At 41.3% G+C, this 72,089-nt stretch overlaps 2 protein-coding genes across 5 annotated transcripts; both read right to left on the bottom strand.

Annotated features, from left to right (window-relative positions):
- Positions 1–11,590: 11,590 nt before the first annotated feature.
- On the bottom strand, positions 11,591–44,627 carry BST1 (bone marrow stromal cell antigen 1). 3 transcript variants are annotated; one of them, XM_032272919.1, is made up of 9 exons: positions 44,169–44,610; positions 42,261–42,387; positions 40,086–40,221; positions 36,163–36,245; positions 32,657–32,733; positions 32,217–32,309; positions 28,485–28,571; positions 24,388–24,447; positions 11,591–13,613 (listed from the first exon to the last, which is right to left on the bottom strand). In XM_032272919.1, the coding sequence occupies exons 1-9, from the start codon at positions 44,384–44,386 to the stop codon at positions 13,508–13,510; spliced, it is 987 nt and encodes a 328-aa protein (XP_032128810.1). In that variant the 5' UTR covers positions 44,387–44,610; the 3' UTR covers positions 11,591–13,507. The 3 variants fall into 3 exon arrangements, with proteins under 3 accessions (XP_032128810.1, XP_032128804.1, XP_032128813.1); XM_032272913.1 differs by lacking the exon at positions 11,591–13,613 and adding an exon at positions 13,633–13,960 and having other exon boundaries at positions 44,169–44,627; XM_032272922.1 differs by lacking the exons at positions 11,591–13,613; positions 24,388–24,447 and adding an exon at positions 27,131–27,705 and having other exon boundaries at positions 44,169–44,623.
- A 9,359-nt stretch (positions 44,628–53,986) lies between these two features.
- Positions 53,987–62,655, bottom strand: FAM200B (family with sequence similarity 200 member B). 2 transcript variants are annotated; one of them, XM_032272908.1, is made up of 3 exons: positions 62,406–62,540; positions 57,542–57,769; positions 53,987–57,076 (listed from the first exon to the last, which is right to left on the bottom strand). In XM_032272908.1, the coding sequence occupies exon 3, from the start codon at positions 57,024–57,026 to the stop codon at positions 55,059–55,061; it is 1,968 nt and encodes a 655-aa protein (XP_032128799.1). In that variant the 5' UTR covers positions 57,027–57,076; positions 57,542–57,769; positions 62,406–62,540; the 3' UTR covers positions 53,987–55,058. The 2 variants fall into 2 exon arrangements, with proteins under 2 accessions (XP_032128799.1, XP_032128795.1); XM_032272904.1 differs by having other exon boundaries at positions 53,987–57,769; positions 62,522–62,655.
- Positions 62,656–72,089: the final 9,434 nt, after the last annotated feature.

The raw sequence follows: 72,089 nt of genomic DNA, 5'->3' as shown, positions 1-72,089 counted from the left end.
AAGAAAGAGCATTGTGGTGATTTCATCATATCATCCTTTAATTCATCAATCTAACCCCTGGATAAAAACCAAACACTAAATGGAGTATGATAATTTAACCAAGTGGTAGCCCCAGTTTGCAGTTGCAGTGTCAGATGGTGGTATTTTATGACAGCAAATTATCACAGGCTTTGACTCTTGGTATACGGCAAATACCTGTGTCATTTCATTTCCTGCCACCTTGTGAAGAAGGTGCCTTGCTTCCCCTTTTCCTTCCACCCATGAAATCATGTAAATTTCCTGAGGCCTCCACAGCCATGTGGAACTGTGAGTCAATTAGATCTCTTTCCTTCAGAAATTACCCAGTCTTGGGCAGCTGTTTATAGCAGTGTGAGAATAGACTAATACAGAAGGTATGGAAGAAAGCAGGGAAAGGAATCTATAGGCAGGCTGCCGTAGAGGAACCACTGTTCTTTTCACTTGAAGTCAGCTCTGGGTGTAAGTCTCCTTTCTTCCTCATCTGTATACTACACAGAGGCCCAGAAGGCAAAGGGGTTAGTCAAAGGTCCAGAAAAGGAAAAGAGAAGAGGACGACATCCCATCCTCCAAGGAAAAGAAAGGCTTTAATGCAGAGGGAGCAGGAGTTGTGGTGGAGATAGCCACTGCCTCTCTCATCCTCTGTTCCCATCCTCGGCTCAGGAAAGGCAGATGTAGCAGAGTAGAGATGCCGTTTATTGGTCTGACCGGTGTCCCTAGTGGGAGGCTCAGGCAGAGCTTCATATCAGTCCTGGCTTCCATCTTCCCTATCCTGGGAGCTCATGACTCACACTAACAGAAAAGAGTGTCCTGAGCAGGGGAGGCAAAGCCAGGGTAAAAATCTCAGGGTTGGGATACAAGAGGGGCTCGGGGTGATGTAGAACATATGATGTTGCTAGGCCATCCAGATGAAGCGTCCATCAGGCGGAAGAGAAACTGTTTCCCTGCACAGACCCCTTTGCCCTTGCCAGGAATAGGAGGAGCAGGAGAATGCACTTCCCCAGAGGCTACCCACAGGGCCGTTTGTGCTATCAGCATCTCCCAGATGTTGTCCTCAGCTTCCTTAATATTCTGCTCTAGGTAGGATTTCTTTTTTCTGTTTTAGTTCTTTAATTTTTTTCTGCTATTTTCTGACTTTTGAACAGCTAATTGTGAACTACCTCCTTCGAATGAAGAATAAACATTCTTCATCTTCATACATATATCCTACACCTTCATACAGATTGGTCTCATCTGCGGAAGTCATGGTCTCCACATCTGTAAGATGCACATGCTTTTTCGTTCTGTTTAGCTGTTTGGTCGGTACGTCTATAAGCTTCACCTTCTGTTGAGTGTCAAGAACTTTGGCTTGAAGCTCTGTGAAGATCCATGGGGGTCACCGTCCTGGTGTCTAAATTTTATTTTAAATGTAAAATTATGCAAGGGCATTTCGATGCTTCCTCTGACATTTTTGTGAATTGTGGAATTTGGTGCAACAAACTGAAAGTGGGTTCATGATTTGCACATACTTCAAAAGGCCTATTTATGCATTCTTTTACTGTACCTTAAATTAGAAAAAAAAAATAATTTCAAAACTATCCTCCTTGTAAATAAGTGGCTCATCTGAAACGTCATATGAATTTTTTTCTGTCCATCCCATCTCTGCTGCAGCTGGTACCAGTTGCCACCACAGGGCAGGCCAGATGTCCTCTTGGGAGCAGTCCTGAACCCATGACTGACAAGTGGATGAGTATCTCAACCTCCTCCTGTCTCAGGTACAATCAGTCTCAGGTACATTCTGCACTGTCTGCCCTAGTTCCCCACCAGGCTTCAACCCCAGTTTCCTTCAGTGATAATAACCTGGTAACACTGTATTGGCTTCCTGCCTTCCCTAACTCAGTTCCCACTTCCTCATCAGTGTTTCCTGTACCTTCAGGTAGTTTATCACCTCCCAGATAAACTCCCTGGACTTATTGTCTGTCACAGGGTCTGCTTCTAAAGTAATTCAGAATCAGTCAACAACTTTGTCTTAGTCTGTTTAGTATTGCTGTAACAGAATACCTGAGCCTGGGCAGTTTATAAAGAAAAGAGGTTTATTTGGCTCAAAATTCTGGTGGCTGGAAAGTTCAAGATTGGGCAGCTTCCCCTGGTGAGGGCTTCAAGTCGTTTCAACTCATGGTGGAAGTGGAAGGGGAGCCATAATATGCAAAGGGATCACATGACATGTGGGGAAGTCAAGGAGGGAGGGAGACAGGTGCCAGGCTCTTTTTAACAGCCAACTCTCTTGAGAACTAAGATAGTGAGAACTCACTCAACCCCAAGAGAGCACAGTAATGAATTAATGAGGGATCAACCTCCATGACCCAAACAACTCCTACCAGACACCACCTCCAAACATTGCCACACTGAAGACCAAATCTCAGCATGAAGTTTGGAGGGACAAGAATTCAAACCATAACAAATTTAATCTGGCTTAAATAATCAAGAGGATTCCTTGATGTGCAAGAGAAGAGACCACTTTCTTCTCTGTCCCCAAACCCTGAAAAACTGCTGCTGGTTTTGTCACAGCTTTGGCAGCAGAGCTGAGCATGTTAAAATAAAATGAAGTTTTATGTGTCTGTATTGTATGTCAGTGAAGGAAGCAGCAGCAACAGAGACCGGAGCATTATGCACCAACCAGATTATGCATCTGGAGATTCCCAAGGCAGCAACTTGGACAGCGGCTACTGAATCCCTCAGACTTTAGGCCATAAGCCAATGAACATTGCTGTAAAAGGTGAGATAAGACTTTAAGCTTTGCGGGCCATGCAACCTTTCTGGCCACTACTCAACTCTGCAGTAGCTCCAAAGCGGAGTAGGTAGGCATAAACAAACGAGCATGGTTGAGTTCCAGTAAAATTTTATACACTAAAATTCGAGCGTCATGTAGTTTTCAGATGCCATGAAATGATGTTCTTCTTTTGATTGTTTTTCAACTATTTTGTGTCTTTGGGATTGTACAAAAGCCAGAGTGGGCCTCTGCTATGGGCCATTGTCATGTGCTTGTCAATAAGGCTGTGAATTACAGCTTTCCCTGCACACTATGTTGTAAGCCCCTGAGAGGTTTGGAGATTTCAGCACCTATCACTGATTTTTCATGAAGGTTATTGAAGTTTGTGAACAGAATGTTTCAGTACTTTCCCCATCTATCTGCTTCAGCTTTTCTCTTCCCACCCACAGAAAGCATTTCTGTGACAGAAGGATTCTAGGAGCACAGAATTCTTATACCGCATTTTACTCCTGGACAAGGTTACTCTACCCCAAGTGTGGTACCCTCCCTGGCCTGTCCACCCCAGCTGTAGACAGGGACAGCCCCTAGAGGGAAGCCTGACAATCCAGCTGTTACATAATAAGAGCTGATCTCCAATCTGTTATTCCACTTGTCTATAGCAGCCCCGTTTGACAACTTTGTTGCAGGAGTAACAGGGCCAAATTCTATCTTGTGTCCCCGGATAGAATAACAAAAAACTGTCACTGCCCTTCCCAAGATTCCTAATCAAGATAATTAGTAAATATTGACTGAGTAAATATATGCAACTCTGCAGTTCATGAGGGATCATGAACCCTGTGGGAGGACGTTGGAGTTGAGTAGCTGTGACAGATGTTGCATCGCAAACAAAGCCGAAAGCATTTTCATCTTTTACAAAAAATGCTCATCGGCCTATGGCCTAAAGTCTCTCTAAGGGATTCAGTAGCCCCATCCCAGTTGCTATGCTGTGAATCCCTAGATGGATAATCGATTTTATAAATCTGGTTTGTAAATAATGCTCCAGCCTCTGTTGCTGCTCCTTCACCAACACATGATATAAGAAATAAAATTATATTTTATTTTAATATCCTCAGTCTGCAGTCAAATATTTGTTATAATTTAACAAATTTTAATAAATTTGTTAAATAAATAAAGTGCCAATGCTGAAGACAAACAGTAGTTGAGAACATAAACCTTCGTATAGATTAGTCTCCCTACCTGAAAATGCTTCCAATCCACCCCCTCATAGCCTCATCTCTCATCTGGCTAATAGCTCTCGTCTTTCCAGGCTCGACTTCAGGGACACTTTTTCTGGAAGGCCTCCTCTCCTGATGCTCAACTAGGCTAGGTTTCCCCCAGTGCACAATCCCAAAGCACTGTTTCATCTTCATCACACAAATGAAAATAGATAATAACTACTAATTTAGGTCCAGCATGGTGGCTCATGCCTGTAATCCTAGCACTTTGGGAAGCCAAGGCAGGCAGATCACTTGCAGTTAGGAGTTTGAGACCAGCCTGGTCAACATGGCAAAACCCCATCTCTAGTAAAAAGAATACAAAATATTAGCCGGGCATAGTAGCATGTGCCTGTAGTCCCAGCTACTAGGGAGGCCGAGGCATGAGAATCACTTGAACCTGGGAGGCAGAGGTCGCAGTGAGCTGAGAAGGTGCCACTGCACTCCAGCCTGGGGGACAGAGCAAAACAGTGCCCTCACCAAAATAAAGATAATAATTACTAATTTAGTTGTCAGCCAGTGAGGGTCGGGAGAGACACACTCTCTCTCTCCCTCCCTCTCCATCTCTATCTCTCTTTCTCCATCTCTATCTCTCTCTCTCCCTTCCTCCCTCTCTTTCTCTGTCTCTTTCTTTCTTCTTGTCTCGTTCTGTTTCTCAATCTCTCCCTCTCCTTTTCTCTCTCTCACCCACTTCCTTTCCTCCCTTTCTCCTTCCCCTCCTACCCCCAAATTTTATTAATAGCAGCAATGGTAAACAATAACTTCACTCCGATTACAATTCTGTACAAATCATTGTACTGAACAAAAATCAGGCAAGTTTAATGTGTTCCCTGAGAGCTTGTCACTGTGTGTCAACTACTTAAAAATTTTACAAGCACCATCTTAGAGTTGTTATGTTACATGTTCTACAGCAAAGTCATGAAGGTGTAGCTTGTACCAGCCAAATGAAAATCCTTCTACTTTTGTGTAGGGGGGAAACACACACACACACACACACACACACACACACACACACACACACACATTTGGTTTGACTTTTTAACGTGTATTTTTCTCAAATAAGTAAGTCATTTCAGTGAAGAATTTGGGTAATTCTGACAGCACTTTTTAATAGCTACCTGATAAAAGAACTTCCAGAGGACCAAATCATGTAACAATTAATACATATGCTTTAGAGAACCTGCTGCATTCTACATCTTTTAGGGGAAAAAACAAACTGTATTTCTAAAATGCTAAGTGGAGTGATTTAATACATATACATTTCATACTGAAACATCTTTTAAGGGGACTCTACCAAGAAAACACGAATACATAGGACTTCAAGTAATGAGTAGGGTGAAATTAGCATAGTTGAGATTTTCCAACCTGCTTCATTGGTTATGCACGTTGGTGTTCAAAACCCTTGCCAGGTCTTTAAAAACAAGCTCCCAGTCTCAGCAATAGCTGTGCCCTGTTCACCAGCATGGGCTTTCAATTTGCCCTTCTCTTTGGTTCCAAAAGTCTCCTAAGAAGAGTAAGGCTGAGTTCTCCATTTCAGATGCCTGTGAATTAAGTTCCAGCAACTGCAGAGTCTCCAACAATAATTTATTGTCCTGACTTCCACTTTCTCACCCAGAGGAACTTCAGATAGACTGGCTAAATGGAAATGAGCATTAGAAGGCAGGTCAGCTTGCCTGGGCTGTCTCACATGTTAGTGGAACCAGAATTACTTCTCGATCAGCCATATCTATTTGGCACCTTTGGCAAACCTCAATTTTCACAGAAGGAGGAATCAAAAAAGCTGGTGTTCACTTGGCACATGTCTGCTTCTAGTCCTTACTTTGGAAATGTTCATTGTTGTGTTAGTTTCCTAGGGCGACCATAAGGATCTATGAATTTGAGGGAACACAATTCAGTCTGTAGCAATTGTGTTGAAGCTGAACTTCAAAGAGGTAAGCTATCAGGTGGCTACAGCGTGGTCATTCCCACTTCCCATCAAGGTCATCAAAGTTTTTTTGTTTTTTATTTTTTTTATCAAACTCTTTTGCCTTCCAGTATGTATTTTTAAATCAACCAATATTTAGGAATGCTTTTAGGATATTTTTCTCCATTTATATTGACCAACGTTATAGACCCTCCTACCCTGTTTAACATCTTTGTATTCTCCAGCCTTTGTGAATGTCCCTTAATAGACACACCAGACAGATTGAATCTCTTATCAAGGAAGGACTTATAGATGTCATTATTATTTTTCCCAAGAGTCTGAAATTCCTTTTCAAATTGGGCCTTCATTTTTTAAAATAGGCTTTAGTTTTTAGAGCAGTTTTAGGTTCACAACAAATTTGAGTAGAAAGTACAGAGATTTCCGCATATGCTCTGTCCCCACGCATCCATAGCCTCCCACACTGTCAGCGTCCCCACCAGAGTGCTGCATTTGTCACAACTGATGAGCCGACATTGAAACATCATTGTCACCCAGCCTCCAGAGTTCACATTAGGGTTCACCCTACTGGTGTTGTACCTTCTATATGTTGTACCTTCTTTCTATATGATCTGTGTCCACCATTCTAGTATCATGCAGAGTATTTTCACTGCTCTAAACATTTGGGAGTCCATTTTATCTTGTTGCCACTGAAGCTTTTGGAGAGCATTGATACGGACAGAGCAGGACTAGGCAGGCATGCAATTGACTCAACCCTTGCCAGAGCCTCTGGAGATTTTGGCTTCCTCTCTGTGGGAGTGGAAGGCATTTTCTTCGTTGGACTCTCTGACAGTCAGTATCTTCCCCATCATGGTTCCCACAGTTTCTTCTTCAGGTTCAGAAAGTCCCTTGTTATCAAGTCTATTGTACTAGAGGGAATACAGCCAAGTGTAAGGTACCTGGTACCTAGAGCAGGAGAGGAAAGAGTAGCACTCAGCTCTTCCATGTGCCCACCCAGTCCTTGTGCTTGGGGAACTTCCATGTGCATCTCTCTTTTGGTCAAATGCTTATCATTGTTCCCTCACTTTGTAGAAAAGAATTAAGTACCCATTAAATATGCCAGCCATGGAGCTGGTGCTGGGACCTGTTTGTTGAAGACACACAAGGCTTCTTTTCTTAGCTTCTTTTACCAGGGCTCCCTGCCACCTACTCTTGCTGCCCAGGCCAGGGAGGAACCGAGGCCAAGAGAGGTGACCTTAGCCAAGTAAGAAAAATTTTCCAGGTCTGTTTTCTCATCTGTAAAATAAGATACTAAGAGAACTGATTCCATGGGATCAAGTGATGATTAAAAGGAGCCATGTATGAAAATACTTCACACAGTGCCCACTGCACAGTAGTTTCTGATCTACAGAGAGTGCTGTATTGGCAGATGGTATTTAGACAGCTATCAACAACTCTGCTAGTAATAACAATAACACGAGCAACTAACACTCTACTACACACCCGGCACTATCCTGGGTTATTTAGGCACATTCATTGCATTATGAGTACTTATAATCCCTACTTACACACAGTTGATGCAGCTCAGGCAAGGTGAGTGACTTGCCCAGAGCCACACAGCGAGCAAATGCTGAAGGTAGCACATGGGCCAGCCTGTCAGGCGCCAGAGTCCATGCTCTCAGCCACAATGTTGGACTGCCTCCCCATATCCCTCGTCTTGACTCCCCAAACCCAAGGATCTCACTTAATCTGATCAAATGCCGACTAGGTCATGGCTGATCAGGGTAAAGCATTATGACAGACACAAAGACAATTGGGTAAATTTGCTGTCCTCAAGAGAGATGTAAAAACAAATGGATCTGGAGCTAAGTAAGGCTTCAAGAAGGAGGTGTGCAAAGGTTCCAGATCCAAAGGCTCATGTTGAGAATAGGGAGCTGAGAGGAGGTGCATAGAGAGTGCAATGGGGTCTCCTGGGACACAGGCCTAGTGAGGCACTTTACGGGTAAATGGAAAGATCTTGAATAGCAGATTTTTTTTTTCTGGAGACAGAGTCTTACTCTATCACCCAGGCTGAAGTGCAGCGGTACAATCTTGGCTCACTGCAAACTCTGCCTCCTGGATTCAAGCTGTTCTCCTGCCTCAACCACTGGAGTAGCTGGGATTACAGGCGTGTGCCACCACGCCTGGCTAATTTTTGTATTTTTAGTAAAGACAGGGTTTTACCACATTGTCCAGCTGGTCTCGAACTCCTGACTTCAAGTGATCTGCCCACTTTGGCCTCCAAAAGTGCTGGGATTATAGGCATGAGCTACTGGGACTGGCTTCTTAAATAGCAGATTTTAAAATATGAACTTCATCTTGCCAAGGGTAGGAAATCATTGCTGATTTTGAGCAAGAGGGCAGTGCACTCAGGACCCTAGCATAGGGCAGTGCTCTGCCAGCATTGTGGAAGTTAGGCTGAAGGAGAAACCAAGCAGAAGCAGGGAAACCAGTCAGAAAGCAATAATATGTTTGAAACCCGCGATTTACCTTGTACAAAGGCTAGACCTGGTGGTTGAATGGTTCTGCTCTGGGTTGTATTCCTAATGTCACACATAGCCTCTTGAATCTAAAAATATAAATATGCACATAAAAACACGTGGAAAATGTTGATACTCTACATGTAGTATGACAGATGAGATTTATTGCCTTCTTCCTAATTTTTCTCTATTGTGTAGATTTTTTTCAAGAAATCAGACATTATTACTCTTATATTCAGAAAAAAAGTGAAGTTATATTTAGTTTTTTAAAATAAAGCCTATTTTTCCCAAGGAATTCAAAATGACATTGCTCTAATTGAGTCACAGGTCACTGTGTTGTGGTGTCTAAGTCGCCTGGTAACCCAGGCAACCTGAGGGCAGTGGACACTGTGTTCTCCAAGCTTGGCCTAAGAGACGCCCCTTGGCTGGGACTCCCGTGGGATTGGCCTGAGGAGCCAGATGGTCCTGAGACAAACCGTGAATTGGAAGTTGGTTGGTTGGGTCCTTTTCTCTTCCCCTAGGCACCCAAAAGTCTTATGCCGCTTGTCATCTTCCCTCACTGCTCGCCTCACACACCCTAGCAATATCATGCATTTCAAGTGTTTTGTGGAAGTATGGCATACATACAGAAAAGCATGGCACACCAAGCTATTAATCTTCCCTCGTACCATCCCTGGCATCCTCCAACAAATGAAAGCTAACGAATCCCCCAGCCTGTGTTTTCCTCCATCAAACTTAGTTCATTCACACGCAGAAGGTCTACTTCATCCAGGCAGGGCTAGAGGCTAGGGCTGGAAAGATGGGTGAGTCTGCACAGAAGCCAGGGTGAAGTCAGGCAAGGACTCAAACAATGCTGACACCGTGAAGATGAGTCCTGTTGGGGGATTCTTTGCTCTTTTGCGGGGAGAGAGAGCAACAGAAGAATCCAGGGAGAAGGTGATGCTTAAGGTATGTCTTAGAGTCTGCCAGATGGGAGACAGAGCAGGAAGGAAAATCAACACAGAGAGACCAACATGTTCAAAGGCCATGAGGAGGGAAAGAGTAGCACACACCTGGGTAGAGCACCAAGCCACTTGTTTGGAAGAGCCCAGCTGAGCATAGCATCTGTAAGAAGCTAATACCACTTTTGCAATACGCACCAGTGGCTACACCAAATGAACATTCTACCACATGCTAGGTCTTCATGGATTTCATTTCTCTGCAATCTCAGAGACTCTTTCCTTAGCTCCTCTGAGCGTGGCCTGGTTCTTGTTCCTGCTTGCCCCCTGTGGCAGTGTCCAACTGAAACCAGCCCAGCTGTCCCAGAGAACTGATGTCTACTGTTTTTGGAATAAACAGGAAAATTGACCCTCCCATCTTAAAGACTGAAACTCCTATTTGTCTTATCTAAATTCCTTCCTCAGGAAACTAACTGATTTTTAAGCATCCAGTTAGTATCAAGGAACGGAAACTCGCCAGACCACCACATTCACAATGAGTTGCCAGACCCTTCATCCAACATGATTCCTGTTTAGCAGCTTCTCTTCCTTACCCCTCCCTCATTTCTGTTTTCCCACATATAGTTGTATTTCTTCCATGCTATGTAAACCTGTAAGTTTAGTCGACTGGTCAAGGAGACGATTTTGAGACTGACTTCCCGTTCTTCTTGGCCGCAGCACCCGAAAAAGGCTTCTTCCCTAGCAGTGCTCATCTCAGTGACTTGCTTTCTGTGCAGCAAGCAGCAGGACCTAGACCAATCCCTGGCCATCTGGTAATGCCACCAAAACCTGGTTCCACAGTGTCCCACGGAGGAAGGAAGCCGCTGTTCTGCCAGGTTCTTTGGAGCATGCTGGGCATGGAAACTAGAAGGCATGACAAGTATAGCTCAGTGAATGCTTGCTGTGGTCATGACGAAGGTGGCTGATGGTGATGGTCAAGTAGCCTGGCCCCTCCTGCAGTGCAGAGACAACCCCTAGATTGAGTACCATGGGGCGGGGCAGACCTGTGAGTAGACCCCACAAAGGAGGGGTAATGGCAGGAGATGAGAAGTCGGAAGAGAAAGAGGCAGAAGGCACAGGAAACTAATTAGAAAGCCATATGTGACTTCAAATGAAAGAGACTGAGGTCCACCCAGGGCAATGTCTGAGATGATCTCTAGATATTCACAAGGTTGAATTGTGTTTTATATATCATGTTGGTCCAAGTAATTGCAGCTTTTGCCATTAAAAGTAATAGCAGTCTTTTTTTTGTTTTTGAATTGCAGTTTTTTGTTTGTTTGTTATTTGAGAGAGAGAGAGGCTCACTCTGTCATCCAAGCTGGAGTGCTTGAGTGCTCTGGTGCAGTCTCAGCTCACTGCAACCTCCACCTTCCAGGTTCAAGCAATTTTCCTGCCTTACCCTCCTGAGTAGCTGGACAGGTGCGCACAAACACGCTTAGCTAATTTTTGTATTTTTAGAGGAGATGGGGTTTCACCATGTTGTCCAAACTGGTCTCAAACTCCTGACCTCAAGTTTTTGTCATTACTTTCAATGGCAAAAACTGCAATTACTTTTGCACCAACCTAATATGTGTCTATACACACACAATAACCATAAAGCGATGTGTTTCCCTAGTTTTGCAGGAAATATTTGGTCAAGTGTCCACAAAAATTGAGTAAAGACACTGCCAGGAGAATCTCACCAGAGATGAGGGCAGCAGGGTAAGAAAGAAAGGGCTTGGCACTCAGAGCCGTGGGTCTGGAGAGAGGTCCTCCCGCTGCCTGGGGTCACAAGGGCCTGCATGGGAGGTGTTCCATTTTCTCTACAGAGATCTATAGCACCCTACAGGAAGGTGAGGAACTCCACTGCCACTTGCTGGCCCTGGGGCATCAGAATTAGCAGCATCAGCTTTCATGCCTAATGACCCACACTTGCTTTAGGTCAGACAAGCAGTAAGGACATGGCAGAAGTGTCTGTGATGAGCTTTTGGTTTTGTTTTTCTCTTCTGGAAATGTTTTAAGTTGGATCAAATTACTACACATATGATACGTGCGTGTGTGTGTGTGTGTGTGTGTGTATGTATGTGTGTGTGTTTCTCTTTTTCTGATTATAACAGTGGTGCATGCTCATTGGAGAAAATTTGGAAAACACAAAAAAGTCAAAAGTCAGAAATCAAATAACACTGTCTGGAGAAAACTCCTTTGTTTTTTGGTTTATTTTCTTTTTTGTCATTCATCTACGATATATGTATATCATCTGCACACACATTCATAATATAATTTATGAACTTTGTATCATACTTTAGACATTTGCATCATATAATAAAGTTTTATATTTTATCACTTACATATTTTCCTATGTGATTAAATGTTCCTTGAAAATATTTCTTAGTTTACATACAGTAAAATTTACTCTTTTTCATGAACAGGTCCGTGAGTGTTGACAAACACATGGATTCATGTAATCACCACCACAATCAAGACGGAGCAGTTCCATCACTCCCAAAAGTTTTCTCTCAGTGTCACTTTGCAGGTAGCGCCTCCCTCTAGTCCTAATCATCCCAACCCCAAAATCACTGATCTGCTTCCACTCCTATAGTTCTGCCTTATTGAGGATGTCATATAAACAGAATCATACAGTTGGTAGCCTTTTGGTGTGGCATCTCTCACATCTGAGTTTCATCCATATTGCTGCATATATCAAGATTGTTACTTTTATTGCTGAGTAGTATTCCATGGCATAGATTTACCAGTTATTCATTCACCATTTGAAGGACATTTGAGTTGGCAAACATGGCTTTCACTTGTTGAATGATACTCCATATTACAAATATACTAAATCCCATGTAAATAGTTCTGACATGGTTTGGCTCTGTATCCCCACCCAAATTTCATATTGAATTGTGATCCCCAGTGTTGGAGGTGGGGCCTGGTGGAAGGTGATTGGATCATGTAGGTGGTTTCTGATGGTTTAGCACCATCCCTTAGTGCTGTCTCGTAACAGAGTTCTCACGGGATCTGGTTATTAGAAAGCATGTAGCACCTCCCTCTTTACCCCCGTTATCCTTCTCTGGCCATGTTAAGACATGCCTGCTTCCCTTTGGCCTTCAACCATGATTGTAAGTTTCCTGAGGCCTCCCCAGCCATGCTTCCTGTACAGCATGTGGAACTGTGAGTAAATCCTCTTTTTTATTTTTATTTATTTTTTTGTAAATTACTCAGTGTTGGGTAGTTTTTTTATAGCAATGCAAGAATGAACTAATACAAATTCCAAACAGTTTCAATAAACGTATAAATATTATTGAACATTTTGGATTTTTCCCTCATTAAGGCTGGGTGTGGTGACTCACACTTTTAATCCTAGCACTTTGAGAGGACGAGACAGGTGGATCGGCTGGGGTAAGGAGTTCGAGGCCAGGCTGGCCAACATGGCGAAAGCTCATCTCTACTAAAAATACAAAAATTGGCTGGGTGTGGTGGCAGGTGCCTGAAAATCCAACTACTCGGGAGGCTGAGGCAGGAGAAGCACTTGAATCCTGGAGGTGGAGGTTGCAGTGAGCTGAGACCTTGCCACTTCACTCCAGCCTGGGCAAAGGAGCAAAACTCCATCTCTCAAAAAAAAAAAAAAAAAACAAAAAAAAAACCATTAACTGAACATCTTTATACCAAATAAATGAAATCACTGCAGGCCAAATATATATGCATACATTTATATAGTGTACATATGTCTTGAGCAATCAATAAGCATGCAGTGTGCGCACTGCTGGAGATACAGGAAAATATAGATGATGTAATATACAGTTTTATTAGAATTCTCTAAAAATGTTTGATAATATACAAGCAGTCTGACTCTCAATGTTTTGTGTCATTGTAAAAATAAGAAAATAACTTGCTTTAATTCTAATGCAGCATTTTTTAACCTGCTATATAGAACTAATTTCTTGTTTCTGAAATCCTGAGTATATACGCCCTTGAAATACCATTTCAGGACATGGTTTTCCCAGCAAAAATCTTCTTTAGACAACAGAATCATTTGGTATACACAGAACAGGAATGATGACTGCAAGGGCAGGCTGCAGGCCTGGAAGAGGGTTCGAGCAGCACAGAGTTTCCAGTTACAGTTGAGTCCCTGAAGCCAGAGCCAGCAGGAGCGGAACGATAAGACCCACACTTTGTTCTGCATAAAAAAGTGGGACTTTTCCTTGAGTAGTGGCTGCTGCCCTGCAAATTAACAAGGAAATAGAGAAAATGTTAGTATTGGTGTATGGAACCGACACTCAAAAATACCGTGCACCATTAGTCCGTTTTTCGGTTAGCTCGGCGCGCGAAGCCGTGAGCAGCAAAGTCTCCCGCGACAGCCGGTAGGAGGCGGTGCGGGAAGTCCCGCACCCGAGTCAGCGCAGGCGCCGCAAGTTTCTGGAGACGGTGGAGCTGCAGATCAGCGTGAAGAACTAGGACTCCCCAGAAGGACAATCGCTTCTCGGGCACCGTCAGGCTTAAGTCCACTCCCCTCCCCAAGTTCTCTGTGTGTGTCCTGGGGGACCAGCAGCACTGTGACGAGGCCGAGGCTGTGGATATTGAACACGATGCGCAGAAAAAACTCAGCAAGAATAAGAAACTGGTCACGAAGCTGGCCGGGAAGTATGATGCATTTTTGCCCTCAGAGTCTGATCAAGCAGATCCTACAAATCCTCGGCCCAGGCCTAAATAAGACAGGAAATTTCTCCTCCCTGCTGGCACACAACGAAAACATGGTGGCCAAAGTGGAAGAGATGAAGTCCACCATCAAGTTCCAAATGAAGAAGGTGTTATGTCTGGATGTGGCTGTTGGCTACGTGAAGATGACAGACAATGAGCTTGTGTAAAACATTCACCTGCCTGTCAACTTCTTGGTGACATTGCTCAAGAAAAATTGGCAGAAAAACTGCCAGAATTTCTGGGCCTTAAATATTGAGAGCACCACAGGCAAGCCCCAGCACCTATATTAAGGCACATTTGAATAAATTCTACTGCTACCGTTAAAAAAAAAAAAAAAAAAGTGCACACCGTGGAGAAATTTGCATAGTATAGAAAGTTATAAAGTGAGAAGTAAAAGTCTTAGTCTCCCCATTTGCACTTTCCATAGAAAACCAACTTTGATAGCATGAGTTCGATTTCCAGGAATATAATGCACACATGAATGCTAAACCTGCTCGGTAGAACTGATTTCCACTTCTGAAATCCTGAGCACATGTGTCATTGAAATACCATTCCAGGGCATTGTTTTCCCAGCGAAAAGCTTCTCCGGACAACAGGACCTGCTGTTACTCTGCAAATTATCCTTAGATGTCCTTAGATATCCTTTTATCTAAGCACAAATGGAATCTGAAACGTGTGTTCTTCGCCTAACATCCTATCTTGAACATGCTTCCATGTTGGCACACAGAGAGTTAATTCATTCTTCCTTGTGGATGAATTCTTACTGTATGGATGGAACATGGTGTTAGCCAAGTTCTCTACTGGTGGGTATTACATTATCAGAGTTTAAGTGGCGAAGAAAAACCTGTCCTGATATGAACACATCAACAGAGGGCCTGCCCAAAATATGGACCGTATTCATAGTAAACAGTATCTGACCACTGGGTTCTTACAAACAGAAATTATTGAATTCTGTTAAACCAATTAAAAGATGAATTTTTAAAATTATGAAACCATCAAATGTTGGCTTGGAAATATATCCCATGGCTCTGGACTAGCGGCCCTGTCCTTAAAAGTTCCTGACTCATGTGGAGAAATAGGAACACTTTTACACTGTTGGCGGGAGTGTAAATTAGTTCAACCATTGTGGAAGACAGTGTGGCGATTCCTTAAGGACATAGAAATAGAAATTCCATTTGATCCAGCAATCCCATTACTAGGTATATATCCAAAGGATTACAAATCGTTCTACTATAAGGACACATGAACATGAACGTTCATTGCAGCATTGTTTACAATAGCAAAGACCTGGAACCAACCCAAATGCCCATCAATGATAGACTGGACAGAGAAAATGTGGCACATATACACCATGGAATATTATGCAGCCATCAAAAACGATGAGTTCATGTCCTTTGTAGGTACATGGATGAACCTGGAAACTATCATTCTCAGCAAACTGACACAAGAGCAGAAAATCAAACACCGCATGTTCACACTCATAGGCGGGTGTTGAACAATGAGAACACATGGACACAGGGAGGGGAGCACTACACACTGGGGTCTGTTGGGGGGAAATAGGGGAGAGACAGTGGGGGGTGGGGAGTTGGGGAGCGATAGCATGGGGAGAAATGCCAGATATAGGTGAGGGGAGGAAGGCAGCAAATCACACTGCCATGTGTGTACCTATGCAACAATCTTGCATTTTGTTCACATGTACCCCAAAACCTAAAATGCAATTAAAAAAAAAAAAAAAGTTCCTGACTCTATTTGAATGCTGGTCCTCTCTTCTTTTTTGCTGAAATCTCTCCCATGGGGTTGTATTAGGGCTCCCCCTGCCGGACATTTTCTACAATTGCACTGTGATGCAGTTAATGTCTGGGACTTGACTCAAAATTTAAAATTACTTTCGCTTTCAAATAATTAACTAATTACAGAGGGTTACATTTTTCATTAAGTTTTTAAAAAATGAAATAACACATAATTAAATACACTAATAGTAACAGTCTCCCTTCATATTTTCCCAGTTCCTACTCCTTTGCCTAGAAGGAACCACAGTTAGCAGCTTGGAGTTTACTTTCTCAGACCTGTTTCTATCACTTACATCCATTATCATGCACAAACAGAGACATGCTGTTTTTCTTTCTTTCTGTGTATTGGTTTGTCACTTTGTAACTTAAAAAGCTTTTCTTGTCAGTGTGAGTCTATACTTGAGGGGGGTTTTATTACGCACTATTTGAACTGCACTTACTTTAATTTTTAAAATTAAATATTGTTATTACATTTGTACACTCAAAAGCCTAATTTTTCCATGTCCTTTAATTTATAAATCACATTGTTCTATTTAGAAACCTAGTGAACTCTGACAATAACGTTTAAGGTCGTGTCACACTTAATTCCCGTGAATTTTTAAACTCAAGTTATTTCAGGTCAAATTATTATTATTACTATTATTATTTGAGACAGGGACTCATTCTGTCACCTAGGCTAGAGTGCAGTGGCGTGACTACGGCTCACTGAAGCACTGACCTCCTGGGTTTAGAGAATCTTGCTGTCCCAAACTTTTGAGTAGCTGGGGCCATAGGTGCACACCAATATACCCAGCTAATTTTTTTTATTATTGTTTGTAGAGGCGGGGTCTTGCTATGTTGCCTAGGCTCATCTTGACTGCCTGGGCTCAAGTGATCCTTCCACATTGGCCTCCCAAAGTGCTGGGATTACAGGCATGAGCCACTGGGCAAGGCTCCAGGTTAAATTATTTTAAACTTAAGTATTAAACTATTACATCTTCTTTTTAAAATATTTTAAATGACTTTAAATTAGCAAAACTTTCTCAAATACTTGATTGTAGTAAATCCAGTAAATGTATAACATTTATAATTTATATATATATAAATATAGAACTTAATTCTTTTACAAATTCCAATACTGGTTCAAAACTTAGCAAAATTCTAATAACTTCCTACTAAAAATCCCATGTCTAAAATCAGTTACTTGGCTGAGCATGGTGGTTCACACCTATAATCTGGGAGGCCAAGGCAGGAAGATCCCTTGAGACCAGGAGTTCAAGACCAACCTGGGCAACATAGGGAGATCCCATCTTTATTATTTAAAATTTTTTCTAATAAGAAAAGAAAATTTGGCCAGGTGTGGTGGCTCATGCCTGTAATCCCAACACTTTGTGAGGCCAAGGCAAGTAGATCGCATGAGGTCAGGAATTTGAGATTAACCTGGCCAACATGGTGAAACGCTGTCTCTGCTAACAAGAAAAAAATCAGCCAGGCATGGTTTGCACCTGTAGTCCCAGCTACTCAGGAGGTTGAGGCAGGAGACTCACTTGATCCCAGGACGTGGACGCTGAAGTGAGCCAAGATCAAGCCACTGCACTCTAGCCTGTGCAACAGAGTGAGACTCCATCCCCCACCCAAAAAAAGAAAGAAAAAAAGAAAAGGAAAAGAAAGGAAAGAAAAGAAGAGGGTAGAAAAGAAAGGAAAAGAAAATTTTCCAGGAGTGGTGGCATGCACCTCTTGTCTCAGCTACTTGAGGCCGAGGCAGGAGGATCATTTGAACCCAGGAGTTTGAGGCTACAGTAAGCCATGATTACACCACTGCACTTCGTGCCTGGGTGACAGAGCGAGAACCTGTCTCCAGAAAAAAAAAGGAAAAAGAAAAGGAATTAGTTACTTAATAGTAACACATATACTGGGATCACAGGTTTAATGCAACAGCTGTTCTTATATGCTACATTCTCTAAAATATTGTCAATGATTAAATACCAAAACATACAGATTGTCTCTAAATTTACCACAAAACTATTAATAAAATAAGTGAATTTACATCAATTGTTATTTCATTCTAAACATTTGCAGATTAAAAGCCCTTTACCCCACTATTCCTAAACAAGTAGAGATGGGTAGTCCTGCCTCTGTGGCCTGGGGCATTTAGGACAGAGACTTCCAGCCAAGTTAAGAGATCTGATGTTTGCTCTTGGCCCTCCGCGCCACACGGAGTCCTCATTCCAATACTATATATCTGTCTTCTCATACCACCAGTCCTGCAAATTAAAAGTCTACTGAATTTTGGGCCAATATTATAACCTATAAGCACCTAAGGTTGCTGTTGTCCTTAGATTGTTCATGAGGTCTTCTGCTTGCTGTATGGTTATCCTACCATTGTCTCGAAGGGCTACATTCTACCCCTTCCAGTAAGTGTAACCTTTGATGTAATCATTTACTTGTCAGTGGATATTTAGGTCCAGTTCCCAATATTTAAGTATTATAAAGAATGCTCTGGAGAACATATTTGAGCATACAGGCTGTATGCACATTTCAAATCACTTCTTTAGAATAGGGCACCAACAGCACCCTAAAGTCTGACCTACGTCAAAGATTGTGATGCTTTTCTAATTCTTGACACATATTGTCAAATTGTTTTCCCAAAGCACTTTATCAATTTTCAGTGTCATCAAGCATTGAATAACATCTCTAAAATATTTTTCTGCTATGTTTTAATGTATGTCAAAAAAGTTTAGGTGAAAATGACACCTTATTGAATTTGTATTCCATTATTATTAGAGTGATTAAATAATTTTGTATATATTTGCTATTTGTGGTTTCTCTTTTGTAAATTATCTATGAATATTCACTACTAGAATGTTTAAAAAAGAGATTAGTAAAATTCCTGCCAGGGTAATGAAAGTTGGAGAAAAACTTGGCAAAGAGTGAAAGAGGGTTTTATCCTTGACATTCAAAGGAATTAGGCAGAATTGTCAAAAATGTCTACCAACAAGCACTGAAAGAATGCCCGCACACAGGAAAGAAGAACAGGTCAGTAACTGAAAAGCCCTTACTTATTTACTTACCTGCTGTGGTGTGAGTCCTAGAGACATTTTAAGGCAGTATGGTGTGGCAGGAAGGAGGAGAACTTTACACACAGATAAACCTCGGTTTTGCTTCTGCCTCTGAGTAACATTCAGTGATCGCTTCTCTCTCTGAACCTCAGCATCATTGATGACAGTCAAATTGTCCTTCCAGGAATGTGGTTGGAATAAAATGAGATGATGACTCCAGAGCACCAGCTAGAAGCCTGACATAGCAAAGTGCTCAGAAATACTGAAGAAAAGTGAGGAGAGCTGCCCTCATTTTCCTTATACTTCCCGCAGCAGGGGAGCTAACCCAAGACACGGGTGCCAGGATGGCGCCGTTTGCCCATTTCAGGAATGGTGGTATAGGCTGCAATGGGTTTTATAACAATGAATTTTCTATAGTCTGTTTCTGTATAGGCTTACAGTCTGATGAATGGGACAGAGTAAAAACATACAGACCTAAGTAAGTCTAACACCACAGACACTTCCCTATTCAAGCCTTAAGAGGTTCCAGCTTCCTTAGAAAGTCTATACCATTAAATCTTTGCAACAGCCTTATATTCCCCCCTTTTCCACAAAAATGAGCCACAATAGGATCCTTTTTCTTGGAATCAAAATGTAGAACTTATGCATATGCAGCCACTGGGCACCTCTCTGAAGCTGTTGTAGAGCATTTGTCATTCCTTCTGGCTGCCCAGCACCTTTGAACATCATTCTTAAATCTATTCCTTTCCCGGGTAGAAGGCAATCATTCATTCATTCATCCATCCATCCATTCATTCATTTATTCATCTATTCATCCATTCATTCATAAGTGTCTACCAGGTTTCAAGCTCTGCTTTAGGTTCTTAGAATACTATCAGAAAAGTAGTCATATGAGGGTTTTGAAAAATTAGCTGGGCATAGTGGCGAGTGTCTGTATCTCTCTCTCTCTCTCTCTCTCTCTCTCTCTCTCTGTCTCTCTCTCTCTCTGTCTCTCTCTCTCTCTCTCTCTCTATTTCTCTTTATTTTTTTTTAGATGGAGTTCCACTTTTGTTGCCCAGGCTGGAGTGCAGTGGTACAATCTCGGTCCACTGCAACCTCTGCTTACTGGGTTCAAGCAATTCTCCTGCCTCAGCCTCCCAAGTAGCTTACTGGGTTCAAGCAATTCTCCTGCCTCAGCCTCCCAAGTAGCTCAGCATGCACCACACGCCTGGCTAATTTTTTGTATTTAGTAGAAATGGGTTTTCACCGTGTTAGTCAGGCTGATCTCAAATAGGTTAAAGTCCCTGACCTCCTGGAGCTCATGTTCTAACAGGTGGGAGACAGGTGCGAAAGAATGAACTTCCCAGCCTGGGCAACATAATAAAATCTCATCTCTACAAAACACAAAAACAAACAAAAACTTTAAAAGTTAGCTGGGCATAGTGGTGAGTGTCTGTATCCCCAGCTATTTGGGAGGATCACGTGAGCCCAGGGGGTCAAGGCTGCAGTGAGCCGTGATTGTGCCACTGCACTACAGCCTGGGTGACAGAGAGAGAGACCTTGTCTTTAAAAAAAAAAAAAGGAAAGAAAAAAAAGAACTTCACAAGTAGGTCAGTCAGAAGATAAACAGTGTAAAAAAGAAAACACAGAGTCACATGAGGGTTTTGAAAAGCCACAGTTGTGAGATGGAGGCTGTAATTTTAAATATTCAGATCAGGAGCCTAGGTAGTTTCATGGAGGCATTGTAGATATGAAAACTAATAATTTTAGATCATCTGACTCTAACTCAGTAAGAGCAGAGTGCTTACTGCTGCTAAAAAGGTGATTCCACAGCCTGATGAGCAGGAAGGCATATGATATCTTTAGGGAAGTGGATCAAAACTAGCCTTGAAATAAAAGTTCCAGGTCAGAAGCAGTGAGTGACATGTCTGGAAAGAATATGATGAACCTGGAAGATGGAACTAGAAGTCTGAACATGGTAGTAGGGAACCTTGAAGGTTTTTAAGCAGCAGCAATATGAGGGTGGACTTCATTTTCAGGTGAGGAAAGGAAAGACCCAGGTTCACAGGCTGTGCTTTATCTCCTGTGGGAGGACTCAGAAACAATGCATGCCAAGTTCACAGGGAATGACTAGCATTAGAGCATGGGGAGAGGACTTAAATCGATCACCGAACCTGGGATGTTGACTCCTAGAATACGTGCTGGAGATGATGGGTCTATTGTCCTTATTTCCAGCCCAAAGAACATGACATCTGCCAGAGTGAATTTTGACAGTTCTCAGACTCCTTCAGATCCTGGTTCTGCCTGCACTAGCTGGGTGGTCTTGGGTGAGTTCTTCATTAACTTCTTGGAGCCAGAGTTTCTTTGCTTCTGAAGGGAGAATCTGAACCCACCCACATTGGATCAAAGAAGTTTGGCTTCTTTCTAAATGACGGTGGCTTAGAGAAAATTGATGTTTATTTCTCTCTCAATAACCACCCAGGGCGGATAGAGTGGCACCATGGTGCAGAGGTGCCCAGCCTCCTTCTGCTGTGTTGCTCTGCTACCCCCAGCTGAAGATGGCTCACCTCCGCATCTTCTGGGACCATACACCAGCCAGCATAAAAGGAGAAAGGGAATGCATGACCCTTCCTTTCAAGGGCTTAACCTGGAAATTGCACATGTCACTTGGCCACAGTGGGTAGGGAGGCTAAGAGGTCCACACGTTATTCTTGACAGCCATGAACCCATCTAAAATTCAAGGGCTCTATTACTAAATGAAGAAGAGAAGAAGAGCTATATGGGGATGACAAGCCAGTTCGCCAGTGCATGCACTCTATCTCTTTCTGTCTCTCTCTCTCTCACTCTTTATTTTATTACTTTATTATTATTATTTTTAGATGGAGTTTTCCTCCTGTTGCCCAAGCTGGAGTGCAGTGGCACAATCTTGGCTCACTGCAACCTCTGCTACTGGGTTCAGGTGATTCTTCTGCCTCAGACTCCCAAGTAGCTAGGATTACAGGCCTGCACCACCACGCCTGGCTAATTTTTTGTATTTAGTAGGAATGGGGTTTCACCATGTTAGTCAGGCTGGTCTCAAGCTCCGACCTCAGGTGATCCACCCACCTCAGCCTCCCAAAGTGTTGAGATTACAGGCATGAGCCACCGTACCCAGCCTGACTCTCTTTAATGTACTAGTTATTCAGATAAACATAATCTTTTATGTAGTGCACACAGCAAATGCCTGGCATATAGTTGCTCTACACTCCGATTAGTTCTCTTCCCTTGTAGATGGAAGAATGGATCCCACAGGCATTGATGGTGCACCCACTATGTGCAACTGTAATGAGAAATGCTAAGAGAAACACAAAGAGGAAGGCAGAGTGAGGCAGGCAGATGGTGCAGAATGAACAATAGCAGGGTTGGGGAGAGTAAAGTACTGTAATCAAATTGTGTACGAAGTCCTTGGGAGCAAAGAGAAGGGAGTTCCTCAATCAACTTGGAGAATGAGGAAAGCCTCATTGAGGAAAGCACACTTGAGTTGGATTGTCATAATAAGTACAATGCTAGCAAGTAGAAAAGGAAAGGAAAAGAATTCGGGTGAAGGGATCAGAGATCTCCCTGCGAACACAAACCAAAACGACAATAATGCACTATGTTTTACCCCTAAGATTGACTAAAACGATATGGCTATAGGTACAGGCATAGGTACAGATATGGATACAAAAAATACACAGTGGTGGAGGAGTGGAGAAGGGGCACTCCCAACATACACTGGGGGTGGAAGTGTATGCTGGCACAGCTTTTTTGAAACCTATCAAAATTTTGCAGAACATACCAAAATTTAAAAGGCACACATTCTTTGATCCAGGAACTCAATTTCTGGGAATCTATCCTACACAAATACTTGCACAACAGCTTAAAGTATATAATCAAGGATTGTATTTCAACATTGTTTATAAGAACAAACAACTACTATAACAATGTACAACCAAGCCAGCCCATGACACAGGAAGGATTAAATAAAAGGTGGAGTGGCCTTCCTACAGAGTGCTCTTACAGCCACTAGCAGTCTGGGACAGAAAGTATGAACAAACTTAAAAGGATGAGATGACCCCATAACACCGGCAAGTGAAGAAAGCTCACAGCAGGACGTTATGTGTGGCATGACTGCTTTTTGTACAAAAACTAAACAGATACATATAAATAAAAATAAGGCCAAACCAGAACCAAATGAACACGCTTACATCTGTCTCTGATAACATGTTCATGTTTGTGCACTGAAAACTTCTGAAAGGAGATGGACCAGAATAAAAGAAATTACTCTCAGGAAATGAGAGCTGAGGCAAACAAAAATCCTTAGTCATTGATGCTAGGGCTAAATATTGGAAACTAACTGTCCACTTATAGGCAATGAGGTTAAAAAATCATGATATTTTCACACAACTGACTGCTACAGAGCTGTCCAAAAGAACAAAGTTTTATCAATAAATATGGAAACAAAAATAAACAAACAAGGAAACAGCTCCAAGACATGCTGTTGAGTTAAAAAAGCCAGGTCTACAGCCAGGCACGGTGGCTCACGCCTGTCATTCCAGCTCTTTGGGTGGCTGAAGTGGGCAGATCACTTGAGGTCAGGAGTTTGAGACCAGCTAGGCCAACAGGGCAAATCCCTGTCTCTACTAAAAATACAAAAATTAGCCAAGAGCAGTGGCATACTCCTGTAGTCCCAACTACTCTGGAGGCTGAGGCAGGAGAATCACATGAGCTTGGAAGGTGGAGGTTGCAGTGAGCTGAGATAGTGCCACTTCACTCTAGCCTCTAAATAAATAAATAATAAATAAATAAATAAAGGCAAGGTCCAGCATCCTACGTATACTATCATTTATGTGAATAGTATAAGAGAAATGTCTCTTTGTGTCTCTGTGTGTGTGTGTGTATGTGTGTGTGTGTGTGTGTGTGTGTGTGTGTGTGTGTGTGTGTGTTGTTACAGGCACACAGTATTCTAGAGGATATGCAAGAAAGTGGAAACAATAATTGCCTTTGGGTAGGGAAACTGAGTGACTTAAGAATAGCAGGAGAATGACTGCTCACTTCCCTTACCCTTTTACAATAGCGAATTTTGTCCCATACATATATACCTTTTTCAAAAATGTAGTGAAAATTTAACTTAGGATTAAGAAATACGTGTTAAAAAGGGCCTCCAGCTGTCCCACTCCTGGCTGCTCTGCTGAAGTAAATGCCACCAGGGGAGAGCATAGAGTAGGGCCACTTTTGCTCTGCAGTGCATGGTAAGTTTGGCTCAGCTCGGCAGATGTCTGTCAGATCTCAGCAACCCACAAGCTCGGAGTGACTGAGAGGAGTGCGGTGCAGAGTTACAAACCTTACTCTGCAGCCTGGCATTTTAGGGCATAGGTATAAAATCATACTGCAATTCACCAGTGTTTCACAATACATACTAAGGGCTGGTTATCTTGGGAAAGAACGATTTGGGTTAGGACATTTACTTACGAATTTAAGGCACAGTCAGGATGAGTGCTGTGGTCCACACACTGTAAGAGCTTCACTGGTCTACAGAAAGAAAACAATATTTAAGGGATTATTTAAATAAACTTCACCCATCAAATATTCATGGTTTGCCTGAAAAGTCCTGGAGATACAGTAGTCTCTGATCTCAAAGAATACAGAAACTATTTTCTCTAAAAATATTAGTGGCCCAGCATGGTGATGTAACCCTGTAATCCCGGCACTTTGGGAGCTTGAGGCAGGAGGACTGCTTAAGACCAGGAGTTTGAGACCAGTCTGAGCAACATAGCGAGACCCTGCCTCTACAAAAAAAAAAAAAAATCTTAAAATTATCCGGGTACAGAGGCTCATGTCTATGTGACATGGAAAAAGCCCCATAAAACTGCATACCTCAACCATACCTCAGCTTTCTATTGAAACTGCTCTCTGTGACCCTAATGTGAGAGGCAAGCAGTCCAAACCCATACCACCTTGGCTCCTGCGACTTGTAATAAGTATCTAAGGTCTGTAATTCCCAAGACTACCAGACAAAGTGTAAATTAATATTTATCTTGATTTCTGTAAACCACTTAAGTAACAATCGGAGTGACAAAAGTCCCCTGGCCCTTGGAATGTCCGGAGCCCCTCACCCTCATCTCCGCCCAGGAGGTGATTTACAGAATCCACTAGCCCTTGGAATGTCTGAAACCCCTCATCCCCATCCCCACTCCTAACCCTCAGCCCCGAGGTGGTTTTAGGGGTATAAAAGGTCTTGACACCCTCCTTTCGGGGCCACAGGTTGGAGAGACGAGAGTCCTCCATTGGCCGCCGGCAATAAAGACCCTGCAATTTGGCATACTTTTATCTTGGTGTTGACTTTCTATGCTCGGTTCAGTACAACACCTATAGTCTCAGCTACTTAGGATGCTGAGGCAGGAAGCCCAGGAGTTTAAGGCTGCAGTGAGCTACAATCACATCACTGCACTCAGCCTGGAAAGTACAGTAAGACCCTGTGTCTAGAAAAAATAAAACAAATAAAAATATTAGCCAGCATTTATCAAACACTGACTATATAGGAAGACATTTGATTATATCTTTTGTAAGGATCATGTCATTTAATCCTCCTAACAACCAAATGGAATAGGTGCTTTTTCTTCTCCAATTTACAGTTGAGAAAGCTGACCACAATAACTTGCCCAGGTTCTCATAGTAGCAGGTTGAAGGGCTGAACTTGAACCATGCAGGCTGACTCCAGGGCCCAAGCTTTTCACCACTTCTGTACGCACGTACGACATGCACGACCTGGTGAGTACTTTGGGCAGAAGGTTGGACTTGAACCACATGGGTGACGGCCAGTGCTCAGGCATCAGAGAGGAAAGCTAACTTGCTGTGCACAGTAGAAGGAGAAGATGTGAAGTTCCAAGGCTGTTGGAGGTGGGGAAGGGAAGCAGCAATGAAGACAGGAGCCAGGGCTTGGTGACACATGGGGAGTTAGGCAGGAGGCAAGCCTAGACAGAATCTCTGTGGCATGATCACTGCAGGGGACCATTCAAGAACAGGATTGTGATATTGTTCTCTCTACGGCATGCCATGTCATCTGTCCTTGAATCAGCTGCCTTTCAGTAATGTCTACTTGATGCACATATATATATATATATATATATTTTTTTTTTTTTTTTGAGAGGGGGTTTCGCTCTTTTTACCCAGGGTGGAGTGCACTGGGGCGATCTAGGCTCCCCTGAAACCCCAGCCCCGGAGCAGGCAATTCTCCTGGCTCTGCCTCCTGAGTACCTGGGATTACAGGCACGCGCCACCATGCCCAGCTAATTTTTTGTAGTTTTAGTAGAGACGGGGTTTCACCATGTTGACCAGGATGGTCTCGATCTCTTGACCTCGTGATCCACCCGCCTCGGCCTCCCAAAGTGCTGGGATTACAGGCGTGAGCCACCGCGCCCGGCCGATGCACATATTTTTAATAACAGTAGTTATCTGTCATTGTTTATGCCCAGAAAAGGGCATGAAGTTTCACTGGGTCTGATTCAACACAGTGCTGGGAGAAACCAACCAGGAGGTAAGGGAGGCTATGAAAAGATAAGTCCCCTCCAAAATGGGCAAGAACATTTGACAGATGTGGAGCAGAAGACAACGCCATCTGAAGTGTGAGGGGCAGGAGGATCTCACATTTGGGTTGGAGTTGGAATTGTTAGGTTAACTTTTGTTACTTTCCCATGTTATACCTTTCACTGTATCCTCTCTGCTCCTGACAGTAACACAGAAACAGCCTATGGGCAGTAAAGAAATGGGAGCTTCCTCTTTCTTTACTGAGTCAGGCTTGAAAGAGAAGAACCCTGAGGCCGACTGAGGTGGTGACACCAACAGAGAGGAAGAAAGTAAGGCCAGACCCAGGGCAGCTGTGAGGGAGACCGGCTCTGGCCCAGACTATTACAATTCAACCCAATGACGTGAAAACAAAGCAAAGGGTTGTAAATGCAAACATTTTAGCTAAGATCTTCTCCATCATTGAGCTTGTTTTGTTTGTTTGTTTCGGTTTGGTTTTTGTTTTTTTATGGGGTTGGGGGCAGTTGCTTTATTCTGAGACCAGGTCTTCCTCTGTCACCAAGGCTAGAATGCAGTGGCACCATCATAGCTCACTGCACACTCTTACTCCTGGGCTCAAACAGTCCTCCCACCTCAGCCTCCCAAGTAGCTGAAACTACAGGTACATGCCACTGCGCTTGGCTATTGAGCTGTTTTGGAGTAAGGATTGAATATTTTTTTAAATTTACTACTGGTGCTTTGATTAAGGAAGGAAGAGCTTGGTAGGAGGAGAGAAGCAGCATGCTTTACAATCATGCAAAACTGGGTTCAAGACTCAGCTCTGTCACTGAGTTTAAAGCTTAACGACAGATAAAACTAATAAATCACATTACAAATCTGGAAAGTGGTTACTATGAGGGTGGTGACCAACAGAGAGGCCAACAGGAGCCCCTCGGGATGCTGGTTATGCTCTGTTTATTGGTCTGAGGGCTGGTTGCAGGTATGCACTAAATGAGGAAACTTCATCTACCTGTGTACTCATGTTTTGGATATTTTTCTGTACATAGATTATATTTCCAGAAAGGACATTTGCCTTGTTTTGTTTTTAAGAAGGGGTGATAAACAACACCTAACTTTTGAGGGCATTGGCAGTAACATATAAGTAAAAGGTACAGATAACAGAACAGCCTTGAGGGGCTCCTTGTCTTGAGGAGGCATGGAGTGGGAGGGAGTGGTTCACACTTTTAGGGGGCTTTGTTCAGCTGGGAGATTGATCCCATGGGGCTTCTGGGAAGACAGAGAGTGGCAGAGAAGCAGGATGATCAAGGGTGCTGGGCGATAAGAGAAGACCGCTGACATCATTTCCACTCTGTGACACTCAAATGTTCAAGAAAGCCACTCAGTTTTTGCAGTATTGGATTCCAGCCCCTTGCAGAATCAGCAGGTCCACAGTCTTAGAGGATGAAGCAGAGAGAGCCAGAGGCAGGGATTTGAGTCCAGAGTTGGCTTGCAACTACCTTATGCCTTGAGCCAAGTTTTTTTTTTTTTTTTTTTTTTTAATTTCCAAGCAGGAAGGCCCACAAATGATATCTGATTATAAGTATATAAAGTGTCTGGCCCATAAGTGCTCACCAAATGTTAGATATTATCATTTTCCTATTGGTCTGTGGTCAAGATGTATCTGTAAATGTCTCAAACAAACTCCCACCTTAGCACCTGTCATGCACAAGGACCCCATAGAGATCCAAAGACACAGGAACCTCAGTCCTTGTCCTCCACTGTCTCCCTGCACAGTCAGCACAGTGAGAGAACCGGGCATGAGCAAATGAGAAAGTGCCACTCTGTGTGTACTTTAAGCTCCATGAAGATGGACTTTGGACAGCAGTGGGTGGGGCCCTGGCCAAATCCAGGCCAGAAGGTGTTCCTTGTTTGCACAACAAGAGGCCACCCAGAGGACACCACCCTGTGAACTTCAGAGCAGGGAGCCAACAATAGCCTTTAGACAGCCCTCCTCCAAAATTACACACCACCTCTACAAGTGCACATTGATTATATAGGCTGCCTACCGGTAATCATTAATACAGCTGTACTGGAACCCCATGTCCTTCAGCCTCTTTTCCAGGACTTTCATGCTGCCTTCCCCGCAGGATTCCCTAAAACATAAAAATATATAATTAAAAAGTAAGAAAATAAGAGGACGAAGAGGAAGCTATCTCTTGGTTAAGTGTAATTTCTTTTGACTATGTGCTCCTGGATATTCTACTCTCAGAGAGAAAACGGAATGTCTCTGGTTTAAAAAGGGCTACTTCCGGTAAACTTGCGGGACCCAGGAGACGATGCTCTGAGGACCCCAGCCCCAGGCCTGAGGTGGGCAGCCAGGAGCACTGGGAGAGCCAGGGACAGTGCATGTGCATGATGTCAGCCACCTGAGCAGTCTGTCCCCAGACAGTGACACATATCTGCAATGTGCCCCAGGGGCTCAGCACAATGCTACCTGCCAATTTGTGCACCTTACACTGCAGTGTATTCATTCAAAGTTTTAAGTAACCACCAAAACATACACATTTAAAAATATTAGAAAATGCAAAGAAACAAAATTTTTTAGAAATTACCTGAAATATCATACCCTTAGAGATAACTGATGTTAACATTTTGGCATTTTGGTGTATATAGGTCTAAACTTTTAAAATATATTTATTTCTGCGAGTTTCTTAAAACATAGCAATGGGACTCTGCTATCCAATTTGTTTTGTACTCTGCTTTAGCTCCTGTGTACACACACACACACACACACACACACACACACACACACATATACACACACACTTTTCTGCCATTGTTTTTAGCTCCTGCATGGTCTCCCTTGCATAAACAGACTATAACTCATAGAGCCCATCCTCTCTTGTTGAAGACCTAGGTTGATTCTTTTATTTCAATGCCATTTACAACAAACTTTGTTGGTGTGGAGTCCTAATTAGGAAAAAAGGGAGTCAGGCTGGCAGGAGCAGGGAAAAGCAAAAAGAGAAAGCAGATAAGCTACAAGTCTGTTTTCTTCATGGTTGAGGATACACAGCTTTCTACACAAGTATCTCACAACTTTCCCATGCCCAGCTATCACCAGATCCTCAGCTGATAGGAAAAGGCAAGTTAGCTTACTTGGTGTTATCAGAACTGCACGAAGTGCTCTTCAGCACACAGCACAAGCACCATCCTATAAAAACCCCAGCAAGGCTTTGTCTCCCTGAAGTAAGCTCATCTCTTGTTGACCTGCCTGTTGTACCCTTGCAACATATTTTCATACTTTCACTAATAAATCTGCCCTTCTTTACCTTCAACTGTCTTGGTAAATTCTTACCTCCCGTACCACCAGCCCAGATAGTCACTGATTAGAACTTCATTTTCATACACATTCTTAATTGTTTGTTTACCTGGCATAAATTCCTGAAAGTAGGTTTTCTGGTATCACCGATTTGAATCCATTTTAAGGCTCTTATATAAACAGTCTGATAAAGTACAAGAGTGGCAATTTCCCACACTTGTACCAACAGTGATTCTTGTCCGCTTTCATTAATGGTCACAATTAAGCAGGGAGAATTTACAAACACAAACCGAAGTAGCCACAACACCACCAGCTGTGGTTATTAAGCATGGTATATTATAGGCAGGGCCCTGAGTTTACATTAAGTGGGATGGTAAACACCCTCCCCACTATAAAATTAATAGAGGGGGAGTGTACAGGGTGGAAATAAGCAATTGGAAATTTTTACAGAAGTGGAATTCCAGGCATTACAGGAATGAAGAGAGCAAAGTATTGAATAACATCATTTTTTAGAACTTTGACAATACCTGGGACAATGCCTTACTCTGCGCCAGGTTCACTACTTATAATTTTTTTTTAGTAAGCAATGACATTTAGGCTGCAGGACACCTGGACACAGAGATAAGTGAATGGGTTATTAAAATAACTATAAAGGCCAGGTGTGGTGGCTCACGCCTGTAATCCCAGCACTTTGGGAGGCCGAGGCAGGTGGATCACCTGAGGTCAGGAGTTTGAGACCACCCTGGCCAACATGGTGAAACCCCGTCTCTACTAAACACACAAAAAATTAGCTGGGTGTCGTGGCAGACATCTGTAATCCCAGCTACTTGGATGTTGAGGCAGGAGAATCACTTGAACCCAAGAGGCAGAGGTTGCAGTGAGCTGACATCTGGCCACTGCACTCCAGCCTGAGAAACAAGAGTGAAACACCATCTCAAAATAAATAAATAAATAAATAAATAAATAAAAACTTTTTTTTTAATAAAGGCAGCCCAAAGCATGCGAAACACAATCAGTTGTTAGCCATGTTGATTTTAGCTCTCTGCTTGTGAGTTTTATTTTTTAAATAAGTTTTATTTTGTATATTTGAGGTTTATAGCATGATGTCATTAGATACATATAGATAGTAAATTGGTGACTGTAGTAAAGCAGATTGACTATCTATCGTCTCACATAGTTACTTTTCCATGTGATAAGAGCAGCTAAAATCTACTTATTTAACAGTGATAATCCCTAATACATTACAGTTTTATTAACTATGCTATTAATATGTTCTCCCTAAAATCTGAGCCAAGAGTCCCACTTTCTGAGACTATGACCTGCATCTCCACCCTGTGGCTCAAACATACAACCAGGTGCTCTGACTCCTTTTGTAACCTCTCCTACGGCAGAAAGGATGGGCTGAGATGACATTGAATTGCAATCCCCTTATCTTGGTAAAGGTAGGTTCAAAGCACAAGCTTTCTCTGATAGATACATAAAACAACAAGCAACTAGACAGTTGCTCTAGACAGAGCAACTTCTCACAAAAATAAGACCAATGATACACATTTCTCATGCAAAAGTAAGTATAATTTGTCTTCTGAGAAGGGGAATGCAGATCTTGGTATTACTTATGTAATTAAGGAGTTTTCAAATTTATCACAATCTATTGCCCAAGAGACAGGGGAAAATTCAGCCCTTAATATGGTGAGTCTTAGAGGGTCATGGGGGCTGACAAGGACACAGGGAATTCACTGAGTTTCTCCTAAACACTTTCAATGGGACCGCCACTCCTGTGGTTAGTAAAACTTTTCTCCATGTAGCACAGAGGGACTGTTCTGAAGGATAAGGTCCTAGCTTGCTTCCAAAGCTCCATTATGGCTTTTTAGCTTTAATTAGGCTGTGGCCTCATTGGCTTGTCTTTAAACCAAATCAGTTTAATTTTAATCTTGAGTTTGTGCCAGCAGTGCCCTATACTCTGCTGAGAAGGATGAGTTTCAGCCTGCATTTACACATAAACTCGTGCTTTTCCAGAAAATGTGGATCATAAAAGTTTTCTTAATCAGTTATTCAAGACCCAGTTGAAGAACTGGTTGTTATCTGAGAATAACATCTTAATTATAGAGTCCCTAGGTTAACTCTGAGAACCACTAGTGAGGGCTTTTGAATTTCAAATGACCAGCAGAATAAACTGGTTTAGACCCTCACAAATGCATAAGGAACTTGCTCATCCAAAGCTGGCTGGGTCACTCAAAAAGGAACACTGTCTTCGCTGGCTAAGAGGAGTATCCCAGATAAAGGAGGTTTTCTCTCTGGGCTCAGGACTGGCTATCAGCATTGCCAGAAAGTCAAGCTTTTGTCTTTCTCTACCAACCCCATTAGAAACAAAGAAGGCTGTCACTTCCCCCAAACTGAAAATGTTCAATGAACCTTATCATGTCTTATACAAGAAAAACAAACTTACACAATTATCACTATCAATATCACCATGACTTACACATTGGGTCCCCCGATTTCATGCATAACCCAGATCTCAATTCGTGTAATTTTTTCCTTCTGGAAATTCGGAATTTCATAATCTGCAAAAAAACTGAGAAACATTTCTTAAAGACCTAAAGCAATATGATAATTTTTCCAGTTCAGTTGTTAATTTACACACTACTTTAAAAAAAAAAAAATTCCTAGAGGTTTTTTTTTTTTTTTTAATTTTAACTTTTATTTTTAGGTTACTTATTATTCTTGTATTCATCAGCTGTTAATGGTTTAACTCTGTAGACATGGCTCTGATCACTAGGTCATTCGTCTGTTTTGCTTTACCTGAATTTATAGAAGCAAGCATGAGATGGGGATTAGGATAATTTTCTTTGGCCTCTATTTAAAACAATTAAATAAACATCTTGGCATCCTCTGTTGTGTTTGAATGTGTGGTGTTCTTACCCTTTGATGGGATAGGCTCCTGTTGGCTCTGAACCATTCAGCATGACATAGATCACCCCAGAACTATCCTTTGAATACTACAAGAAAGACCAAGTATTTTTAGCAAATAAAGACATGACATTTTTCTACGATAAACTGAGCATTTTTACAAATTGTCAGTTCTAAATAACGGCAAGGATATGATAAATGTGGCATTTCATATGGCTTGGTAGAAATGCAAACTGATTTATTTTGGAAAGCAAAGTGCCTTGAAATGTCAAAAAACTCGTAGACTCAATAATCCATGCCTGGGAATCTACACTAAGAAGATAATAGAAAATATGCAGTATCTTATCCGCTGGAATAAACTAGGTTATTCTCCCTTAGCAAAGAACCTCAAAACCGCAGGGGCTTTAAATAACAATAACATATAATACTCACACTACATGTTTATCACAGGCCCTTTGGGATTTTGTTCCCCGTGTCCTCAGTCTGGGACACATCTGCAAAATCTCTGATTGCCAGGAAAGGGAGGAGATAGTGACAAGTCATGGACCACTTCTTAAAGGTTTCCACCCAAAAGTCACACACATGACTCCCACTCGCAACTCATTGGTCAGGGTAAGCCACATGTAAATAACCGTGAGACAGGGGAGTGCAAACCGTGGCCTCAGAAGACAAGCCAGAAATATTTGGCAAGCAGCACTAAGGACTACCATGAGCATTGTGCACAAAGATGTGGAGTGGAGCCTTCCTTGTAATTCTGAAATATTGTAACCACTACAAAATACTCAACAACAAGGGAATAGTAAGTAAACTGTGATGCTTACGTGTCTGAAATTTTAACCAGCCCTTAGTCTACAAAGTACAACAAAGATTTGCAATAGCATAGGAAGTGCTTCCTTTTTTTATTTTTTATTTTTTGAGACAGAGCCTGACTCTGTGGCCCAGGCTGGAGTGCAGTGGCGCGACCTCGGCTCACCGCAACCTCCGCCTCCTGGGTTTAAGTGATTCTCGGGCTTCAGCCTCCTGAGTAGCTGGGACTGCACGTGCGTGCCACCACGCCCGGCTAATTTTTTGTATTTTTAGTAGAGACAGGGTTTCACCATGTTAGCCAGGATGGTCTCAATCTCCTGAGATCATGATCTTCAGCCTCGGCCTCCCAAAGTGCTGGGATTACAGGCGTGAGCCACCGCGCCCGGCCGGAAGTGCTTTACTTTCAAAGCAAAATGCAACAGTTGTTGGAGGAGCATGAGCTCTACTGTGTTAAAAACACATGGGCAGAAGTCAAGGAATTCCCAAGGGAGAGACAGGTCCACAGAAATTCCAAAATCTCCACTTCGAATTACTATCCGAAGCATATAATTTCCCTCATAAAATGTTTATACTAGAATGAAGGATGTGTAGAGGTGAAATACGTGGCACTGACGTATAGGTGGCTGGGTTCACTCCCTAGCAAAGTGACACTCAATACCAAACAATATACTCCATGTCATCCATGTCTCATATTGCTTCCAAATAGTGCTAACAGTCATAGTTATATCCCTAAGTACCAACGCCTGACCACCACTATGCTAAACGGGTTGCCTTTAGGTGGTAGGAATGTCGGTGAAATTTATATTTTCTATGTGTGTCACTCTCTGTTATGAGCAGCTATTATGCTAACAAAAAGAAAAAATATTTTTAAAAAAATGTATGCAGGGTCAGGCCTGGCAGCTTACACCTGTGATCCCAGCACTTTGGGAGGCTGAGGTGGGCAGATCACCTGAGGTCAGAGTTCAAGACCAGCTTGGCTGATATGGCAAAAACCTGTCTCAACTAAAAGTACAAAAATTAGCCAGGTGTGGTGTCGTGCACCTGCAGTCCCAGCTACTTGGGAGGCTGAGGTGGAAAAATCATTTGAACACAGGAGGCAGAGGTTGCAGTGAGCTGAGAATGTGCCACTGCACTCCAGCCTGGGTACAGAGAGACTCCATCTCGGAAAAAAAAGATAAAAATAAAAATTAAAAGTATGCAGATGCAATGAGGCTATATAACATCGTGGTTGAAAGTCTGATCTCGAGCCAGCCTGCCTGTTTTCAAATCCTGGCTCCACTGTTTGTCAGTTCCATAACCTTAGTAAAACTTCTTGACCTCTCTGTACCTTACTTTACTATCTGTAAAATAAAGATGTTAAGAGTCTCTGTCTCATAGAACTGTCATAAAGAAGAAAATATTTAAAATAATAACTACTAACATTTATTGAATATTTATCTGCTATGTTCCAATCCACTTTTCATCACCATACCACCCTACCTTTCCTCATGCTTCGACTACACAGCAAATGCCAAGGGCTCAGAAAAATGTAGGCACTAGTATTAGATTTCCATTCTAGAATTGGAAGAAGTATAAGGTGGTAGTTTGGAACACACACTTGGAAGTCTGGCAGAGCCACTGGGTAAAATATGTGGTCCCATTACATGTAATGTTAACATCTCCCCTGAGTTACTATTTGATCCCCCTTTCAGATGATGACATCTCTGTAGCCTCCCAATTCTCAATGAGGAGCCCTGGCAGCCACTGCCAACTCACTGGATTCTGTGCTCAAGATGAAACCTATAGGTAGTGGGAGCAAATGATACTCCCTTGGGATGGGCAGCAGAGCACAGTGATAAACAGAGTATGTTTTATCTGGGAAGAACCCTCCGCATAGTTCCAAACTGTAGCCACTACGGAGGATTTGACCAAGGTCCTTCTCACCCTGACTAACCATCTACCTAGTGGACACCTGAGGATCTAGGGTAGAAGATGGGACCCAAAGAGACATGCAGAGTCCTGAAAGGGGGTTGGCAGTGGTGGGTGGAACTGCCCTGACATTCACCTGGTCAGCATAGCTAACACTTAATAGTCAACAGCTTTTTGCCAGGCACTGAACTAAGAATGGAACCCTCTTTATTTCTAATCTTTATTCTAATTCTTGTGACAGAGAGTGTAAGCTGTAGTCCCTGGCATGTTATAGCTACTTATAGCTGTCATCAACTCTGGTAACATCATTCTCTGGGAGACAGACCTACTTTCAGAGGACCATTTCTATATCTCCCACTTACCCTCCATCACCTATCAGTTCCTCTCCCATTAATATTAGTCTCGTGGACATTTCTGACCCCCACAAATTGATCTTAGGTGTCCTAGGGTCTTCCATAAGGCAGAAGTTGCCCCATTTTAGTAGCAATCAAAATCATTGATTGGAAATACTAACGATAACCATGACATAATGGAAATAATAATAACTTAAAACCCACATGTATAGCCAACATTTACAGAATGTTTTCTCTGTGCCAGGCACTACATTAAGTATTTATTTCCTCAAATTCTCACAACTTTATAGAGCAGACAGCATGAGTCATGATTTGGTAAAAGTGGAAAATGAGGCTCAGAGTTGAGTGATGACCTGGGGTGCAGACTCTGAGCCACTGTGTTCAGAGTATGTGGACCATCCCCACAGGTCCACACATGCTCAACTACTCAGATATCATTCTCAGCACTACCTGGATGGATGCCCTTTTCCAAAAGGAATCCACAGGATTATTTTCACAGTCTTCTGATGTAGGGCAGGATTGGTAATCGAGTCCTAAGGGGAAAGTAGACAAACATGTTTTATTCCAAAGATTATCTATCTCAGAGAAGAATTAACTTACAATGTATGCCAGCTCCATGAAATATACTTAGCCTCCGTTCTGTACAATGTGCACAAGTTTAACATCCACGGTTCTTCCCACTTGATCCACAAGGAGCCTGGTGAGGGACCACCTTGTCCATGATATTAAAGACATCCTTCATTTTGCTCATCACAATGTAAGGAAGGCAGAGAACTAAACAGCTGGCTAGTGAGTGAGCCTAGCTGACCACTATGCATCAGCATGTTAGCTGGGTTATTTCTCTACTGGAGCACTAGTAAAGTAATTTTTAAAAACCCACAAACAACAACAACAACAAACACCCTTTGCTTTATTGGGAGAAGTGCCTTCTCCAAAAATTCAGTTGTTAGACATTATCTTAGTAGTAAATACAAGGAAAAAAAGTACTGAGAAAGTGATAATCCTTAGCCAGAAAACAGAAATTTTATACCATTGAAAAATATATAAAATGTTAAAATGTATTACGTTTAAAAATGTTTAAGGACAAACTAAAGACTCCAGCAGATCAATGGGACGTGAGATGTGCTTATCATATACTCTATAAAGAAAAAAAAATTCTAATAGAGAAGTTGACCTCATATTTCTGGCAAGTGCTGCTATTAATAGAATCAACCTGTGTCCATCAACTAATTAATAAAGAAAATATGGCATATATACATAATGGAATACTATTTAGCCATAAAAAATGAAATCCTGTCATTTACAACAACATGAATGAACCTGGAGGCCATTATGTCAACCAAATAAGCCAGGCACAGGAAAACAAATACTCCATGATCTCACTTATAAGTGGAATCTTCAAAAGTTGATCTTATAAGTGGAATCTTCAAAAGAAGTTGAGGAAGAATCGTGGTTGCCAGAGGCTGGGGAGGGGAATGGATAAGGGAGATGGAAAGACGATGGTCAACAAATACAATGTTACAGTTACACAGGAGGAATAAGCACTGGGGCTGTAATGCATAATAGGGTGGCTACAGCTAACAATAGTGTACTGTATATTTCAAAATATCTAGTACAAAGGATTTTGAATTTCTCACAAGGATAGTAAATGTTTAAGATGATGGATATGCTAATTACTCTGGTTCGATCATTACACAATGTATATATACATCAAAACATCACATTGTACCCCATAAATGTATATAGTTTTTATCCGTCAATGAAAAATAAAATAAAACTTAAATTAAAAAAAAAAAAAGGAACCAAGGCTAGGTGCAGTGGCTGACGCCTGTAATCCCAGTGCTTTGAGGGGCTGAGGCAGGAGGATTATTTGAAGTCAGGAGTTCAAGACCAGCCTGGGCAACATGGCAAGACCACATGTCTACAAAAATAATTAAAAAACAGCCTAGTGTGGTGTTGTGTACCTGTAGTTCAGCTACTCAAGAGGCTGAGGCAAGGTGATCACTTGAGGATAGGAGTTCAAGGCTGTAGCAAGCTATGATCATACCACTGAATTCCAGCCTGGGCGGCTGAGTGAGACCCTATCTCAAAAAATAATAATAATTGAAAAATAAAAATAAAAAAACAAAATAAGAAAGAACTATTGTCAATGGTTTGGGTTTGCTATTTTCTTGACTTTTTTCTAAGTGTATATTTTCATAGATGTATTGTGTATATGTGTTTTTACTTGAATAGCATCATACCAATCACAGGGTTCTGTAACTTTATTTTCAGCTTAAAAATATGCTTCTTTCAGGGCCAATGAATTAAAAACCCCATCACCATTGATGGTGGCCCCACAGGATTCCATGACACACACATACTGTTATTTAACTGACCTGAACTGCTGGACTTCACTTCCTTCCGAAACACAGAGGACACAGATAGAAACAGACAGTGGGTGAGGTGAGGAAGGAAGAACTGGTGGTTTTCCGGGAGGCTCTCCCTTTCTGTATATGTTTTTCATCACATTCCTCCCTGCCTTCTCCCCGCCTTCAGCATAATCAAAGGCTTCCTGGTCATCTCCATTGAAAGAATGGCTGTGTCCATTTGACCTGGAACCTGCAATGCTGCCCATCTCACTCACAGTGAAAAGCAGAGGCCTCACAACATCTGGTGCCATCTGGCCCGCCTTTATTCCTCTAGCCTCATAGCCCACACTTTCCTCTTTGCCCACTGCCCTCCTTGCTATTAAATATGTCACACACACTCCCACCTTAGGACCTTTGCAATTACTGTTCTCCTGTCAGAAAATGCTCTTTCTCTTCTTCAGATCCTTGTTCAAATACCAGCTCCTCAGTGAGGTTTTCCATAGGCATCTAGGTAAAAATACAACACTTTCCTCTCCCTGGCCCTCCCGCCTCCAGTTTTTGTGTCCTTATTACCTGTTTTATTTTTCTCCATAGCCCTTATAATCTTAAGGCAGACTATATATTTCACTTGCCTGTTTATTGTCTTATCTGCCCTACTGTAATGTAAGCATGAGGTATTAATTTCCTCTTTTATTCTCTACTGGGTTCCCACTGTCTAGAAGATGAGGGTCTGGCACATAGTAGACACTATAAATTTTAGTTTGATGGACAAATGAATGGAGGAGAAATAAAAAGAACTGATATTAGGTTAACTATTTGTTATTTTTCCCCCCTTTTTGTGCCGAGTCTCACTCTGTCACCCAGGCTGCAGTGCAGTGGTGTGTTCTTGGCTTAGTGCAACCTCCATCTCCGGGGTTCAAGGGATTCTCCTGTCTCAGCCTCCCAAGTAGCTGGGATTACAGGCATGCACCATCACATCTGGCTAATTTTTTTTGTATTTTTAGTAGAGATGTGGTTTCTTCATGTTGGCCAAGCTAGTCTTGAGCTCCTGACCTCAAATGATCCACCCACCTTGGCCTCCCAAAGTGCTGGGATTACAGGAGTGAGCCACCACGCCTAGCCTGACATTATGTTAACTTTTAAAGTGACTCTGATATTCAGGAAGGATCTCCAGTCTTCATGACAGGAACACTCCCTCACCTCTTTCATTGCTAGCCTCCCTCCTCAAGCTTCCTTGATGACCTAGTAGAGACTGGTGTCTCTCTCTGCTACTTCGGCACACCATTTTTCCTGCATTATAGCCCATATCACTCAAGTTAATACCCCCTATGAGGCTATAAGCTCCCTGAAAATGGTGACTGCTTTGTCGCCAGCTCCTAGCACCACAGTTGGATGAATGAGGAGAGTTTGCAGTACATGCAGGCCAGCTCTTATGACTCTAACGTTCCCTATGACTTGGATCTCAAAATCTCTGCTGGTGGCCTGGAGTGATGTTAAAGCACACAGGCTTCAGAATCTATCAGGACAGAGCCGAGACCCAGTCTTACCGCTTCCAGTCATTTAACCTCCTTAAGCTTCAGCTTCCCCCTCTGGACAAATGAGGATAGCCAGGCAGAGTTGTGCAAGGTTGAGAATATGGGCTCTGGAGTCTGACTGTCTGCTGCTTACTAGCTATGTCCCCTGAGCAGGTTTCTTAATCTTGCTGTGCCTCAGTTTCCTCATTTACCAAAGTGGGGATTATGATAGAATCCCATGAGGCTGTTGTGGCATTAAATGAATATATGTGTGTGTGTGTGTGTGTGTGTGTGTGTGTAGCGCTATATATACATATATTGCTTAGACTGGCACCTGCAGAAGATACGTATTCTCTAGCATTGTTATTATTAACTATTCTTGACACTTATCTCAGAGGACTTGGAGAGGATCAAATGAAATGAATGCATATGAAAGCATTTAGCACAAATGGTAATGCATAGTACATAGGAGCTCTTAAGTCTCCTGTGATCTGTGCAAGAAACGTACCGGAGGCATTTTTCTGTCGACACCAGCTCAAGAAATCTGCAACCCTGCCATATAGAACATCGCTCACGGGCATAAAACGATGGGTGTTATCCGAAAAACTGTTAACAAGGAGGTGGCTATTTTCCCAGAACAGGGACTAAGGAAAGACAAACAAAATATCAAAATACAAAACAAAATCAAAACAGACTCCTGAGGCACAATATCCTTAAGGCAAGTCAGGCAATCGGGTTCTCATTCAACTCTGACCTGCTGCACGACTTAACTTTCCTTTTTGTTGTCTTCATTTATTCATTCAAAGAGTGCTAGCATCTCTCCTCCCTTTATTCCCAGGAGATCATGCAAATGTTAATGAAATATTTTCTCACTAGTACAAAATACACATGCATGTGATAAGATTACCTACATTAAAAATGATCAGCTGTGCACAGTGGCTCATGCCTATAATCCCAGCACTTTGCGAGGCCGGGGCAGGCAGATAACAAAGTCAAGAGATCGAGACCATCCTGTCCAACATGGCAAAACTCCGTCTGTACTAAAAATACAAAAATTAGCTTGGTATGGTGGCACGCACCTGTAGTTCCAGCTACTTGGGAGGCTGAGGAAGAAGAATCGCTTGAACCCAGGAGGCAGAGGTTACATTACAGGTGCGTGCCACCATGCCCAGCTAATTTTTGTATTTTAGTAGAGATAGGGTATCACCATGTTGGCCAGGATGGTCTCGATCACCTGGCCTTGTGATCCACCCTCCTTGGTCTCCCAAAGTGCTGGGATTATAGGCGTGAGCCACCGCGCCCGGCTGCTTTTATATTACATAGTTTCTACTACAGCTTTTTCACACAACAATAACACAAATCCCCCCATCACTATTTCATCTGACCCTCAGTAGTTCCATCAGTGTATATTTAGACTAGAAGGTCCCCAAGGGTGAGGGCGGTTTTTCACTATTACATCCTTAACCCGTAGCACCAATGACTGGCAAACAAATAGCCCAGGAAGTATACTGAGTTCATCAACTACCACCAAATCTATGGAAGAGAAGGAAAAAAAGTTGGCTTCTCCCTTTTAGTGACAGGAAGGCAGTGAGGTTCAAAAACAGCATATACTTAAAACTCATGTTTTCAGTCTATTATATCTTTGAACCTCACAGTTCCATTTACTTGCTTTTACAAATAACACACAATAGAAAAAAATCAGGTTAAGAATGTTTATGTCAGAGAAACAAAAATGGTGTCTAGCTTTCTTTAAACTTGAGGTATTGTTTTAAGCAAGGGTTTTATGGAAATGTTCTCATTTATTTTCATTTTATTAGACCTTAGGGTATAGACAGAATATAGATATGTGGTTTTCTTAAATAAACTGGTACTGAATGAATATCATCTTAAGACCCATTAAATGGAGAGACTGGTCTCCTGGGAGGATACTGAGATTGAGGGTTTTCTGAATTTCTCAAGGGTCAGGCCATTGGGCTAGTTAAGATGAAGGTTATTTAGAACTGGACAGATGTGGAGGCCCAGTGTGACAGGTATGGCTATGTCCTGATGTCCTTGTGGTGATTCTCACACTGACTTGCTGATTTAGGAAATTTTCTTCTGCCCGAAACCGGCGGGAGATCTAGAATCACTGTTTGAAACTCATATGGTTTGGATTTGTGTTTCTTGTCAAAGTGTAATTTTCTACGTTGGAGGTGTGGCCAGGTGTGAGGTGATTGGATTATGGGGGCAGATTACCCCCTTTGGTGCTGTTTTCGTGATGGAGTTCTCAGAAGATCCGATTATTTACAAATGTATGGCACCTCCCTCTGCCCTTGGTCCTGCTCGTGCCATATAAGACACCTGCTCCCACTTTGCCTTACACAGGAGTAAAAGCTCCCAGAGTCCTCCCAGAAGCCAATGTTGCCATGCTTCCTGTACAGCCTGTGGAACTGTGAACCAATTAAACCTCTTTTCTTTATAAATTACCCAGTCTCAGGCATTTCTTTATAGCAATGTGAGAATGGACTGACACAGAAACAAAGTCAGCTTCCCACAGAGAGCTCAGCACACACAGTGTGTGCTGCCTGATGTTTCTGTGACATTGCAGGATGCAGGGGACAACTAATCTCACACCTAGCCCATGCACCACCCATTTCTGTAGAGACAGAGGGCAAAGTTTTACCCAAGATGGTTGTAGCATTACCTTATCTCTGGGAATAGAGTGCCTGGAGAGGTTAATAAAAAGATCATAGTCCGAGGGAAGCACGGAACAGGGATCCTTGGCCAGCACCACTTTAAAGGCTTCCCAGATGGCTGTACAGTTCTTGTTCCTTTGCAAAAGTACAAGTTGGGAAGAAAACACACACTTGAACATCACGATGTAATGTGAAGTATTTTCACTTCTCTAAGAGCTTTACAAGAGATTTTGTCATATAGTGACTCTGCAGAAGCAGGCTTACAAAAAAGACAACAAACTGTCATGGCTCAGGTGACAGATTCAGAAGTATGACACTGGAGTTTTCTCTCAGAAGGCATTGCACAGATTTCTCAGAGCTAAGGAACACAGCCTTGCCCCAGGCTCACAGAGATAAGCAGAAATGACACTGAGCAGGATGTGACAATTTCAGTCAACTATACACAGGTGCCTCTTCATTTAGACCTAACAGTGGGGCCAGTCCCATTGTCCAGGTCCACTGTGGAAATCAGGGACCAGGTGAGGCCAGGCCAGGCCAGCCAGCAGGAGGTGTGATGTCAGGTCCCAATGCTGCAAAAGGCTTCCACCCTTGGTAAGGCAGGTGCACCCTCCAGTGCCAGCCATTCTAGTTTTCAAAAAACATTTCCCACAGCATCTGTAACTTTTTGTTTCTCATACTGGGTGGTGTGTAACACAGGTGCTTCTTATATTATTCTCTGCTGTTTTTTATTTGTCTGAAATGTATGACAATAAAAACAATCAGCACAAGAAAGAGACATCACAAACATAAGAAAAGGGGGGTCCACAGAAGGAACAAAAATCAGCAAGAAATGTAGCGCTAGCAAGAAAGACCCAAACTTCAGAAATCCTCTAGATTTAGGGGATCTGAAATTTGAATTCCGGAAGGATTGGACTGAAGGAATTCCAACCTGAGACCACATTCTGGTTTCTGAGGGTTCAAACTAAATGTGCTGGCTGGCAATGGGCTGTTACCCAGTTCACCTCTACCCAGCCCTCACTTCTAGAGTGATACCTCCCCACTCTCCTTCACACTCACACACACACACACACACACACAAACACACACCCCTCACCTCTAGACCACACACACACACACATCTATCACCTCTAGAACACACACACGCCACCACCTCTAGAACAAACACATACATCTCACCTGTAGAACACACATATGCACACACACCTCACCTCTAGAACAAACACACACACATCTCACCTCTGGAACACACACCCCTCACCTCTAGAACACATATACATACTAATATGGTTAGGCTTTGTGTCCCCAACCAAATCTCATCTTGAATCATAATCCCCATAATCCCCACATGTCTAGGGAGAGACCAGGTGGGAGGTAATTGAATCATAACGGTGGTTTCCCCTGTGCTCTTCTCATGATAGTGAGTGAGTCTCACAAGATCAGATGGTTTTATAAGCGTCTGGCATTTGCCCCTACTTGCACTCACTCTGTCCTGCTGTCCTGTGAAGAAGGTGCCTGCTTCTCTTTTGCCTTGACTTTTGCAGTGACTGTAAGTTTCCTAAGGCCACCCCAGCAATGCGGAACTGTGAGTCAATTAAACCTCTTTCCTGTATAAATTACTTAGTCTCTGGTATTCCTTCATAACAGTGTGAGAACAGACTAATATACACACACACAAGGCTCACCTCTAGCACAGCGCACCCCCTCACCCGCAGACATACTTCACAGCCTCCCTCCACACTCATCCCCATCCTTCAGGACCATCGCTGTCTCCAGACTCACCTGTCCCCTCAAGGCCTCTCTCATTGTCCCTTCACCCCGACCTTTAGCGCCAGTTTTCCCCTCCCCACGCTCTCTACACCGTTGCCTCTTTTCCCCTCCCGCTTCCCGCTCTGCCCGCGGCCTCACCGCTGCCTCACCGCTGCTCGGGACTCAGCAGCGCGCGGTACTCGGCGCAGCGGCCCAGGAAGATGTCCTGCAGCTGTGGGGTGGTGCCCTCCCCGCTCCACAGCGCGCGCGCCCCTCCTGCCTCCAGCAGTAGCAACAGCAGCAGCAGCAGCCGCCGCCGCCGCGACGTCCCGCACCCCCAGGCCGCCATCGGTGAACTTTGGTCCCTCCAGCCCCATGCTTTCTCCATTCTCCTTCTCTCCTTCTACTTAGACTGCTCCGCAAACTGATGCTGGGCGGGACTCTAGCTCTGACAATTCGCTGTTTTCCGTTTCCCAATCCAGTCTATTTCAAGCCTGAGCTTGGGGCGGAGCGCGGTGGCTCAGGTCCGCAGTCCCAGCACTTTGGGAGGCCGGGTGGGCGGATCGCTTGAGTGTAGTGTGTTACGCAGACGAACCTGAGTAACATGGGTAACAAACTTCCTCTCTACAAAAATAATAATAATAATAATAATAGCCAGTCCTGGTGGTGTGCACCTGTAGTCCCAGCTACTTGCCAGGCTGAGATGGGAGAAGGGGATCAGTGACTGCAGTGAGAGGTGATTGCACCACTACACTCCAGCCTTGGGAGACAGAGCAAGACCCTGTCTAAAAAAATAAATAAATAAATAACTGAGCTTGAAACATCACCTGGGACAGGACCCGTGCATTGCGGCCCAGGATAATCTTTTTTTTTTTTTTTTTTTTTTTTGAGACGGAGTTTCGCTCTTGTTACCCAGGCTGGAGTGCAATGGTGCGATCTCGGCTCACCGCAACCTCCGCCTCCTGGGTTCAGGCAATTCCCCTGCCTCAGCCTCCTGAGTAGCTGGGATTACAGGCACGCGCCACCATGCCCAGCTGATTTTTTGTATTTTTAGTAGAGACTGGGTTTCACCATGTTGACCAGGATGGTCTCGATCTCTTGACCTCGTGATCCACCCGCCTCGGCCTCCCAAAGTGCTGGGATTACAGGCGTGAGCCACCGCGCCCGGCCTGGCCCAGGCTAATCTTAACTTGTGTCCCTGGGAGGGAGTCCCAAAGAAGCCACGAGGTTGGAGGAAAGGTAAGTCATCAGAGAAGAAAGACTTTTCTTCTTCCAAAGGATGACAACTTTCACAGATGCCCTCTTTCACACCAGCCAATAAGTGATTTTTATTTGTTTTCAGGAAATAACCACAACAACATGCCAAGCACTTTGCAAGCATAATATTCATTACTTTCCGCAGCATCCTTCCTAGCTAGGGTTATAATTATTCTCTCTTTACTAATGGATAAACTCAGGGACGTTAAGTATGTTTGGCCCTCTATATTTGTGAATTCATCATCCAGATTCAACTAACCATGGATGAGAAACATTTGGGGAAAAAAGAATGCTTGTATCTGCACTGAACATAAACGGACTTTATTTTCCTTGTTATCATTTCCTAAATAATACAACTACTTACATAACAGGTATTATTATAAGGAATCTAAAGATGATTTGAATTATAGGAGAGGATGTGCAAATACTGTACTACACCACTTAAAATAAAGGCCTTGAGCATCTGTGGATTTTGGTATCCAGGGTTGTCCCAGAACCAATTCTCCATGGATACCTACTGCCAACTAACTTGTGAGAGGTCACAATCTCCCTTCCTGCTAGATGCAAAATCCTGGAGACAGTTTAAGAGAGCTGGTATTAACAGAATTCCAGGTGGAGGCCCAAGTCCTCAATTCTTACAGTAATGACAGCAATGAACTCTGAGTGCCTGGCAAACACTTGACAAACATGAGGGAGGACAGCACAGGTGTAGGTGTTCTATCCTGTTTTATTTGAATCTCTTGTTTTCTATAACCAAAATCCACATTCTCCGGTTCAGTCCCTCCTTAAGTTAAATCCACTTTCCAGAGGTAAGCATTTTTAATTATTTCAACAGTTTTGTTCCTGGTGTTTACTTCCATATTTCTAAATAACATGTGTGAACCCTAAAAATCTGAGACAGATCTCAGTTAATTTAGAAAGTTTACCAAGGTTGAGGAGGGCATCTGTGACACAGCCTCAGGAAGTCCTGATGACATGTGCCCAAGCTGGTTGGCGGACAACTTGGCTTTATACATTTTTTTTTTTTTTAGATGGAGTTTCGCTCTTGTTGCCCAGGCTGGAGTGCAATGGTGCGGCCACAACCTCCTTCTCCCCAGTTCAAGCGATCCTCAGCCTCCAGAGTAGCTGGGATTACAGGCATGAGCCACCATGCCTGGCTAAGTTTTTTGTATTTTTAGTAGAGATGGGGTTTCTCCACGTTGGTCAGGATGGTCTCCAACTCCCGACCTCAGGTGATCCGCCCGTCTTGGCCTCCTAAAGTGTTGGGATTACAGGCATGAGCCACCACGCCCAGCGGCTTTATACATTTTAGGGAGACATGAAACATCAATCAATATATGTGAGAAGTACATTGGTTCCGTCCAGAAAGGCAGGGACAACTTGAAGCAGGGAGGGGGCTTCCAGGTCACAGGTAGGTGAGAGACAAATGGTTGCCTTCTTTTGAGTTTTTGATAAGCCTTTCCAAAGAAGGCCATCAGAATATGCATCTATCTCAGTGAGCAGAGGAATGACTTTGAATAGAATGGGAGGCAGGTTTGCTCTGAGCAGTTCCCAGAAGCCTGACTTTTCCATTTAGTTTAGTAATTTTGGGGCCCCAAGATTTTCCTTTCACACAGGCCTGGTATGGTTTGTCCCCACCAAATCTCATGTTAAATTGTAATCCCCAGTGTTGGAGGTGCGCCTGGTGGGAGGTGATTTGATCATGGGGGTGGGTTTCTCATGAATGGTCTAGCACCATCCCCTTGGTGCTGTTCTCATGATAGTGAGTGAGATCTGATTGTTTAAAAGTGTGTAGCACTTCTTCCCTCTCTCTCTTGCTCCCTGCTGCCACCACGTAAGTCGCCTCGCTTCCTCTTTGCCTTCGACCACATTTGGAAACTTCCTGAAGCCTCCCCAGATGCAGAAGCCACTATGCTTCCTTTACAGCCTGAAGAACTGTGAGCCAATTAAACCTCTACACTGTTATGTTCTCACTCATAGGCAGGTGTTGAACAATGAGGACACATGGACACAGGGAGGGGGGCATCACACACTGGGGTCTGTCGGGGGCGGAAATAGGGGACAGCGGGGGGTGGGGAGTTGGGGAGAGATAGCATGGGGAGAAATGCCAGATATAGGTGATGGGGAGGAAGGCAGCAAAGCACACTGCCATGTGTGTACCTATGCAACAATCTTGCATGTTCTTCACATGTACCTCAAAACCTAAAATGCAATAAAAAAATGACTAGTTTAGGTATCTCTTTATAGCAATGCAAGAACAGACTAATACAATGCCTATATGCTATTTGTTGATGTTTCTGTTTCTTTCCTTTTTTCCTTGACAGAGTCTTGCTCTGTCACTCAGGCCACAGTGCAGTGGTGCGATCTTGGCTCACTACAATCTCTGCCTCCCATGGTGAAGCGATTCTCCTGCCTTAGCCTCGTGAGTACCTGGGATTACAGGTGTGCGCCACCAAGCCTGGCTAAATTTTCGTATGTTTAGTAGAGACGGGGTTTCATCATGTTGGTCAGGCTGCTCTTGAACTCCTGACCTTGAGATCCACCCACCTCGGTCTCCCAAAGTGCTGGGATTATAGGCGTGAGCCACCACGCCTGGCCCTTGTTTCTGTTTGGGATATTATTCTTTAATGTCCTAGTATGAAAAAAGAGATTGTAGCTTTAATCCTGTCTCACCTCCACAATGCATCCTTCTGTACCCTTCATTCTCCTAATATGGCTATATCACAACTCTAAATCTGTTATCAGCATTTAAAGTATTATTATCTTGCCAGCATTATTCATGGCTGAGCTTATAGCATTCTATGATTACATTTTATTTGTTGTAAACCACTTGTTTACCTTGGAGGTAATCATTGTCTATGCACCTCAATCCCTGCCCTGGCCACACGCACACTTATTTGTGTATTTGCTTGATATTCTATGAACACCTATGATTATGGTCAAACTCTCTGATAGACATGCAAATCTCTTGAAACATTCAAAAACATCAGAGATATTGATCTCAGGGGGTATGTATGATTTTTTTTCTTTATTTTTCTTTTTTTTTTTTTTTTTTGAGACGGAGTCTCACTCTGTCGCTCAGGCTGGAATGCAGTGGCATAATCTCGGCTCACTGCAACCTCTACCTCCCATGTTCAAGTGATTCTCTTGCCTCAACCTCCTGAGTAACTGGGATTACAGGTACATGCCCCCACACCTGGCTAATTTTTTTTATTTTTAGTGGAGGTAGGGTTTCCAGGCCATCTGAAACTCTTGTCTTCCAGTGATCTGCAAGCCTCGGCCTCCCAGAGCTGGGATTATGGGCATGAGCCACTGTGCCCCACATTTTTTTTTTTTTTTTTTTTTTTTGTGGGCAGGGGAGGGTGGGTTCTTGAAAACATCCTTCCTGGAGCTGTCCAGTTTTCTCTCTGAATCTGAGCTTCTTGCTCTCTCTACTTGCTACACAGCAGCCATCCTGGTAACTTCCTTTCATCTCTCCTGTGCTGAATGTCCTGTTTCCTAGTGATATGGTTTGGCTGTGTCCCCACCCAAATCTCAACTTGCATTGTAGCTCCTAGAATTCCCATGTGTTGTGGTAGAAAGCCAGAGGGTGGTAATTGAATCATGGGGCAAGTCTTGCTCATGCTATTCTTGTGATAGTGAATAAGTCTCCTGAGATCTGATGGGTGTAGCACGGGTTTCCACTTTTGCTTCTTCCTTTTTCTCTTGCCACTGCCATGTAAGAAGTGCCTATCACTTCTCACCATGACTCTGAGGCCTCCCAGGCATGTGGAACTGTAAGTCCAATTAACCCTCTTTTTGTTTGCAGTTTCAGGTACGTCTTTGAGTAGCATGAAAACGAACTAATACACCTAGATCTCATGTCCTCCTCTTTCTTGTTTTATGGAGCACATCTTCCAATAGCTTCTTGAAAAGATACATAGGGGACTAAACTTTCTGAGATTTTTGCATAAGAATTCAAAATGTCATTATTCTACCCCCACACTTGATTGAGAATTTGGTTGGGTTTCTGAGATTTTTGCATAAGAATTCAAAATTTCATTATTCTAACCTTGCATTTGATTGAGAATTTAGTTGGGTAGATTTTTGTGTTAGAAAGCATTTCCCTTCAAAATTTTGAAGCCTGTGCTCCATTATTTTCTGTGTTGCTGTTGAGAAATCTGAAGTCATTTTCATATTTCTGTTTATTTGACCTTTTTGTTGTTGTTGTTTATTCTTTGGCCTATTTTTTTCTATCTGGAAGTTTTCAGAATTTCCTTGTATTCTCAAGAGTATGAAATTTCAGAGATGAACTTGGGGAAAGGTAGTTGTTTTTCATTGTAGTGGGCAATCCATGAGCCCTTTTAACCTGCAAACTCATGTCTTTAAATACTGAGATATTTTTTTCTGAGGAGGCAGACCCATACAGATTCACTGTTGGTAACTCAGATTCCTTCTACTGCTAACATATTTCGTGCTGTGAGACTCAGATATTTGCCACCCTTAACACATGCACAAATCTCATAGGTTTTAAGGAGTTTTACAAATTTGCATTGGGCTGCATTCAAAGCCGTCCTGGGCAGCATGTGGCCCGTGGGCTGTGGGTTGGAGAAGCTTGATCTAAAACAGAAAGAACACTGACAACGCAAAGGTAAGAAAAACAACCACATCTTAAAATTGGCAAAATAGTTGAACCTATATTTCACCAAAGAAGATATTTCATTCCTAGGTATTTACCAAAAGAAAAATGAAAATACATCTATGCCTGTTTGTAGAAGCTTAATTTGTAACTCAAAACAGTAAACAATGCAAATGACCAACGAGACTAGTAACTTGCAATATCATCATATAATAGAGTATTATTAGCAATACAAAAAAATGACAAAAATTTTAAAAATATGCTGAATGAAAGAAGCTAGATGTAAAAGAACACAAACTTTATTACTCCACTTATATAAACTTATAGAAGAAATAGTATGCTGATATATACAGTTGTGGTAAAAGGGATTTCAGATGGAGCTAATTGCCTGAACAAAGGCAGAAAAGAAAAAAACCATGGAGCTTCTGGAAACAGTTGAAAGTTTGGTTTGATTGGTAAACAGGATGCAGACAGAAATTAGACAGGAAAGTTAGGTCATATCTTAAAGCCATTGAGCACAATGCTAAGGCATTTGCACTTTGTTCTCTTGATCATTATGAGTTATCAATAATTTCTGAGCTTCCTTATTGAAAACTGTGTTTCTTTTGTTGGCCAGAAATCTTGATTGCCAGAGAATAAAGAGATTATGCATTTAAAGGCCTTAGAATAGAATGTTTCACAGTGTACTTTCAATCATTGTTCTGAATGCTTATCTCATATGTTGCTATGTTTATTGTCTGTTGTGGAAGGCTGAAAAATAGCCCAGCAAAGAAAGTTTAATTCATGTCCTAAACTCTGGAGTCTATAGATACTTTACATAGTAAGAAGGACTCTGCAGATGTGATTAAATTAAGGATCTTGAGATGGGGAGATTTTATTGAATTATCTGGATGAGTCCGATGTAATCCTAAAAGTCCTTATAGGAGGAAGTCTGGTAAATCAGAGACACAGAGAAAATTATGTGATAGCAAAAGCACAGAGATACTTGAAGATATTATGCTGCTGGCGCTGAAAATGCAGGAAGCAGCCATGAGACAGGGGATGCAGGCAGATTTCAGAAGCTTGGAAGGGTAAGGAAATGTTCTTCCCTGAATAATCCAGATGGAATGAATCCTGCTGACACCTTGACTTTCACCCCATTAAGACTTACATTGGACTCCAAAAAAGAATAAATTTATGTTGCTTTAAGCCATTATGTGGCATTCGCTAAGCAGCAATAGGAAACACATACAGCTTTGGGTACCTGAAACCATCACTCTTTCTGCCTCCTTTTCCCTTCATTTCCAAGACTGAACTTGGAAATCACCAGGAGCAGGACTATTATTCTTGTCTAATCTTGACCAGAGTCCACAAGGAAAAAGCAAGATTGGAGAATAGGTGAGTTCAATCATCAAGAGAAAGATTTTTCTGGCTTCAAATTATGACAATTCTGCTGTAACGAACACTAAAATTATGGAAGTAATTTGGATTTGGATAATCTGTAGAGAGACTGGAATAATTTTCAGGAATATGATAGAGGAGGCCTAACATCCTCGAATAGCTGTTAGTGGAAATATGGGTATTATGAGGGCTTGAAAGTAAGTGACAGTATGGTAGAGAAAACTTATATTAGAGAAAAACACCATAAACTGTAGAAATACAGATGTTAAAAGTGCTGCTGGTGAAGGCTCACAAAGAAATGAGAAACAGTTTTTGAAACTAAAGGAAAAAGAGTTCTTTTTATATAGTGGTAGAAAGCTTAGATGAATTGTGTCCTAAAATTGTAAGAAAACAGAACTTTTAAGCAATGTATTTGTACAAAGTTTCCAAGCAGTGATGAAAATCTGACTGGTTTATCGTTGCTTTTAGAAAAATGAGAGAGGAAAGGGATAAACTGAGAAAACTGTTAGAAAATAAAACCAGGATTCGATGATTTGAGAAATACTCAGCCTATTGAGATTGCAAAGGATGCCAAAGCTAAGAGATCCACTGTAAGGAAAGCATGCTCTGGTGAGAAGGCCAACAATGTGGCTGTACATCCTTCTATAAAAAGTTTTTGAATTTTAAATTGTGGTAAAATATACATAGTATGAAATTTATCTTAACTATTTTTAAGTGTGGGTAGTCTTTTGCTACTGCTTAGGAAGTACTAAAGATTATTCAGTTACACAGAGGGCTCTTTGAAGAGGCATATGACTCACAAACCCCCTCAACCAATCTCAGCAGAAGTCCCAAGTAGAGATAGAATTATTCAGGAACCATCTGTTGAGGAGCCTCTCTTTCAGTGGAGTGAATCCCTATAACCCACAATGTTTTGTTTTACCAACAGAAACACTGTCAAATTGGACTAAAAGGGACAGAGAAGACAAAATGAAAGAAGGCACTCGAGCTCCCTAAATTCTACCAGCAAGAAACAGACTGACAAAACTACTCAGTGACAGACATCAAAAAGGATGGCTCTGAGGGTGACGCCCCAGGTATAGAGGACAGTTGCCGGAGCCACAGCTATTCTCAGGCTTTATAACCTGATGGAATTTGTCCATGAGACTTTGAAAGGGATTGGGTGGTGTCTCCTTTCTGAATGAGAACATCTATGATTGCTCCCCTATTTCTGTCCCACTACTGTTTTAGAGCACAGATCTTGCTTCCTAGTTTCATAGGTCTTTAGATATAAAATTTTGCTCCAGAATCGATTACGCTCAGAGCTGCACCCATATCTAATTTAGATATGAGATTTTGGACTTTTTAGTTGATGAAACTTGACTTGGACTTGAGCTAATGCTATAATGGGCTGAGATCTGTGGGGACCTTAGGATGGGTGAATGTATTTTTCAAGTGGAATGGATGAGTCTTTGGGGACCAGAGGGTGGACTATAGTAGCCTTAATAGCCTTCCCAAAGATGTCTACATCCTACTCCCTGAAACCCATAAATGTTACCTTACATAGTAGAAGAGATTTTACAGGACAGACATACTCACAGAAAGACACAAACCTCTGGATCAGAGAAACAATTTCTTATTCATAGCAAAAATAGCAGCCAGAGTAGCATTGTGTGTGTTCCCATGCTCCAATTCCTATAAGGTAATACAGTATGGGCCAGGTGTTACCTCTGAATGCAGTGGGTTGCACCACAGAAGAGGAGCCCCACATTTTAGTAGTTTCTAGGCTTTTATGGAGCTGCTGACATGTCTCCCCATCTTCTCCAGAGATTACTCATTATTTCTGGAATGTAGGCAAATTCCCTTCCTAGTGTGAGAAAAGAGAAGGCTTGTCTTTACTTCCCTGGGATGTCTCTAGGGGAGGTGCTATGTCTAGCTTCACTATCCAGGAATGTTTCCTTTATACATCCTTAATTTAAAAGTGAACACTGTCAAATGGGGGATTCAGACTGTGCAGAAATATGAGCTACTCACAGAAAATGATTTTTCAACACTTTATTTCAAGCATCAAAAAAAAGAAAAAATCAATTACCTTCAATAGAATAGGAAATCTGAAAAATCAAATATTACGAGGCTAGGCATGATAGCAGATGGAAAGGAACTGCTACCCTGTAAGATTTTAATGAGAAAGACCATGCCAAAATAGTATCACCCAGTGAAGGAAGGAGTACACAGAGAGGCAGAGGTTGAAATTAGTTTGAAGACTATATAGTACACAATATACATTGCTTAAGCATCCACAACAATGTGAAGAAGCAGCATCAACGCTTTTCTGGATGCTTACAGAAGTTATGTCAAAATGAAATTTTTTTCTTTCTTTTTTGAGATCAAGTCTCACTCTGCCGCCCAGGCTTGAGTGCAGTGGCGCAATCTTGGCTCACTGCAAACTCCACCTCCTGGGTTCAAGTGATTCTCCTGCCTCAGCTTCCTGGGTAGCTGGGATTACAGGAGCCCGTCACCACGTCCAGCTAATTTCTGTATTTTTAGTAGAGACAGGGTTTCACTAGGTTAGCCAGGCTGGTCTTGAATTCCTGACCTCAGGTGATCTGCCTGCTTCAGCCTCCCAAAGTGCTGGGATTCCAGGTGTGAGTCACTGCCCCCGGCCCCAAAATCAGATTTTAAAAAGTAAAAAAGGCAAAGAAATTTGCCACATACTTAATAATTATTACTGGAAATGACTGCAAATTAGAGATGTTAGGTATTATTGATTCATTTATTCTTTAGTAAATGGATATTGAATACATACTATGTATCATGCAAATGAACATCATCTCCCCAACTATGGAAGAAGGATAGTAATCAAATAATTATGAATTACATATTCCAGGGTGGCAGAATGATAGTAATAAAAATTATTACAAATTATGTACTACAAGAAAAACAAATAAATAAAAGGAATAATGGAGGATTTACCCTAAGGTGGTTAGAAAGGTTTCTCTAGGGAAGTGACATTTAATTTTTTTGAGACAGGATTTCACTCTGTTGCTCAGGCTGGACTGCAGTGGTGCAATCATAGATGACTGCAACTTCAAACCCCTGAGCTTGAGCGACCTTCTGCCTCAACCTCCTGAGTAGCTGGGACTACAGGTGTGCAACACACTAGGCTTATTTTTAAAAAAATTTTTTAGCAGAAACAAGGTCTCACTATGTTGTCCAGGCTGGTCTTGAACTCCTAGGCTCAAGTGATCCTTCTGCCATGGCCTGCCAAAGTGCTGGGATTACAGATCTGAGCCACATGCCCAGTGAGGGGGGAGTAACATTTAGTCCAGACTTATTCTAAGAATTTAAAATAGTGACCGGAGTGTCTTTTAAAACCTAACTCAGATCATCTCTCTCCTTTGCTTAAACACTTCAACTGTTCTCTTTTCCATTGACAAAAGCCAGAGGCCCAATAATGGTCTACAGAATCCTTCATGGTTTGGTTTCCCAGTACTTACTACATTTTCCATAGCACTTAAGAGCTTCTAAATATTATAAAGCTTATTTATTACGTTTATTGTCAATTTCTCTTTACCAGGATATAAAATCCACTAGGGAATTATCTGTTTTGTTCACTTTTGTATCCCAAATGTCTCTGGAATAATTCCTGGCCTCTAACAGAAACTCATTAAATTTTTGTTCAATGAACATAAAATAATTTTATTAAATATAACAAAAATTAAAACATAAGTATCACATACAATGTTATAGTCCCATTTAAATATAATATAGAATAATACTACAAAATAAGAAATACAAAAACAAAAACTAGGTAAGATTTTATTTACTATGATAGGTGTGCTTGCCTGTTCATAAGTTCATTCCAGTCTGGAACACAGGAAGATAATGCTACCCGCATAGCTGCTTTACCATTCAGCCCATTCCTTTCCTTTGTTTTTAACTGGGTGAAGATAGAAAACCCTAGTTCACACAAACTAGTAGTTGTGAATGGTAGTAATAGCAGGACACTCTTTCTACTTAACAATGGAAAGTCTTCCTTTACCTTAATCCAAAATGCTGATAAACTTAAGGTCTCATAATCATTCTTCAATGTATATGAAGAATTAAGCTGTAATAATTCGTTCTCTTCTTCAGGCACCAAGTTTAGCTCAATTATTGATTCAGGGCTTCGAAAAGCAAATGGATCTTTTACCCAGCTGTTTTCCCTTAATGTTTCAAATTTTTCTTCTGGAAAAAAGTGGTTAAAAGTTTGAGATAGAGAAGTGAGATGCAACAATATCTCTAATTTTATTTCTTTCAAAATGTTTTCATTAATAATATTCTCTTCAATATGTTGCAAAAATCTTGGAAACATGTAGTAGCTAGGACGATTACTTTTGAGTCTTGCTTGCCATAACAATAATGTCTTTTGAAATCCCTGGATACGTTCAACATGTTGGAATACATCACTGTTTTTCCCCTGTAGTTTTAAACTCAGTTCATTAAGAATGCTAAAAATATCAGTTAAATATGCCAATTTTGTTACCCAAATATCATCTTCAAAAATATTTGCCAAATGAGATTTTTTTTCAATGAGACAGAGGTGAATCTCATTCCTGAGCTCATAAACCCTGCTTAGCATTTTCCCTTGAGACAACCAACGAACTTTGGTATGATATAGTAAGTGGGTATGATTAGTTCCAATCTCTGAACAAAATTTTTCAAGAAGCCGGCTATTCAGTGAGCTTCCTTTAATAAAATTAACAACTTTCACTGCATTTTTCAATACTTCCATGAGATTCTGTGGAATTTCTCTGGATGCTAAACCTTCACGATGTATAAAACAATGATTCCACACAGTACCATTATTAGTAACTTCTAGTAATTCTTTAATTACTCTGCTATGCTTTCCAGTTATGGTTGCTGTGCCATCACTTGTAATTCCTTTACAGTTTTTCCAGTTTAACTTATATTGGCCAACTATGCGCCTTTCTAATTCTGTAAAAATATCTAATCCACTTAGGTGTGAGGTTAAATTTAAAAAACACAAAAAATCCTCCATAAAATCATCTTGCCATGCATATCTGACGTAAACAAAAAGTGTTGTGCAGCTTCCAATATCAGTGCTTTCATCAAGTTGGATTGCAAAATCTATACCAGACTGTAAGCGAGTAATAAGCATTGTTTCTAAATGTTCTGCAATAGTACAAATTCGAAGTGATATTGTGTTATCATTAGGTATAGTTTTTAATTTATCAGCTGATTTATCATCAAATATTGTACGTACCATATCCAAACATGCTGGAAGAATAATTTTTTCAGCAGCTGTGTTAACTATTTTCTCTTTTGCCACACGATATGCAACTAAATATGATGATAATAAGGCTTTCTCACTAATGGTAGAACTAAGAAACTGTGTTGATAATTTTATGTCTTTTTTCTTCCTTTGAAAATATTCAAGAGGCTTATCAATAAGTTCAACATGCTGAGTTTCTAAGTGCCTTTTTAATTTCGAAGGTTTTAAGCTTTCATTCGCAAGAATATTATTACAAATAACACACTGAGGTCTGTCATCTTCAAACGGTTTTTCACATTTGATAAAGCCATATTTTAAGTAATCTTCATTATAACGTCTTGCACTTACTTTTTTCTTTTTGAAATGTGGCTCAAATGAAGTTGAAATTTGCAGATTAGAGTCAGTATTTTTCTCAATATTGCCACTATTCACAATTCCAGATTCAACAGATGAACTTGAACATGCTTCTGCATATTTCACTTCACTATTCCTCTTTCTTTTAACAAAGAAATGATCCATTTTACTAACAATTTGTTCCAGTTTGATTAAAATGTTATAATTGGCACTAACTCAAAAAAGAAGAAAAAAAATATACATAGTCGAAATAACATATTTTCAAAACTACACTCAAAGTTTGCAATTGAATCCAGTTGAGTATCTCAGACTTCACAACTAGTTGCAAGTCACTGTAATATAAAACTTGACTATGCATTAACCTTGCTATTATGAAAATCAAGCACGACACCCAGGAGCAAATGCCCGAAAATCATTTCTTGGCCAATATACATTCTATTCATCCTATCCCCTCCATCAAATACCTTTCTCACAAATTGAAATTGACCTCAGCATTCCTTGCAAAGTGCACAATTCAGGCAAAGGATTCATGCAAAATACTTTGATATTTTACATTTTATTTTTTTTTTAAATGTTCATTATGACTCACAGAATTGCTTTCATGCCTCACTAATGGGTCTCACACATATTGTGAAAAATACTGATATAGAGACATTTTGTGCCCTTTACTGTGCTGGTACCTTGAGTATGTCTGCTTGATGATGAAAGAATCTAGCTGATCCGCTAAACTGTTGACTTGTATAAAAACATCTTCAAGTAGTGGAAATTTATCTTAGATTTCCATTCCTTAATCATATTTATGGTCTGATCTAATAAGGAGCCAATGAGGTTTTCCTTGGCTAGGTCAAATATCAGGTTGGAGCTGATGATATATTTTTATGGAACTTTCCTGGGAATGCATCCTTGACCTGGGAATAAGATGAGAGATAAAACATGAAAGTATCACAGTACAAAGTAATATTACTGCCAGCTATGGGGGCCTTTATGATATCTAAGATACTGGATGGTGAGGCAAAAAGTCTGTAACTCTATCATTATCTTAGGCCTATTTCTATAAGGCAAACCACTTCAATCGAGACTGGTAAACAGAAAAATAGTGACAGTAAAACTCAGAAGTTGGCATCAGGAGTTGGAAAGTGTATTAACAAAACGGAATACAGCAAGCCATGAAGGAATATAGCTTATTCACCATACATACTTCCTTTTTGCTTGGCCACACCTATCTTGGTCATGCCTGCCTTGGTAGTACTGCACTGCTCTCTTGGATCATAGTGTACTTCAGTCTTATGGCCGTAACGGTAGTTCCAACCCTTCCTTACCCATGTTTTCCATCAAATTATCTCAAGTTTTTTATAAGAGGAGCAGTCTTACATTTACTGTAGTATTTATTTATTAGGAATTCAACATGTCTTAACTATGTTAATACTATATCTTTATTAGGACTGTTTGTATTAACTGTATTTTCTTATTTTTCTATAGTTAATGCACTGGTATCTGGGTGGGTCCTTGATGACTGGGGAGGTACTACCTCTACCAGGGTTAGCTAATTCCTACGCAATCTAACCAATCCAGAACCCCCACACCTATACTCACACCCAACATAGACATCTTGGGTTCTTATACTCCAGACCAATATTGCCCTGTCCTAATCACTCCAGGACCAGCTACCAGGAAACTAGGGATATCCCCTATGTCCTAAGTCAGCCAAAATTATTTAAACCAGCCAATTTTAACCCTGTTCAAGACTGCTTATCCAGTTTTGCCCATTACTTCTTAATAAAAGCAAATAAAGGCTTTCCTGCTGTTTCCTTGTACTTCCTCTCCCCACTGACCCTGCTGCTTCTAGGTATGGTACCCTTGCATGGTGTAAGGTGCTGTGCTTCCTGTTTCTATGGATACATGAGTATAAAAATTTCTTCTTTCATGACAGTCATTTTCACATCTGCATATCTTACCATATTTGAGTAAAATAAATCTTGAGTACATTTTAAAACACTGTTATTTTGTGGTACTGCTCTAGTTACAAAGTTGTATAGTTTGGCCCTAAACCTCTTTTTCTTGATCAGGTATTTTACCTTTTGATACAATTATTATGCAGACCATGAGTTCTTCCAGGAAGTCAAAATCTTAAATGCTTTAACAATGGTTAAATAGCTACAAATTTATTATATATGGTAGCTGGTTGTACCTTAAAAGGTGTGCAACTGGGAGAGAATTCAGGACCTGGTAGGTGCCTTTGACTTAATCTTGGTTAGATGCTTCCTTGAAAGATGACATGCTGGCCGGGCACAGTGGCTCACACCTGCAATCCCAGGACTTTGGGAGGCCGAGGTGGGCAGATCACCTGAGGTCAGGAGATCAAGACCAGCCTAGCTAACATGGTGAAACCCCCATCTCTACTAAAAATAAAAAATAAGCCAGGTATGGTGGTATGCACCTATAATCCCAGCTACTCGGGAGGCTGAGGCAGGAGAATCGCCTGAACCAGGGAGACAGAGGTTGCAGGAGCCGAGATCGTGCCACTGTACTTCAGCCTGGGTGACAGAGTGAGACTCTGCCCCCCCGCCCCCCCCGCAAAAAAGATGACATGTTACAAATACTTAACCTTGGTTGGAAAGAGACAAAGCTTTTCTTAGGAGGTTTTATGTCATATGCCAAGGTTATTAGCAGGACTAAAGAGTTTATGGTAAATGCCTCTTGGAAGTCCCAGTACAGTGAGTGGTCATCAATATTTTAGACCAGAACTACACTGCTGAAGGTAAATGATCCAGATCTCTTTTTAATGCATAAGAAAAGTTGAAGGGCAATATACAGAGCCTTGAAACGGTCTAAACCAGATAAACAGCTGCCTGAAAGAGAATATTGACACTTCCTTCCATAGTTAAAAGTTCATATAAGGATGCTAGCATATTTTAATGCTTCAACTCTCCCCCAAGAAACCTCAAACTGCTAAAATTTTGTCCTTCTGCTGCCTCTCCCTAAATATTTACCATATATAGCTCAAGAAAAGCAATGCTAAACAAAACGTGCTACGAAGTCTTTTGTTTGACTTTATTTACTTACATCTCTGAAACCAGCCTCAATGAGAAGCCAGAGGAACTCTTGGGAGAAGTTCAAACTTGAGGTTCTGGCCTAATCATAAGTTCTCGAACTTTAATTTAAACAGACATTCTCAATTAGTACTCAATGTAAATCAGAACATGTTCATACCTGAACACGATGTAGTATACCAGTGTGATTCCATAACCTAGATGGGTTCTGCTGGCTAAAATACCAGACCTATGAATGTGTACACTGATGCTTAAGAATGTGTACACTGAAACTGGCTCCTGTGGCTACATGGCCAAATTTCCAAGTAATAACACTTGTTATTCAGCTAACCATCTACTTGGCCTCCCTTGAGAAGAGTTCCAATTAAGGTAACCAAATATTTGTAGTGGAAAGTTTCTTATACACCAAGGTGTATTAACACGGTCATATGATCTGGTTTCAGGTTAGTGATTTCCCATTAATAAATCTTATCTACCTATTCCTAGAATAGTGCTTATTGTATGGTAGTTACTCAATGTGTTTGAAAGAATGAGAAAATTAGTGATACCTGTAGTAAACTGTAGAACGCACATTCTATTTTTATCACAGTGAATAAAAAATAAGTTATCCAACTATATTTGGACAATTTGGAAATATATAAGACAAAGGCTAATACAGCATATTATTTAAAATAGGACTATCAAAGATTCTATTTTAAATGTTAAGAAATAGTAGAAACAATGATCCTGTAAAAACATACATGTGAAGTAAATTTAGATTTAGCTTTTAAAGCTTGGAACCTAAATCTACCTGAAAACAAAAAACATTTAAAAAAGTATCTTATTTTTATATTACTATATACAGATCATTATTCTCTTAGAAGCAGTTGTCTTTTAACCTTTCTGTTCTTTCATATTCTTACTATTCCTGTTTCAATCCCCTTTGAAAGTTTATAACACTAGTTCACTATTGTTTTAAAAAGGATTTTTTAAAGGGTTTACTATCCCTCCTAAATCAGACAGTTCACCTATAGTAATAGCAGTGGCAGTATATTGGGGAACAGATCTGGTAGATGTGGTGATGAAAGCATGGGGATGTTCTTTTTTAACTGAATTGGATGCAAGGTATCAGCTAAGTGAGAGGCCAAAGTAGAAAATGTTGCAAGATTGACAGAAGAAAATATGAAATATTAATAATTGTTTAGAAATGTGATAACAGATTAGGAAAATGTTTTAGGATTTTTAGTATGGCTGGTTGTCTTACGTGTGTGCTTAATGCAATGATTGTTACTGTTATAATGTTTGATAGTCTTGAATTCCCTGTCAATCTTTTATATCCTAAGGTATATCTCTAGTGTGCTGTGAGTAACATCTTCCGAAAATACAACTCTGATCAGTTTCTCATAATTGGAAAAGCATTTAACGGCACTCAACAACTCTTCAGGATAATATCCCTTAAGCTTCAGCTTCATCTTTCCAGGTTTCTCCTTCATCACATGACTTCCATACATTCTACATTTCAGTACTAAATTCTTTAAACAGTTCATGCACTTTCATGTCTCTGCTTTTGGCTAGCAATCCCTTTGCGTGGAATACTCCTGTTGGGTCATATGAAGTCCTATTCATTCTTTTTTACTTTGTTCAAATGCTACAGCAGTCATACATTCAACTAACATTTAGCTACCTACCGTACCTAAAGAATGTCAGGCACTGAGGATACCGAACAATGGACAGTCACATATTCAATTCACAGAATATCCGTTCAGCTATTAAGATGAATGAGGTGGAGTTACACAACACTGACAAATCTTAAAAACATTAAGTAAAACAAGCTAGCTGCAAAAAGATATATATAGATATACATATTACTGATTGCTTGGTGTTAGGGAGAGTGGTTTCCTTGGGCAAAAGGGAAGAGAATGAGATGGGGTCGAGCTGACAAACGATTTCAGTTACTTATATTATCATTTATTTCTCCAATTCACTGGTGAGTACATATGTATTATAGTTTTGTTTCTACCTTTCGTCTGTCTAAAGGATTAAAAAAAAGGATGTAATGCCTTTTTTAAATCCTTTAGACAGACGAAAGGTAGAAACAAAAGACGCTGCAAATCTGTCATACAGCCACTAACTTAAAATTACCTTCCAGCTCTGGCACTTCCCTTTGTTTCCTGTTTTGACATTATGCACACATTAGTTGCTAGGCCTAAGAATGGAAACTACCAGGTGCCAGCTTTAGCTAGATTAAAACATGGCCCTCTTCCTAGGAGATTCCTGATCGGTTTCCTCCCGTCCTCCATGCCGCCAACTAGGATTTCAAAGAACTTTGGCCTGAACCCTCGGCCGACCCTAGAAAAACCGCCTTTCAGGCCCGGATTGCTGCCGCTCTCGCCTTCCTTCAATTCATACTGGGGGCAAAACCAAGACTTTTATTTCCCTGCAACGAACCCTGGAATGCTTCGCTTTAGCGGACTCCGGACCACTCCCACCAAAGGTTGCCCTTCTTTCGTCTCACCTCCAGCTCAGCTGCCGCGACCCGGCCGAGCCCGAGGCCGCAAACCTCAGGTCTCTCCAGCGGAGCTGCAGCTCGGATCTCCTCTCATTCTCTCCGCAAGACCACTTCCGGCCTACCTCACAGATTCCACAGTTGAGCCGGAAAAAACTGGATCGGCCCTCTGCGCAGGCGTGAAACAGGGGCGGTGTCAGGAGGTGCCTGTTCCAGTTTTCCACCTCCCTACTCTCTGCCAGCAGTCTCGCGGGATTTCCTCCTCTCGCGGGAGTTATTTGAACGCCCGGGCGGTAACAACCCCCTAGGCGCCTGGGGCCTGGGGCCCCCCTGACTCAGGGAATACTCTGCGAAGAGCTCTGCGTCTGAGCTGGCGGTCTGGCAGGCTGTAGCCGAGCGCGGGCAGGGCTCGTCTCGACAGAATCCCAGAGCCATGAGAGCGAAAAGAGACTGCTGCGGATTAAGGAGGCCTTTAGGCTGGCGCAGCCGCCGCACCACAACCAGGGGAAGCTGGTGGTGGCTCCTGCCGCGGGGTAAGCGTTCACGGTCCTCGCCCGCGACAGCGCCGGCCCGGCGGGGCCAGGACTCTCGTTCACAAACTCCAAGGTGATTTTCACAGTCTTTCTGGAAAAATTATAGAGAATTTTGAACTTTGATATTATTTCACCTGTTTATTTATTTAGAGACTCACATTGCATTTAATAAGCATAGTAGTCCTGTGCTACTCCTTGTAACCCAAGGTTACAGGTCATTGATTTTTAACATAAACCCGCATTTCATTAGATTTAAATATGTATATTTTTGTCCTCTTTAAGATTGTAACAAATCACAGTTTTTGATCATTAACAAGATAGGTCCGTGCAAATAGGTGCATCTGTGTCACGAAATATTTTTCTGGTTGATATGTATATATGATATATTACATATATATATATATCATCTATATCACATATATATTATGTTTATTTTCTGTATACTGATGGCAAAATTTAGATGCTTGATTAGGTTCAAATTTGACTGCTTGCACGTGGGGGCAAAATACTTCTTATGTGGTAGTTTGTAAACATCCTATTGCATCATATCAGGAGGTGAAAGGCTTCAATAATATTTTTGAAACAGTGTCCTAATATATATAAATTAAGGATTATAGAGCAGTAAGATATAATTTCCATAAGCCATGTTCCTCTATAGTCATATCTCTTCTAGCCTCCTATTTATTTTTAGATGGAGTCCAGAAAGTTAAGTATTTGCCAAAGGTCAGACAGCTATTTAATAGTAAAAGTGGGCTCTTTTTCACTCACCTCTCACCCCTTTTAAAATTTTGTCTCATAAGCTTTTGATATCTGTGCATCAGAAAGAATTCTGTTTGAGGTGGTCAGAATGGCATTTCTGCCTATTCAACTAGAACAGGAGTTTTGACTGGGCACGATGGCTCACGCCTGTAATCTCAGCACTTTGGAAGGCCGAGGTGGGCAGATCATCAGAGGTCAGGAGTTCAAGACCAGCCTAACTAACATAGTGAAACCCCGTTTCTACTAAAAATACAAAAAATTAGCTGGGCATGGTGGTGCACACCTGTAATCCCAGCTACTCGGGAGGCTGAGGCAGGACAGTCCTTTGAACCCAGGAGGCGGAGGTTGCAGTGAGCTGAGTCGCGCCTTTCTCTCCAGCCTGGGCAATGAGCAAAATTCAGTCTCAAAAAAAAAACAACAGGAGTTTTGTGACTGAGAAGTTAAGACATAATGAAAGTTCAACTCCTTGAGTGGTTTTGTTTTTTGCACTGCCTACATGGTAGCTAAGACTTGAGTTTGAAAGCAATAGTTAGAGAGGTTAGGTAGATCTAAGCCTGAAGCCTTGTAAATTGAGGATAGGAAGAATGCAGGCTATAGTATTTATAGGCTATAATAGTTGGTCATTTGCTCCTAAATAATTTTTATTTGTGGTATATTTATTCACCTCATTTTAAAATAGTAGCTTTGCTTCCCATGTTAATTTCTACTTATTGTCATATGTTAACTGTAAATTAATCTTATTGTGAAGAAAATGAGTTATGGAACAAAATACAGGAAGTGAAAACTAGAAGGAGGTAGCTTTCCACTATAAGTTATGTAACTTAACAAATAAAATCAATGATGTGGAAAAATCTTCTACAAGCCTGGTTATACTTCACAGAAATACCTTACAGTTGCTTCATCTGTTTGATGTGTAAAGTCTGTAGTGGCAGGCCTACTGCTTTTTTTTTTTTTCTGTGCTTCCTAGTGAACTGATGGGAATTTGTGCAAACAATGATTGTAGGTATATGACAAATTAATTTATCATTAAAAGCCATAACTTTGATAATCTTCTAACATGATAGAAGTGAGTTGATAAGGAGAAAGGAAGGTTGTATGATTGAAATAAAAGTTTCATGAATAATAACTTCATTTTGTAAGGAAAAAAGTTATGATTACGTATAAATTCACTGATATTTAAATGTAAAATGGAGAAATAATCCCAAATAAATACAATATAAATAAAAATTGGGGAACATATTTATTTAATGTGATGAGTGTGCAGTGTATTCATAAGTTCATTCTGGTTTGGAATCTCAAGTGCAATTCCCACTTACCTGGTACACTGTTAACTCTGTTTCTTTGTTTTTTATGGGTTAAGAATTAAAAGTACCAATAGTAGTACTGCATTCATTCTACTTAGCAATGAACAGTCCTGTTTCCTCCAAAAGAATAATACATCATTGTGACATAGGGCTAGAGAGTTTAAAGAAAAAAAAAAAGATGCCTTTGATGTTTCATAATCATTCTTTAATATTTACAAAGAAGTAAGCTACACTATTTTATATTCTTCAGGCACCAAGTATAACTCAGTTTCTGATTCAGAGTGTTGGAAAACAAATCTATCCAGTTATTTTCTTGAATGCATCACATTTTCTGGCATTAATGGTTAAAAGTTTGAGACAGGCCGGAAACAGTATAAACTGCAAAAAAATATGTAAAACAATGTTTTTCATGATATTGGATATCAGGCAATAAAGGAAAGTGAACCTTGATCAGTAGGAAACAAAGTGAGTCCTATGATTGCCTCAGTTTATTGCCTTGAGAGAATTTCTAAGCCATAGTACAGGGAGAAGGGGACATATGCAGCTTGGTAGAATCCCTCTGTTGATTGAGCCCAGAGCCTGGTGAGTCCCTTGCAGTCAGAGTTTGCTAGAAGGGAGAGAGCTGCATGCTCTCTGGTGATCTGGAACTAATCTTTCCTGATTTTTCAGGTAAGTATTGATCACTGCATGCATGTGAGGAAATGGCCTGAGGCCAAGGAAAGGATCATCCAAAAATATTATGGTACAGTTTTGGATCACATAGAGACATTTTGTTCAGTGATGGACTGCATACGATTATAATGGAGCTGAAAAATTCCTACCACCGAGTGATGTCTTATGTGTCTGTGGTGATGCTGGTCTGCTGTCTTGCTGATACTATTTATTATTATTTTATCTTTTTTATTTTTTTTTTCGAGATGAGATCTCACTCTGTTGTCCAGGGTGGAATGCCGTAGTACAATCCTGGCTCACTGTAGCCTTGACCTTACGGGTTTAGGTGATCCTCCCACCTCAGCCTCCCAAGTAGCTGGGACTGCAGGTATGCACCACCATGCCTGGCTAGTTTTTTGTACTTTTTTTTTTTTTAAAGACGGCATTTCACCATGTTGCCCAGGCTAGTCTCAAACTCCTGGGTTCAAGAGATCCACCTACCTCAGCCTGCTGGGATTACAGGCGTGAGCCATTCCACCTGCCCTATCATTATTTTAGAGTATATATTTTCTACTTACATATATATTTTAAAAGTTAACCCTAAAACAACTTCAGGCAGATTCTTCAAATTATTACAGACAAAGGCATTGTTATCATAGATGACAACTTTGTGCATGTTATTGCCCTTGAAGACCTTCCAGTGGGACAAAATCTGAAAGTGAAAGACAGTGATATTGCCGATTGTGACCCTGGGTAGGTCTAAGCTAATGTGTATGTATTTGTGTCTTGTAAAAGAAATTATTTTAATAAAGCTTATAAAATAAGGATATAAAAAATATTTTTGTACCGCTGTATATGTATTTTAAGCTAAGTGTTATTTCAAGAGAGTCAAAAGGTCAAAAAAATGTAAAAGTTTATAAAATAATTTATTGAAGAAAAGCATTTAAAAAATTAATGTATTTAAGCCTACGTGTGCAGTGTTTATAAAGTCTACAGTAGTGTTATAATAATGTCCTAGGCCGTCACATTCACTCACCACTCACTGACTTACCCAGAACAACTAATAGTCCTGCAAGCTCCATTCATGGTAAGTGCCCTTTACAGGTATATCATTTTATCTTTCATACTGTATTTTTACTATACCTTTTCTATGTTTAGATACAAACATACCATTGTGCGACAAATTCAGTACAGTAATTGAATGCTGTACAGGTTTGTACCCTAGAAGCAATAGGCAGTGCCATATAGCCTAGATGTGTAGTTGGCTGTGTTGTCTGGGTTTGTGTAAGTACTCTATGATGTTCACATAATGATGAAATTACCTAAAGGTGCATTTCTTAGAACGTATCTCTCTCATTAAGCCACACACGACTGTAATCGTGTCATGCTCAGAGACTGCTGGGAATGGCCACTGCTTTGACAAGACAGACTGGAAAGCCTCATCATTCGTGGAGCTTTGGGTAGAGTACATAGAATGGGTCTTGCCTCAGTTGTGGTAAACAATTAGCCCTAGACTGAACACTGTCCCTGTCTTGCCTAACAAGTGTTTAAAGCAGGGCCTGAAAGCATCAAACTATTTCTAAGTAGCTTACCTGTATTCTAGAACAAAACTTAAGAAGATTCATAGGAAAACAAAAACATCCAGCACCTAGAAAAGTAAAATCCACAGTGTCGTCTCCAAACTAGCAAAGATGCAAATAAGCAGGAAAAAAGGACCCATAATAAGGCAAAAAGTGACATGTTAAAATTCAGACAGTATTCCCTATGTTCAAAAAGTTAAGTAGGGACATGGAAGATAAATGCCAATCCAACTTCTAGAGAGGAAAACTACAATGTGTGAAATAGAAAACATACTGTGTGGGATTAATGGCAGATTGGACATTGTGAAAGAAAAGATTCATGAGTTTGAAGAAGATGTATCAATAGAAATGAACCAAAGTCAAACAAAAAAAAAAAATTAGTCCTATCAGTGAGCTGTGCACAAGTTTAAGCACCCTAGTGTGTAATGGGACTAGGGGAAGGGAGCATACAAAGTATTTGAAGAAATGATAGCTTAAAACTTTGATGGAAACCATAAACCCACAGATCCAAGAAGATATGAACTCCAAGCACAAGAAGCATGAAAAAAACTACACCGCCCAGGCATGGTGGCTCATGCCTGTAATTCTAACACTTTCAGAGGCTGAGGCAGGATTGCTTTGAGGCCCGGTACTTGAGACCAGCCTGGGTAACATGGAGAGACCCTGCCTCTTAAACAAAAACCCAAACAGAGTACACCATAATCAAATTGTTTAATACCAATGATAAAACTAAAATCTTAAATGGACTAGAGGCAAAAAGGTGCTGTTTCCAAGTGACTCAGAAATAGTTACAAAGGTGGGAAGTTAGATTTCTTATAGGAAACAATTTCAACACTTTTCTCTATATTGTCACTTATTTTATATCCCAGATTCAGCAGTTGAACTTGAGCAGTTTTTACTTCATCTTCTTGATTATTTTTATTTTTACTTTTTAAAATGTGGCTCAAGTGTAATGTGTAGGTTGATTAAAATGTTACAAGTTATAAATTCGAAAATATCACATTAGATAATGTGTTTTGACAAATGAGCTGACCATTTATAACTGATACTTTTTTGGGTTTATACTTCTGTCAGTAGCAGATGAAATTCTTCCAATTAAGTCACAAATAATTGAATTATATTAACCAAAATTTTAACTGTTAGAATCGTTGGCTTTTCTATTAAGTTGATAGTTAAATTGACTATCTTATAACAGGAAATCAAATGAGAAGACATCAAAAAAGATATTCTAGCCAACTCATGTTTTATTTATCATATCCTCTTCATTAATTGCTTCTCATAATGCCACAGTTAGTCATGGTATTTGTGGCAGCAGGCAAAGTCCTTGCTCAGATTTGATTAAATTGCTGTGGCATTTTTCTATTCAAAAGATTTTCTGGTTTTAATCTATAATTTGCCTGTGACCTGTGGGTTAAAAAAGAGTACTATACTATTCCATAAGTGTTTTGAGATAATATGGGATTTTGCTTAGTCTCATTTGGATGAAATGAATATTTCCAGATCTACACATCAAATAGGAGGGTACTACAACTTATTATGTAACTCCTAAAAAACAGAAATTGTTTAATGTGAGTTAAAACTTCAATTTTAACAAATGTTGAGTGCCTATATCATATACCAAACATTGGACTAAGTACTTGTACATGTTTTCTCATGGACTGCCATCAAAGTTAAAGAGGTTGCCCATGGTCATGTGGCTATTTAGTGAAAGAGCCAAGAACCTAAGTACTGTGACCTATATTCAGGTGCCCTTTGCAGTGTCCCGTGATTCAAATCATTAAGGGTGGGATGAGATTGTCAAGATTATTTAATAATTGCAATTTGTAATGGGTACAAATATGGTTTATAATGTTCACATTCAACTAGAAACTATGTGACATCTAGTAATTTTTAAATTAAGATTATTTTGATTGACAATTTATAATTGTATACATTTATGAGATACAATGTGTTGTTTTGATATATGTCTACAATGAAGAATGATTAAATCACATCTAGCACTTCATTTGCCTATCTTATTTTTTTAATGGTGGGACATTTGAAATTTATTCTTAGTTTAGTTTAGTTTTGTTTTTTGAGACAGATGACAGCTCTGTCACCCAGGCTGGAGTGCATTAGTGGGATCCCAGCTCACTGTTGCCTCGACCTCCCAGGCTCAAGCCTCAGCCTCCAGAGTAGCTGGGATCATAAGCACAAACCACCATACCTGACAAATTTTTCTGATGTTTAGTAGAGACAAGGTCTCACTGTGTTGCCCAGGCTTCTCTTAGTTATTTTGAAATATTCATTATTATTATTGACTGTGGTCACCTTGCTGTCCAATAGATCTCAGAACCTATTTCTCCTGTCTACCTGACACTTTGCATCCTTTGATCAACAACTCATTCCCACCCCCACAACCTCGTAACCAGCATCCTCTCTTCTATGAGTTTAACTTTTTTAGATTCCACAAATGTGAGGTCATGTGGTATTTGTCTTTCTGTGCCTCGTTTATGCTAATTTCTTTTTAAATGAAGCCTATTTAATACCAGTGAATAAAAACAGTACCAGTATTTCAAACCATAATCTAGTAAGCAGTTGGATGGGTACTACATTAATACTACATTCCCTAAAAGGCTTCAGTTTCATGAAAAACCAACACAGCACAAAACAACAAAAACTGATATATTTATTTCATTTTTTGAGGCAGGGTCTTGCTCTGTCTCCCTGGCTGGACTGTAGTGGCGCCATCATGGCTTACTGCAGGCTGGCCCGTCCTGGGCTCAAGCAATCTTCACACCTCAGCCTCCCAAGTAGCTGGGACTACAGGCATGCACTACCACACCTGGCTAATTTTTTAACTTTTCATGGAGGCGGGGTCTCCTTACATTGCCCAGGCTGGTTTCGAACTCCTGGGCTCAAGTGATCCTTCTACCTTGGCCTGCCAAAGTGCTTGGATTACAGGTGTGAACCACCATGCCAAGTCCCAAAATTCATATTTTTAAACTGTGAAAAGCCAAGTCACCCTAAAAGGTTTGTATTTCATAAACAAGATAAGGAAATGGTCTTTTTTTTTTAAAGGTGTCAATAGGAAATTGAGGCAATCTGTTTGCATTGGGCCTCAAGGAAGTGATTCAGCTTGCTCTTGCTTTAGCCCAAGGGTGTGGCTTACGGTCTTGGACAGTTCGCTTGTGATCCAGATTCCTTTGGAGGGTGTCAGAACAGGTACAGGTACACTAGTCATCAAGTTCCTACCAACAACCAAAACCATCTCAGTTAAGGGCCACGTATTTTGCTGGGTTATTTTCTTCCCTTAAATTTAAGAATTTTGGTGTAGTTTTGGACTGGGGGCCAGACAGTCTCACCCTAAGTTTGTTTCTTTTCTCAGATAAACTTTAGTTCTGCTCAACTACCATAGAATTTTAGTTTTATTACATATTAAAAAACACATATCGCAGCTCTAGTATGCACAGTGTTTTAGGCTAGGCAGTGGATTTGGGGAGAGGAGTAGGAAAGAGTAAACAAGTATAGGCTTGGGTTACATTTTAGCTGTGGATGCTTTAGCATTCAAATAATTTTGGATACATCTGGCAAATTTGTAAGGTAGTCCCATATAAGTTTTACTGAATTGGTTGTGGTAACTCCTGCAAAGTAGACCATCCTAAGGGTAGAAGAAATGAGCTGTACTAATAGTAAGCCATTGTTGGAGTGAAGGAGGGATTCTGATTATGGTGGTGTGGCTGTACCTCAATTTGCCTTGGCTAAGATCCCTGATAACATGTCTGATGTCCAGGAAGGTAGGGGGCTCTAAGTAAATATGGTTGAAAGCTACTTCACTTAAACACATAAACAACCCTCCACTGGAACTCCTTTAACAATATGTCACAAATAAGAAAGCCATTCTTTCCTACATCGGCAGCTAAGCTCATGATGGCCTTCTGAAAATGCAGGGCTCAAGAAAGAATGGGAGAGATACAGTGGCTCAATTTTCATCTGGGTACTCACTGAACATGTGAAAAACATTCCTGATAACTCAGAAGCTCTTTGTATTAAGGGTGGGGAGATTTTGCTGAATTTTAGGTTCTAAATTTCAACCTTAAACTTAATGAATCATTAAGATTCACATATTAATGATATTGTGACTTCATTTGTACCTGTGGGCTGTTGGGAACTGCAGAAATAAGGGTTACATAAAGATGAGCAGGCCAGGAGCAGTGGCTTACGCTTGTAATCCCAGCACTTTGGGAGACTGAGGTGGGTGGATCACCTGAGGTTAGGAGTTTGACTAGCCTGGAAACCCCATCTCTACAAAATAATATAAAAATTAGCCGGGCGTGGTGTCAGGCACCTGTAATCCCAGCTGCTTGAGAGGCTGAGGCAGGAGAATCACTTGAACCCAGGAGGCAGAGGTTGCAGTGAGCTGAGATCGTGCCATTGCACCCCAGCCTGGGTGACAAGAATGAAACTCCTTCTAAAAAAAAAAAAAAAAAGATGAAGAAAACTGTGTCCCTACCTTCAAAAAGGGCCCACTTTGGTGGGGGGGAAAGGTATGTTTATATCAATAAAATAAAAAGCAGTATATTCAACTTTGTAAGTGAGGTACTGCACTAGGTACTTCATTGGATGACACATAAGAGTTTCTGGGTCCTGTTCAGTAGGAATTGGGGTGCCAATATGTTTTTAACTAAGGGAGAATCATCAGATTTTTTGTTTTAGAAACAATCGCTAACTAGCTGTTTGGTGGAAGGGTGGGAATGAGAAGCTAAAAGCAAGGAAACAAGTAGTTCAAGCAAAAGGTAAGTAGGGCCCATACTAGGTCTATATTAGTGTAAGCAGAGAAGGGATGAATTAGAAATGTTTGAGAGGACTATGCATCTTATTAGGATA

Source organism: Sapajus apella, unplaced genomic scaffold (assembly GCF_009761245.1).
Source record: "Sapajus apella isolate SASKATOON/1434 unplaced genomic scaffold, GSC_monkey_1.0 scaffold5, whole genome shotgun sequence".
Lineage (NCBI taxonomy): Eukaryota > Metazoa > Chordata > Mammalia > Primates > Cebidae > Sapajus > Sapajus apella.
This window is presented reverse-complemented; position numbering and strand designations above follow the sequence as displayed.

Excerpts from the sequence above, each read along its gene's own strand:
- BST1 (XM_032272913.1), bottom strand. The coding sequence starts at position 44,386 with ATGGAGAAAGCATGGGGCTGGAGGGACCAAAGTTCACCGATGGCGGCC. Across the intron at positions 32,734-36,162 it reads GGAAAAGGGCATCCATCCAG|TATTCAAAGGATAGTTCTGG; the intron begins GTAGTGCTGAGA and ends TCTTTCTTGTAG. Across the intron at positions 28,572-32,216 it reads GAAATCGGGGGACCCAATGT|GGAATCCTGCGGGGAAGGCA; the intron begins GTAAGTCATGGT and ends TTTATGTTTTAG.
- FAM200B (XM_032272904.1), bottom strand. The coding sequence starts at position 57,026 with ATGGATCATTTCTTTGTTAAAAGAAAGAGGAATAGTGAAGTGAAATAT.